This window comes from Bubalus kerabau, chromosome 6, assembly GCF_029407905.1.
Source record: "Bubalus kerabau isolate K-KA32 ecotype Philippines breed swamp buffalo chromosome 6, PCC_UOA_SB_1v2, whole genome shotgun sequence".
Classification (NCBI taxonomy): domain Eukaryota; kingdom Metazoa; phylum Chordata; class Mammalia; order Artiodactyla; family Bovidae; genus Bubalus; species Bubalus kerabau.
Genome location: NC_073629.1, coordinates 119,811,883 through 119,883,971, shown reverse-complemented (window position 1 = coordinate 119,883,971; position 72,089 = coordinate 119,811,883). Strand labels below are relative to the sequence as shown.

General features: G+C 43.3%; 2 protein-coding genes and 2 pseudogenes across 2 annotated transcripts; all 4 read left to right on the top strand.

The window, feature by feature from the left end:
* The first annotated feature begins 14,104 nt into the window (after positions 1 to 14,104).
* LOC129656363 (olfactory receptor 12-like) lies at positions 14,105 to 17,676 on the top strand (annotated as a pseudogene).
* Positions 17,677 to 37,461: 19,785 nt separating this feature from the next.
* On the top strand, positions 37,462 to 38,412 carry LOC129656362 (olfactory receptor 12-like). The gene has a single exon (XM_055587053.1). The coding sequence runs from the start codon at positions 37,462 to 37,464 to the stop codon at positions 38,410 to 38,412; it is 951 nt and encodes a 316-aa protein (XP_055443028.1).
* A 28,031-nt stretch (positions 38,413 to 66,443) lies between these two features.
* LOC129656361 (olfactory receptor 12-like) lies at positions 66,444 to 67,394 on the top strand. Its single transcript, XM_055587052.1, has one exon. The coding sequence runs from the start codon at positions 66,444 to 66,446 to the stop codon at positions 67,392 to 67,394; it is 951 nt and encodes a 316-aa protein (XP_055443027.1).
* A 3,971-nt stretch (positions 67,395 to 71,365) lies between these two features.
* Positions 71,366 to 72,089, top strand: part of LOC129656360 (eukaryotic initiation factor 4A-II-like) — a 4,081-nt pseudogene continuing 3,357 nt past the window's right edge.

Below are 72,089 nucleotides of genomic sequence, written 5' to 3'. Positions count from 1 at the left end.
AATGTGGTGTGATTGGTTTGCAAATATTGAAGAATCCTTGCATCCCTGGGATAAAGCCCACTTGGTCATGGTGTATGATCTTTTTAATGTGTTGTTGGATTCTGATTGCTAGAATTTTATTAACGATTTTTGCATCTGTGTTCATCAGTGATATTGGCCTGTAGTTTTTTTTTTTTTTTTTTTTTTGTGGCATCTTTGTCAGGTTTTGGTATTAGGGTGATGGTGGCCTCATAGAATGAGTTTGGAAGTTTACCTTTCTCTGCAATTTTCTGGAAGAATTTGAGTAAGATAGGTGTCAGCTCTTCTCTAAACTTTTGGTAGAATTCAGCTGTGAAGCCATCTCGATCTGGGCTTTTATTTGCTGGAAGATTTCTGATTACAGTTTCAATTTCTGTACTAGTGATGGGTCTGTTAAGATTTTCTATTTCTTCCTCATTCAGTTTTGGAAAGTTGTACTCTTCTAAGAATTTGTCCATTTCTTCCACGTTGTCCATTTTATTGGCATGTAATTGCTCATAGTAGTCTCTTATGATCCTTTGTATTTCTGAGTTGTCTGTTGTGATCCCTCCATTTTCTTTTCTAATTTTATTGATTTGATTTTTCTCCCTTTGTTTCTTGATGAGTCTGGTTAATGGTTTGTCAATTTTATTTATCCTTTCAAAGAACCAGCTTTTGGCTTTGTTGATTTTTGCTATGGTCTCCTTTGTTTCTTTTCTTTCTTTTTTTGCATTTATTTCTGCCCTAATTTTTAAGATTTCTTTCCTTTTACTCACCCTTGGGTTCTTAATTTCTTCCTTTTCTGTCGCTTTAGTTGTGGAGTTAGGTTATTTATTTGACTTTTTTCTTATTTCTTGAGATATGCCTGTATTGCTATGTACTTTCCCCTTAGCACTGCTTTTACAATGTCCCATAGGTTTTGGGTTGTTGTGTTTCATTTTCATTCGTTTCTATGCATATTTTGATTTCTTTTTTTATTTCTTCTGTGATTTGTTGGTTATTCAGCAGCGTGTTGTTCAGCCTCCATATGTTGCAATTTTTAATATTTTTTTCTCCTATAATTGAGATCTAATATTACTGCATTGTGGTCAGAAAAGATGCTTGGAATAATTTCAATTTTTTTGAATTTACCAAGGCTAGATTTATGGCCCAGGATGTGATCTATCCTGGAGAAGGTTTCATGTGCACTTGAGAAAAACGTGAAATTGACTATTTTGGGGTGAAATGTCCTATAGATATCAATTAGGCCTAACTGGTCTATTGTATCATTTAACGTTTGTGTTTCTTTGTTAATTTTCTGTTTAGCTGATCTATCCATAGGTGTGAATGGGGTATTAAAGTCTCCCACTATTATTGTGTTATTTTTAATTTCCCCTTTCATACCTGTTAGCATTTGTCTTACATATTGCAGTGTTCCTATGTTGGGTGCATATAAATTTATAATTGTTACATCTTCTTCTTGGATTGATCCTTTGATCATTATGTAGTGTCCTTTTTTGTCTCTTTTTACAGCCTTTGTTTTAAAGTCTATTTTATCTGATATGAGTATTGCTACTCCTGCTTTCTATTGATCTTTATTTGCATGGAATATCTTTTTCCAGCCCTTCACTTTCAGTCTGTATGTGTCCCCTGTTTTGAGGTGGGTCTCTTGTACACAACGTATACAGGGGTCTTGTTTTTGTACCCATTCAGCCAGTCTTTGTCTTTTGGTTGGGGCATTCAACCCATTTACGTTTAAGGCAATAATTGATAAATATGATCCCATTGCCATTTACTTTATTGTTTTTGGGTTCGTGTTTATACACCGTTTTTGTGTCTCCTGTCTAGAGATATCCTTTAGCATTTGTTGGAGAGCTGGTTTGGTGGTGCTGAATTCTCTCAGCTTTTGCTTGTCTGAAAAGCTTTTGATTTCTCCTTCATATTTGAATGAGATCCTTGCTGGGTACAGTAACCTGGGCTGTAGATTATTTTCTTTCATCACTTTAAGTATGTCTTGCCATTCCGTCCTGGCCTGAAGAATTTCCATTGAAAGATCAGCTATTATCCTTATGGGAATCACCCTGTGTGTTATTTGTTGTTTTTCCCTTGCTGCTTTTAATATTTGTTCTTTGTGTTTGATCTTTGTTGATTTGATTAATATGTGTCTTGGGGTGTTTCACCTTGGGTTTATCCTGTTTGGGACTCTCTGGGTTCCTTGGACTTGGGTGATTATTTCCTTCCCCATTTTAGGGAAGTTTTCAACTATTATCTCCTCAAGTATTTTCTCATGGTCTTTCTTTTTGTCTTCTTCTTCTGGGACTCCTATGATTCAAATGTTGTGGCGTTTAACACTGTCCTGGAGGTCTCTGAGATTCTAGAGTAGAAGTTAGATTAAAAAAAAATACAATATTAAAGAAAAGAAGAAGAAGAAAAGAAAAACAAAATCACAAAGTTATATATATGAAGTTTGCTTTAAAAAATAGTCTTTTTTTTGGAAAAGTAATAGTAGGTTATAAAAATGAAAATTAAAGGAGTAATAGAGGACTTAAATTTTTTTTCTTAAATTTAAAAAAACAAAAAGAAAGCAAAGAAAAAAAAAGAAGAGAATGATCGTAAAAAGAGTCAAAATAAATCTAGGACTTTCTCTGGTGTTGTTGTGGGCAGTGTGGGGTCAGTTCATTTTCAGATAGGTCCTTGGTCTGGCTTATATTTCTCAAGATCTATAGGCCCCTTCCTATGCAGTCGGTACTAACTACAGGGTTTTAGTCTATTGCACCTGTCACTTCCAAGGTGGTGACCTCGGTTTTAGCTTCTGTTTGCTGGTCTCTTCAGTGTCTGATTTCTGCCCTGACACAAGGGGGCGGTGGTGGACACTTTTTTAGGCTCACTTGTCAGTCGCACTGTGGGGAGGGAGGGACGCTGGAAACAAATAACACTGGTGTGTGCTCTCAATGTCTCTGCCACACTGGGCCTGCCACTGCTCACAGCGCGTGCACCCATCCTGCCCACACAGCTCAGGCTCTAGATTGCTCCACCAGGGACCGTCCGAGGCTGGCCCTGGGCTGCATGCACCTCCCAGGTCTAAGCCGCTCAGGTTCAGGCACTCGGGTAGTTCTCAGAGGTGCAGATTCTGTCAGGCCTGCGTTTTGTGCCCTTCCCAGCTCCGAGCAGCTCGGGTAATGAGGTGTTTGGTGACAGCGGTCACTGCGACTTATCGCCTCTCCCATCCCTGCCGCTCAGTTTTCTGGGTGTACAACCAGCGCACCTTCTCAGACAGATGACTGTCCAGAATCCCAATAAGTCATAGTAAGCAAAGAAGCCTGCTTGCAGTTTGGTAGATAATGTCTCTCTGGGGCTGTGATTGCCCCCTTCCGGCTCTGGCTGCCTGTCACCAGAGGGGGAAGGTCTGCAGCCAGCTAGTTCTGTTCCACCCTTTGTTCTGTGCACGGGCCTGGCAGTGTCTTAGGGCTTTTCGCGTGGTAGCTATCCCACAGTCTGGCTTGCTAGCCCAAATTAGTTCGCTGTGATTATCCTCGGGGGCATTCCAGCGTGATCCTTACTCTAAGCATTTCAGCCCGCGCCTCCCTGCCCAGCCTCCCGCTTGCTAGTGGCGGGCACAGGCATCTTCACTGCTTCTCCACTGGGGGAGTTACCGTTGGGCTCCTAATCTGTGGGTTTTAATTATTTACTTATTTTTCCTCCCTATTATGTTGCCCTCTGTGCTTCCAAGGCTCAGCACAGACTCAGCAGTGAGAGTGTTTCCTGGTGTTTGGAAACTTCTCTCTTTTTAAGACTCCCTTCCCAGGACAGAGCTCCGTCCCTACCTCTTTTGTCTCTTTTTTTGTCTTTTATATTTTTCCTACCTCCTTTTGCAGACAATGGGCTGCTTTTCTGGGTGCCTGATGTCTTCTGCTGGCATTCAGAATTTGTTTTGTGGATTTTACTCAGTGTTTAAATGTTCTTTTGATGAATTTGTGGGCGAGAAAGTGATCTCCCCCTGTCCTATTCCTCCACCATCTTAGGACAACCTCATGGTTTTTAAAAGAAAATCCAAAAAACGTAATAAATCGGAATCAGATTCATACATACATAGAACAAATGGTGGTTGCCAGAAGGGAAGGCATTGGGTAATTAAATAGATAAAGGGAGTATACAGGCATAAACTCTGTAATAAATAAATAAATCTGGGGATATAATTTACAGCATAAACAATATGTATTCTTCAGTTCACTTCAGTTCAGCCGCTCAGTCTTGTCCGACTCTTTGTGACCCCATGAATCGCAGCACTCCGGGCCTCCCTGTCCAGCACCCACTCCCATAGTTCACTCAAACTCATGTTCATCGAGTCAGTGATGCCATCCAGCCATCTCATCTTCTGTCATCCCTTCTCCTCTTGTCCCCAGTCCCTCCCATCTTCAGGGTCTTTTCCAATGAGTCAACTCTTCACATGAGGTGGCCAAAGTACTGGAGTTTCAGCTTTAGCATCAGTCCTTCTAATGAACACCCAGGACTGATGTCCCTTAGGATGGACTGGTTGGACCTCCTTGCAGTCCAAGGGACTCTCAACAGTCTTCTCCAACACCACAGTTCAAAAGCATCAATTCTTTGGGACTCAGCTTTCTTCACAGTCCAACTCTCACAATCATACATGACCACTGGAAAAACCATAGCCTTGACTAGACGAACCTTTGTTGGCAAAGTAATATCTCTGCTTTTTAATATGCTATCTAGTTTGGTCATAACTTTCTTTCCAAGGAGTCAGTGTCTTTTAATTTCATGGCTGCAATCACCATGTGCAGTGATTTTGGAGCCCCCCAAAATAAAGTCTGACACTGTTTCCCCATCTATTTCCCATGAAGTAATGGGACCAGATGCCTTAGTCATTGTATTAATATAAAAACTTACATGGGAACAGATGGTTATTAGATTTTTTGAGATGGTCATTTCATAATGTACGTGCTGTGTGTGTGTAGTCACTCAGTCATGTCCGACTCTTGGCGACCCCATGGGCTGTAGCCAGCCAGCCTCCTCTGTCCATGGGGATTCTCCAGGCAAGACTACTGGAGTGGGCTGCCGTGCCCTCCTCCAGGGGATCTTCCCAACCCAGGAATTGAACCCAGGTCTCCCGCATTGCAGTCAGATTCTTTACCATCTGAGCCACCAGGGAATTTAACTGTCAAATCACTAGGCAGTACAGCAGAAACTAACCCAGCATTACAGTCGGCTATACGGCAATTAAAGACACATTCACATGGCCAGGCTCACCAGAGATACTGTGCACAATAACAGACCTTAGGCAATGGCTAGTATATAAAAGATTATTGATGGATATTCATTGTGGCCTTATGGGTGATTATTTCAAAGAAAAATTAAATCCTTAGCTTTTTTCCTTCATACTTCACCAAAGCCAATAAGGCCAATACTCAAGATCCAGCCTTTTGTAAACTCTTTACTGAATTTATTATAATATTGCTTCTGTTTTATTTATTTCTGTTCGTTTGTTTGGCCACAAGACACGTGGAATCATAGTTACTGGGCCAGAGATCAAACCCACACACCCCTGCATTGCAAGGCAAAGTCTTAATCAGTGGATCATGAGGGAAGACTCCATTACCCAGTTTTAAATAACAACAATAATAATAATACATGGACAAGTGTTCCCCCTGTGAGTTTGATATCAGTAGGAACAAGTTTGGCTTAAGTGACTCAGATGTAACAAATAGTGCCTCTCACAGGGGAGAGAAGTCAGGGGTCAGAGGTACATGCTTGGTTCCATGTTGGGCAGAAGCTCTCCTGGACTCCTGCTTCATTACCCCAAGCGCATGGTGACTTTGCCACTAAAGTTGATGCCACAGACCCCCACCACAGTATTCACCTTTCTGGTATGAATTAGAGAAAGAGTATTTGTATTCTTATTGTATCTGTATATATTTACAGAAAAAAACCATCACAGCATATCCACTCATGGAATCCCCTACCATTCAGGTTAAAAATGTAATGCCACTGCCATTTTTGCTCACTCTCAAGTTTTGTCCCCCAAAGTTAACCATTATCATAACTCTATAAGTCACTGCTATTCATTCTAAGTAGAGCTTGATTGGTACAGTCATTTTGAGAATGCCCTAGATAAGTGCCTAAATAAAAATGAACTTTACATGATACAGTTGCTCACCAAGAAAAATGAAAGGACAGAATGATTTACAGCAAGAACAGTTCACACTCCTGTTCTCTTCGAAGCTGTGAATGTAGACAATCCAGATCAACAGAGGCTTGGTGATGAAATTAGAACAAAAAGAAGGATTGGCATGGATAACACCTCTCTGCTGATCTTTAGCCAACACTGTAGTCACTGGATTACCTTATAAACTCCTTTAGTCCCTTGGGAGCAGAACATCTTAAAGGGAAGGCTTTTAACTTTAGAGTTGATTACAGAAATTGGGGGCACAATGAAGAAAGATGGAAGGAAAGGAGCCTCTATTATATAAAATGAATGTAAAATTTAATGAGGTTGAGGGGGAAAAAGTGTGCCTTTCTGCTCAGGAACACACTTTAAGATATAAACTTTCAGTACAGTTCAGTCAGTTGCTCAGTCGTGTCCAATTCTTTGCGACCCCATAAATCCCAGCACGCCCGGCCTCCCTGCCATCACCAACTCCCGGAGTCCACTCAAACTCATGCCCATCGAGTCAGTGATGCCATTCAGCCATCTCATCCTCTGTCGTCCCCTTCTCCTCCTGCCCCCAATGCCTCCCAGCATCAGGGTCTTTTCCAATGAATCAACTCTTTGCATGAGGTGGCCAAAATATTGAAGTTTCAGTTTTAGCATCAGTCGTTCCAATGAACCCCCAGGACTGACTCATTTAGGATGGACTGATTGGACTTCCTTTCAGTCCAAGGGACTTGCAATAGTCTTCTCCAGCACCACAGTTCAAAAACATCAATTCTTCAGCAGTCAGCTTTCTTCACAGTCCAACTCTCACATCCATACATGACCACTGGAAAAACCACAGCCTTGACTAGACAGACCTTTAGTGGCAAAGCAGTATCTCTGATTTTTAATATGCTATCTAGTTTGGTCATAACTTTCTTTCCAAGGGGTAAGTGTCTTTTAATTTCATGGCTGCAATCACCATCTGCAGTGATTTTGGAGCTCCAAAAAATAAAGTCTGACACTGTTTCCACTGTTTCCCCATCTATTTGCCATGAAGTGATGAGACCAGGTGCCATGATCTTCATTTTCTGAATGTTGAGCTTTAAGCCAACTTTTTCACTCTTCTCTTTCACTTTCATCAAGAGGCTTTTTAGTTTCCCTTCACTTTCTGCCATAAGGATGGTGTCATCTGCATATCTGAGATTATTGATATTTCTCTCGGCAATCTTGATTCCAGCTTGTGCTTCTTCCAGCCCAGTGTTTCTCATGATATACTCTGCATAGAAGTTAAATAAGCAGGCTGACAATATACAGCCTTGACGTATTCCTTTTCCTATTTGGAACCAGTCTGTTGTTCCATGTTCAGTGCTAACTGCTGCTTCCTGACCTGCATATAGGTTTGTCAAGAAGCAGGTCAGGTGGTCTGGTATTCCCATCTCTTTCAGAACTTTCCACAGTTTATTGTGAACCACACAAGCCAGGCTTCAGCAATACGTGAACTGTTTACTTCCAGATGTTCAAGCTGGTTTTAGGAAAGGTAGAGGAACCAGAGATCAAATTGCCAACATACGCTGGATCATTGAAAAAGCAAGAGAGTTCCAGGAAAACATCTATTTCTGCTTTATTGACTATGCCAAAGCCTTTGATTGTGTGGATCACAATAAACTGTGGAAAATTCTGAAAGAGATGCGAATACCAGACCACCTGACCTGCCTCTTGAGAAACCTATATGCAAGTCAGGAAGCAACAGCTAGCACTGGACATAGAACAACAGGCTGGTTCCAAATTGTGAAAGGAGTACTTCAAGGCTGTATATTGTCAGCCTGCTTCTTTAACTTATATGCAGAGTACATCATAAGAAACACTGGGTTGGAAGAAACACAAGCTGGAATCAAGATTGCCAGGAGAAATATCAATAACCTCAGATATGCATATGACACCACCCTTATGGCAGAAAGTGAAGAGGAACTAAAAAGCCTCTTGATGAAAATGAAAGAGAAGAGTGGCAAAGTTGGCTTAAAGCTCAACATTCAGAAAATGAAGATCATGGCATCTGGTCCCATCACTTCATGGGAAATAGATGGGGAGACAGAGGAAACAGTGTCAGACTTTTTTCTGGGCTCCAAAATCACTGCAGATGGTGATTGCAGCCATGAAATAAAAAGACACTTACTTCTTGGAAGGAAAATTATGACCAACCTAGACAGCATATTAAAAAGCAGAGACATTACTTTGCCAACAAAGATCCATCTAGTCAAGGCTGTGGTTTTTCCAGTGGTCATGTATGGATGTGAGAGTTGGACTGTGAAGGAAGCTGAGCACTGAAGAATTGATGCTTTTGAACTGTGGTGTTGGAGAAGACTGTTTAGAGTCCCTTGGACTGCAAGGAGGTCCAACCATTCCATCATAAATGAGTCAGTCCTGCGTGTTCTTTGGAAGGACTGATGCTAAAGCTGAAACCAATACTTTGGCCACCTCGTGCAAAGAGTTGACTCATTGGAAAAGACCCTGATGCTGGGAGGAATTGGGGGCAAGAGGAGAAGGGGACTACAGAGGATGAGATGGCTGGATGGCATCACCAACTCGATGGACATGAGTTTGAGTGGACTCCAGGTGTTGGTGATGGACAGGGAGGCCTGGCGTGCTGCAATTCATGGGGTCGCAAAGAGTCGAATACGACTGAGCGAGTGAACTAAACTGAACACATCAAACTTTAGGGAGGACAAAAATGTCCATTTCATAATACTGAAAAAAAAAATGGAAGTCATCTAAACATCTCTCTAAAGAAGATTCTACAAGTAAATTGTGATATGTGATCATGTTTAAAACAATTGAAATAAGTGAACTAGAATATGGTAGATTTGGAAAAGGGGATCAAGACCTCTGCAGAGTACATTCTGACATATAGCTGGAGAGGGGACATAACCCTGCGATATGAGAGTGAAGGTGTATTGCTGACCTTGCCAGGTGAAAGCAGACTGCCTCCCTGCTCTTCTGTGTCAGTGACCAGGGCTGCCAGAACTAATTAATACTCGGTGACTTTTCACAAAAGGAATTTGCTCTCTTGCAGGTCTAGAGGATAGATGTCCAAAATCAAGTTGTCTCCAGGGCCTGCTGCATTTAAAAATTCGAGACAAACACTTTTCTGTGACTTTTCCTGGCTTCAGGAGCCTCTGGCATCCTTGGCATTCCTTCCCCTGCCCCTGTTGTTGCATCACTCCAACCTCTGCCCAGCTTTTACTTGCCCTTCTTCCTTGTGTTTTGTGTCTGTTTCCTCTCTTCTTCTCAGAAGAACACCTGCCAGTGCATTTAGGGCCCACCTAATCCAGCATGACCTCATCCTAACTAATTCATTTGGAAAGATCCTATTTCCAATTAAGGTCACACTCTGCATTTTCAGGCAGACATTTTTTGAGGGGAGGGGGTCACTATGGAGCCTACTAGAATCCTATTCCATGTGCTGAAGGTAATTTACTCTGCAGTTGCTGAATGTATTGTTCTCTCTATGTCAAGTAGAATCAATTTGGTTGACACGTAGAATCAATTGTATCATGACTACAATTTTTCTCTTGCATTATTATTTAGAGAGATATGGTAAAATACCACCTATATCACCTATAATTTGGATATGTGTGTGTCTTCATCACTCAGTTGTGTCTGACTCTTTGCAACTTCTTGGAATGTGCCCACCAGGCTCCTCTGTCCATGCAATTCTCCAGGCAAGAATACTGAAGTGTGTTGCCAATCTATTTCTTTCTTTTTTTTAATTTATTTATTATAATTGTAGGCTAATTACTTTACAATATTGCAGTGATTTTGGCCATACATTGACATGAATCAGCCATGGGTGTACATGTGTTCCCCATCCTGAACCCCCTCCCGCCTCCCTCCCCATCCCATCCCTCAGGGTCATCCCAGTGCACCAGCCCTGAGCGCCCTGTCCCATGCATCAAACCTGGACTGGTGATCTATTCATATGATAATATACAAGATTCAATGCTATTCTCTCAAATCATCCCACCCTCACCTTCTCCCACAGAGTCCAAAATTCTGTTCTTTACATCTGTGTCTCTTTTGCTGTATCACATATAGGGTCATCATTACCATCTTTCTAAATTCCATATATATGTGTTAATATACTGTATTGGTGTTTTTCGTTCTGACTTACTTCACTCTGTATAATAGGTGCCAGTTTCATCCACCTCATTAGAACTGATTCAAATGCATTCTTTTTAATAGCTGGGTAATAGTCCATTGTGTATATGTACCATGGTTTTCTTATCCATTCGTCTGCCAATAGACATCTAGGTTGCTTCCATGTCCTGGCTATTGTAAACAGTGCTGTGATGAACATTGGGGTACCTGTGTCTTTTTCAATTCTGGTTTCCTCGGTGTGTATGCTCAGAAGTGGGATTATTTCTTTTTAATTCGTCAGTTTTTACTTCCTATATTTTAAGTCTCTATTAGTTGTATACAAATTTAAATTTACCTGTGACCCAGGTGGATAATACATTTTCATTATGACATGTCCCTTTACAAATAAACTTTTCCCCAGAAGTCTAGTTTGTCTAAAAATTATTAAGGCATGTGAGCTTTGTTTATCTTAGAATGTATATGATACAATTTTCTCCAGCATTTCCATTTCAAATTTTCTATATTAAATTAAACATTAAATATATATCATGTTTATAATTTTGTTTTGGTTTTCCAACTGAGATTAAAATATTTTCTTTTAATGGATGTGATATATTTAAGCTATATTCAGTGAGTGTAGGGCTGCTTTGAAGAGAATCCAAATAGCCCAAAACAGGACAATTTTAGCATGAAAAAGGGTCATAAGGGTAATAAGTGTCACTGAAAGGGCTGTGCTGTTGTCCTGGGTACAGACTTCCCACCTGTCACTTTTCCTCACAAGAACAGATGAGAATGGACCAGAGGAGGAGAAAGGGCTGTGGGCCAGGAGGTTCCACCTGCTGCCCAGGGAGATCTTTACAAGAACGTCCATAGAGCCCATATAAGTTGTCTGTATTTCTCTACTGCTTGCCCCACCCACACTCAGGGCTCTCTGATGGTCTTCCTGCCTCCCCTGTACTGAACTGAGATGCATCAAAGGACAATTGGCCACCGGATTGCAGCTCGTGGGACCCAGGAGGTTGTGAGTCCCAGTGCGCTCAGAAGCCCAGGTCTCACCTAATTGGCCATTCGAGGCCTCAAGTCTCAGACCTGCAAATAGCATCTTCAGAGCAGAGTGACCCTCAGGTACAGGAACCTGACATATTGCCCAGATGACAGATAATGTGTAGAGTCAGGTGACTGAGTCCATGCCCTGCTCTGCTTTTATCAAGACCCAGGAGTTCCTGCAGCCAGAGCCTGCTTCCCCCCATGTCCCTTCCTCCCTCTCACTTTCGTGCACAGGAGGCCAGAGGTGAACAAGGGAGGGAGTCCTCAGTGCCACGTCATTATCAGCAGCACAGACCTGGGTCAGGAGTCCTGTCCTCCCTGGGAGCACAGCGTCCTCGGTGAGCCATGCCCCTCCTGACATCACAGGAGCGGTGTGGTCATCACTCAGCAGGGCGTGGTCAGCATCCCTGACAGGTGAGTCCTGGGAGTCTGGATCCTGGACAACAAAGTCCCCCACGCCCCACTGCCCCAGGCAGGATCAGTTAGGGCAGCATGTCTGAGCTTAACAAGAGTAGAAATAATCAGGGGATTATTACAAAGGTGGATTTTAAGTCAATGGCCTGAGATCCTGAACCTAACAAGCATCAGGCACTGCTGGTGCTGAATAAGCTCAGATCATGCTTGAGTGATGAGAGTTTGCAAGGAAAGGATTCAGGACACAGTCACTACAAATATTCAATAGATCCTTGAAAGCAGCGCTGGGTTTCTCTGCTTCACCCTGGAGGTATTTGTCAGGCTCAACTCAGAAGCAGGTTTACTGAAGCCACTGCAGTAGCCCCACTTGGTCATCTCAACAAGCCAGAAGAATGTGTTTGTTCAGTTTTTCAAAACAAGCTTTGAAGCTTGGCTTCCCAGTTGAAAATGCAAAGCAGTCCTCATGTGCTCCCCAGGTATGCGAGGGGTCACTGTGGTGATGACTCAAGGTCCCTGAGGTGGATGAATTGTTCCAGGAAACAGCCAAATAAATAAAGCTGGGAACCCCCAGGGATATAACAGCAAGGTCACCAAATCTGGGGATAGTGGGTGAAGGTGGTCACTCGGGTCACTTTGAGATTATTATGAGATGAGGACCTGGATGGGCAGACAGGGTGTGTGTGTGTGTGTGTGTGTGTGTGTGCAGGACAGGCCTCAGTGCATAGGGCTGGTGGCCAACATGTGTAGGGCATCACCCTGTCCAGCCTCAGTGCCCATATCCAAATTCAAATTTGAGTGGACCCTGCCTGCACATGTCAGACAGACTGTCCCCCTCTGCTGTCATAAGAGGATTAGACTTAAGTCTCCCAGGAGAGGAAAGCGGGACCACTAACCCTTGTACCTTGTACAACTTTTGGTTGCAAAGTGTGGGCTCTCATAGATCATCTTCCAAGAGAACTTCAAGCTAAGAGGGAGCATGGGGGTCATCACTCCTCCACACCACCACAGACCACCCAGCCTCTGACTGCACACCCCCAGTGCATGGGAGCTCGCTCCCTGCAAAGGCAGCCAGCTGCGCCATGCTGCTGACCTGCCCTCTAGGAACTGTGGGGTTTGCTCTGACATACTTTACATCCTCCCCCTAATCCTCCTCACCTTCCTGAGTGGCACTGTGGCGCTGTGCCCACCCTCCTTCCCACTGCTCGCTCTCTAGGTTGCATCTCCCAACCATTCCTCTGGCCACCACACAGCGGGTGCCCATGTCCCATGAGGGTGTGGTGGTCAGCCCGGTCCAGTGTGGCCAAGGGAGGTCTGGGCTGTGACAGGGACATGAAGCAGCACCCGGACACTGAGCAGATGTGACCGTGTTGGAGGCTCCCATTGCTCCAAGCAATGACTATATGAGATGTGCTGAGGAGCCAGGGGCATAGAAGTAAGGACAGGAGGAGGACATCCTCACATCCCAAATGTGTCACAGCCCCTTTCCTGCTGCTTCTCAGGCCATGAAGCTTGGCTGTCCCCTCCCCATTAATTGTCCACTATCTACATTGCAAGAAAAAAAACCTTATATTCTCAAGGATATAAACAGCTCTGTTGATGTTTTCCATCATGTCAAGATAGATCTCAGGGTCTGCAGGAAAGATAGACATAGCACCTCAGTAGCCTGGGGTCCCCTGCTCATATTTTTAAACATCAGGACATTGGCTTGAGGCCCCTTGAGATCCTCAAGGATGCACAGTGCTCTGCAGACAGAATGAAGCTGTGGTCCAGGTTCACATATTGATGCTACATGGGGCTCATGGTCTTCAGGACAGGCTGAGAGAAATTTTCCTGGTTGGTGCTGGTTCCTGCTCTGGTCCCAGCCTGGCTTGGAGGTACAATCATCAACACACCACCAGGCTGGCATGAGGTGTTCAATAAATATTTATAAAATTAGTGAATGAATTAATAAGACAGGAAAGTGCAGGATTAGATACTTGAGTGAGGAGTGGAAATTACACAGCTCAGGAACATCCCTATGGAGATGGAAAGCACGTATTGAGAAGAGACAGAGGAGATTGCAACACTCCTCACACTTTAAGTTTTCAGCCTCCAAAGCTCCTGGCAGCCACTACAAACCCCATAACAGCACTTTAGAGTCGCCCAGAGAGAGTAAACTTCCATATTTATGCATTAATGAATCAGAGGAAATGTTCCCTTTTCAGGTCAGTCCATACTCATCTGGAAGCAGAACTGGGCAGCTGGTGGTCTCTTGGTCACTGGGCAGTGAGGTGGTGCAATGTCCTTGATCTCCAAGGCAAGATGATCATGTGACATTGACCTGCTCGCTCTCCCTGCCTTCCACCTGCTCTCTGCTCTCTGTGCCATGTCATGGTCAGGGTTATGTCACCCCACAGAAATGGAAACCTCTCAGTGATGCCTCTGTTTGTGCTGGATGGATTTGGGGGTGGCCCACAGACCCAGGCCCTGCTGTTTGCTCTGTTCCTTGTTCTGTACTTGGTGGCCATCCTGGGAAACCTCACCATGATCGTGGTCATCACGCTGGATGCCCATCTGCACTCCCCAGTGTACTTCTTCCTCAAGAACCTCTCCTTCCTGGACCTATGATATTCATCTGTCATCTACCCTAAGACCCTCACTCTCAGGGATCCAGCGTGAGGAGCTCCACCCGTGGCAAAGGTCATGAGGAAGGAGGCTCGGCATACGCAAAGGCGGGATCGAGCCTCAGGAGTCCCCCTGGAAATTCTCGAGCATCTACCCCCAAAACCAGAGTCTGCCTACTTTACTGCTTTGTGCTCTCACCTACACCTCTGACTTTACGGGGGGCTGTCCCCCAACACTTCTCTCTGAAAAAGAGTTAATTTACAGCTCCAGTTAATAAAGTTCCTGGGCCTGACAAGAGTGTTTCCACCTACAAACTCCTTTGAAAGTCCTCTAGCCTGCCTGAATAGGTTTTTCCGGCTACCTGTGATTGTTCAGAGCCTCCTAACTGTGAGAGGCATGAGGTGTTCTAAACTATCTAAATACAGATTCCTTTGAGCAGTTAAAAGATTGATTAGAAATTGTATTGGTGAAGGGTTTTTCACTTGTTGGGCCAATGTTTGCTGCTAAGTTTCCATATCCCTTACCTACTGTGTCTCTGGCAGTGTATTGATTGATATAATTGGTGTATAGGAATGTAAGTAGTAGCTTTAATGTTTGTAACCTTGGACCCTTGAGTTAATTCTTTTCTTGTTATAGCCCACCACACCTTTGCCCTATAGGAATGCAACTTTAATGCTTTTGGAGGGTGGTGCCTGACTTTAGAATCATCACCTTTAGAGAAAAATAAGTTTTCTGAAGAAAGGGGATCTTAAAATGTTAACAGGCCTCCTGGCCAGAAGATGATGTAAATCACCAAAACTTTTGCATATGATAAGTTTGAAAGCCTGGCTTCGATTAGGATCAAGGACTGATGTCCTTGCATGACTCTACCCCTTCCCCCATTATCCTCTATGCACAACTTAAGGTACAAAAACTACTTTGGAAAATAAAGTGTGAGCTTTGTTCACTGAAACTTGGTCTCCCCATGTCGTTCTTTCTCTCACCTTCTGGCTGAATTCCCATCTGGGGCGGGGAGGCTCGTCAAGCCTACTAATTTTGCCTGAGCTTCTAAGTTCTGACCAGGGAGGCCTTAGTGTCTCCTCTCCTTCGGGAGAATGGGAGGACGCCTGCGGCCTATGTAGGTGACGCAAATTCCTTATTTTGGAATTTTATTAGCTTTCCACGTAAACCAAGTTATTCAGCCTCTTTTATCCACTAAATTTTCTCACTGAGCTATCCTTATTTAACTACTCTTTATAGCCTTAATTAACGTTTAATTAAGGAATTGTTTCCTGATCCTCGCTGACCTGTCCCTGCTTCGAATTCCCTGGATCCACTGGGGCTGGACCTCGGCACTCACTGACCTCCTTTCCTCCTCCAAGGTCATCACCTTAGGGGGATGTGTCACCCAGTTCATCTTCATCTCCCTGCTCCTCACCACTGAGGGATTCCTCTTGGCTGTGATGGCCTATGACCGCTTCATGGCCATCTGCAGCCCCCTACTGCCAGGAGCCAGCATGAGGAACTCCGCCCATGGCAAAGGTCATGAGGAAGGAGGCTCGGCATACGCAAAGGCGGGATCGAGTCTCAGGAGTCCCCCTGGAAATTCTCGAGCATCTACCCCCAAAACCAGAGTCTGCCTACTTTACTGCTTTGTGCTCTCACCTACACCTCTGACTTTAGGGGGGGGCTGTCCCCTACCACCTCTCTCTGAAAAAGAGTTAAATTACAGCTCCAGTTAATAATAATTCCTGGGCGTGACAGGAGTGTTTTAGCCTACAAACTCCTCTGAAGGTTCTCTAGCCTGCCTGACAGGCTTGTCTGGCCACATGTGATTGCTCACAGCCTCCCAACCGTGAGAGGCACGAGATGCTTTAAACCTTCTAAAAACAGGCTCTTTAGAGAAGTTAGAAAACTATTAGTATAAGTATAGTGGGCTGATTAGAAATTGTATTGGTGAAGGGTTTTTCATTTGTTGAGCCAATGTTTACTGCTAAGTCTCCACGTCCCCTACCCTTATACACATTAATGAATATATAGAAGAAATAAGTATTAACCTTTGATATTAATCACGTTAGACCTTAGGCTAAGCAAATTCTTTCCTTAATTAAAACCCACTACACCCTCACCCTATAGGAATGTAACTTTATCTGGTAACTTCGGAAGGTGGCTTATGTTTTAAGAATAATCACCCCTGGAGAAATAAGTGTCCTGGTTGACTGACCGCTGTCACAAGGAGAGGGTCATAAATTGTCAGCAGGCCCCCTGGCCAGAAGATGATGTAACACCCCTAAGACCTCTGTATACATCTGTTTGAAGCACCTGACTTTGATAAAAGTCAGGACTGCTGACCCCACGTGATTTTTGTATAACATCTCAGTGTATAAAAACAGACCCTGAAAAAATAAAAAATGGGATCAGTTCTTCAAAATACTGGTCTCCCCATGCCATTCTTTCTCTCATTTTCTGGCTGAATTCCATCTGGGGCGTGGAGGCTCGTCAAGCCTACTAATTATGCCTGGGCTTCTAAGATCTCACTGGTAAGGCCTTAGTGTCTCCTCTCCTTCAGGAGAACGGGAGGACGCCTGTGGCCTACGTAGGTGATGTAAATTCCTTGCCTTGGAATTTTACTAGCTTTCCACGTAAACCAAATTATTCAGCCTCTTTTCTATGCTGAATTTTCCTGCTGCGCTATCCTCACTTAACCACTCTATAAGCCTCTAGTTAATATTTAATCTAGCAATTGTTTCCTGATTGCCAACGCCATCTCCCCTTCGGATTTCCCTGGATACACAGGGGCTGGACCCCGGCACCCTACGCTACCCCATCAACATGTGCCCCTCGGTCTATGTCCGCCTGATGCTGGGTTGCTACTGCGGGGGCTGCCTCAACTCCATCCTGCAGATCATCCTGCACTCCATCACATTCAGCCTCCCGTTCTGCAGCTCCAACCACATTGACCACTTCTTCTGTGATGTGCCACCTCTGCTCAAGCTTGCCTGTGCTGACACTACCATCAATGATCTGGTCTTGTTTAGCATTTGTGGCCTCATCATCGTGGGCACCACACTCGTGGTCCTCGTCTCCTATGGCTACATCACAGTGACCATCCTGAGGATGCGCTCAGGAGGAAGGAGACACAAGCTCTTCTCCACCTGTGGCTCCCACATGACAGCCGTGTCCCTCTTTTATGGGACCCTTTTTGTCATGTATGCCCAGCCAGGAGCTGTGGAGTCCATGGAGCAGGGCAAGGTGGTCTCTGTCTTCTACACCTTGGTCATCCTGATGCTCAACCCCCTCATTTACAGTCTGAGAAACAAGGAGGTCAGGATGGCCTGAGGAGACTGGGGCAGAAACACACAGCCACGTGAAGGAGAGTGACCAGAGAGACTGGTTGTTCCGAGACAGGACAAGAGGGCTCTGGGAGAGGTACAGGCTTTGGTTTGAGGAATTCATTCCTCATTCATCCAACTCATTTCTTTCATCCAAACTTTCATTGAACCCTTCATAGGAGCACTTCATGGAGCATACATTGCAAGGATGAGATGCAATAAAGAACAAGACTCTTTTGCCAGCAGAAAAGTAACAGTGCAAGGATGGAGCAAGGCCATAATCTTGAACTCTGGGTAACACAGTGGGCAGCATCGTGAACAGAGAATCTCTGAGCAGCCTGTGTGTCCCAAGTTCAACTTCCTCCAGTGAAAATACATAGACTAGACAGATTTAGAGGCTTCTCCCTTCAAGTTGTTGCTGAACCTAATGTAAGTAAGTGTTCAGCTATCTCCCCTGGACCACCTAGCAGGGGGGCCTTAGGATACTCAGCCTTGGTGATAGCCTGGGCATTCCCACAGCCAATTAGGGGAGTTAGGAAGACCATGCTTCCCTTCAGTCCTGCAGTGGGGCTGTTCCTCCTCTTCACCTTTCTGTTCACTGAAGCCGCCACCCAACAAGGCAGTAGGGAGCACCTGCGCTCCTGCCTCAGACACTCCTAGTGCTCCCTGCCCTGGGTTTCTCCCCTCAGACAGCAGCTGGGAGCCCCAGGGAGCCAACGTGAATGCCTGACACCCAAAGTTCACCATCCAACCTGACAGGTGACACTGTCCTGACTACTTGTGACCCTAAGAAATGGGACCTTGTCAGCGCAGACATCTCTGAGTAAGGATGGAGGTCCTGGTGGCTGAAGCAGAGAGCAGATGGTAGAGAAAGAAGGTGCCCTTTCTTGGTGGTGAGCACAGTTCCCTGCTCTCTGTCCCACACTCCCTGGGAGCCTGGCCCCTCAGGCTTAACCTGCCCATTCAGAGCTCCATCCTCATTCTCTGTGGATCCAACACACAGCCTGGATGCAGAGCCCAGCAGCCTCCTTAACTGGTCTCCCTTTGGTAGAGTCATTGACTCCCATGATCACTCCCAGGAAGTTGTCCTCTGGAAGAAGTGTGGTCTGTACCCTGTAGGGGCAGGGGGACGTGCCCTGTGTCTCAGATCACAGACTCAATCTTCTTGCTTCTTTGCTCAGGAGACATGAGGAGGGGCTAATAGCCCAGTGAGACGATTGCTGCTCACAATTGTCAACTGAAATACACTCCAAGGTCTTCACTCACTTGTTCCTGTTCCTTCTCATTTCTGGACTTTCTGTAAAATTATTTTTATCTCTGCCAGTTTACTGTATTCCCTTGATGTAACGCCTGTTTCTTTGAGGAGTTCTCCAGTTTTCAGCTATTAGGGACACTCCTTTTCTTCTCGAGCTGTAAGAATGTTGTTTCCCACGCTCCCTTCTTCCTCTCTTTTTCTCTACTCTGTTTCCTCCTGACCTCTTCCTCCTTTCTCTGCTTTTCCTTCTTTCTTTCATTCCTTTCCCCTTCCCTCCCCAACCACTTCTCTTTCCCTCCACTTACCCCTCCTTCCTTTCTCCCACTTTTCCCACTCCCGGCTCGCTCTTCCTCTGTCCCTTGTATTTTCTCATTGTATTTTTAGTCATTGATCCACCTGCAATGCAGGAGACCTGGGTTCGATCCCTGGGTTGGAAAGAGTCCCTGGAGAAAGGAAAGGTTACCCATTCCAGTATTCTGGCCTGGAGAACTCCATGGCCTGTATAGTCCATGGAGTCACAAAGAGTCAGAAATGACTGAGCGACTTTCACTTTCACATGTCTTTTCACAAGACAAAACTTCGGTTGTCTATTATTTCAATTTACATTTCTAAAGGAAGTGGAAAAACACAGTCTTTGTTTTCCTATACAAGTGGAGATTTATCATCATTATTTGATACCTAATGGTATGAAAGAAATCAGGTGTTCTTAGTAGAAAAACATTAATTATGACTTTGGAATAAGTCATGAAAGCTGATCCAATATTGCATGGAGTAGAAATTCTCCAAAAGTCTGGAATAAAATTATTTTAAGACCCTACAGATTATCTTTATGTCTGTGTTAACCTACATATCAGACTATAGTGAAGATAGCTGCATAATGCTAAAAGTGGTTTGCCAGCAAGTTTGGAAAAGTCCTCAGTGGCCACAGGACTGGAAAAGTTCAGTTTTCACTCCATTCCAAAGAAAGGCAATGCCAAAGAATGCTCAAACTACTGCACAATTGCACTCATCTCATGCACTAGTAAAGTAATGCTCAAAATTCTCCAAGCCAGTCTCCAGCAATACGTGAACCATGAACTTCCAGATGTTCAAGCTGATTTTAGAAAAGGCAGAGGAAACAGAGATCAAATTGCCAACATACGCTGGATCATCGAGAAAGCAAGAGAGTTCCAGAAAAACATCTATTTCTGCTTTATTGACTATGCCAAAGCCTTTGACTGTATGGATCACAATAAACTGTAGAAAATTCTGAAAGAGATGGGCAAACCAGACCACCTGACCTGCCTCTTGAGAAACCTACATGCAGGTCAGGAAGCAACAGTTAGAATTGGACATGGAAGAACAGACTGGTTCCAAATAGGAAAAGGAGTACGTCAAGGCTGTATATTGTCACCCTGCTTATTTAACTTAAAGGCAAAGTACATTACAAGAAATGCTGGGCTGGAAGAAGCTCAAACAGGAATCAAGATTTCCAGGAGAAATACCAACAAACTCAGATATACAGATGACACCACCCCTAAGGCAGAAAGTGAAGAGGAACTTAAAAGCCTCTTGAGGAAAGTGAAATTGGAGAGTGAAAAAGTTGGCTTAAAGCTCAACATTCAGAAAATGAAGATCATGCCATCCAGTCACATCACTTCATGGGAAATAGATGGGGAAACAGTGGAAACAGTGTCAGACTTTTTTTTGTTGGGGGGGGGGGGCTCCAAAATCACTGCAGATGGTGATTGCAGCCATGAAATTAAAAGACGCTTACTCCTTGGAAGGAAAGTTATGACCGACCTAGATAGCATATTCAAAAGCAGAGACATTACTTTGCTAACAAAGGTCTGTGTAATCAAGGCTATGCTTTTTCTAGTAGTCATGTATGGATGTGAGATTTGGACTGTGAAGAAAGCTGAGCACCATAGAATTGATGCTTTTGAACTATGGTGTTGGAGAAGACTCTTGAAAGTCCCTTGGACAGAAAGGAGGTCCAACCAGTCCATTCTAAAGGAGATCAGTCCTTGGTGTTCATTGGAAGGACTGATGCTAAAGCTGAAACTCCAATGCTTTGGCCACCTCATGAGAAGAGTTGATTCATTGGAAAAGACCCTGATGCTGGGAAAGATTGAAGTCAGGAGGAGAAGGGGACGACAGAGGATGAGATGGCTGGATGGCAGCACCGACTCGATGAACATGAGTTTGAGTAAATTCTGGGAGTTGGTGATGGACAGGGAGGACTGGCATGCTGCGATTCATGGGGTCACAAAGAGTCGGACACGAATGAGCAACTGAACTGAACTGAACCGAACTGAAACCCATTCTATACTTTGCAGGTTGCTGCAACATAGTTCATTCTCATTTCATATCTACTGGCTGATTACAACTTGAGTTTACTTTTAACTCATCATTGAACTCCAAAGTATAATTGGCATAACTCTAGTTGTATTAATGCGATAGGTGTAGAATAAACACCTTATGTTCAAGATCATATTACATTTTTAATTCTGATTCTGCATTAACTTTTAACAAAGCTTAACAACTTTTATTGTGTTTGTGTCTAAAAGTAATCTTTTGTTGTAACTAATTTTAAGTGTAGAGTTTAGCCACTCTATCAGTCAGTCAATTCAGTCACTCAGTCCTGTCCGACTCTTCATGACACCATGGACTGCAGCACGCCAGAATTCCCTGTCCATCATCAACTCCTGGAGATTGCTCAAACTCATGTCCATCAAGTCTGTGATGCCATCCAACAATCTCATCCTCTGCTGTCCGCTTCTCCTCCTGCCTTCAATCTTTCCCAGCATCAGGGTCATTTCCAATGAGTCAGTTCTTCACATCAGGTGGTCAAAATACTGGAGCTTCAATTTCAGCATCAGTCTTCCAATGAATATTGAGAATTGATTTCTTTCAGGATTGACTGGTTTGATCTCCTTGCAGTCCAAGGGACTCTTAAGAGTCTTCTCCAACACCACAGTTCAAAAGCATCTATTCTTTGGTGCTCAGCTTTCCTGATGGTTCAAATCTAACACCCATACACGACTACCGGAAAAAAACATAGCTTTGACTAGATGAACCTTGGTTGGCAAAGTAATGTCTCAGGTTTTTAATATGCCATCTAAGTTTGTCATAGCTTTCCTTCCAAGGAGCATGCGTCTTTCAATTTCATGGCTGCAGTCACCATCTGCAGTGATTTTGGAGCCCCAAAAATAAAGTCTTACAGTGTTTCCACTGTTTCTGCATCTATTTGCCATGAAGTGATGGGGCCAGATGCCATAATCTTCATTTTCTGAATGCTGAACTTTAAGTCTGACTTTTTCAGTCTTCTCTTTCACCTTCATCAAGAGGCTCTTTAGTTCCTCTTCACTTTCTGCCATAAGGGTGTTGTCATTTGCATATCTGAGGTGAGTGGTATTTCTCCTAGTAATTTCGTGCTTCATCCAGCCCAGCATTTCACATGACATACTCTGCACATAAGTTAAATAAGCAGGGTGTCAATATACAGCCTGGATGTACTACTTTCCTGATTTGGAACCAGCCCATTGTTCCATGTCCCATTCTAACTGTGGCTTCTTGTTCCACACACAGGTTTCTCATGAGGCAGGTAAGGTGTTCTGGAATTCCCATCTCTTGAAGAGTTTTCCACAGTTTGTTGTGATACACAGAGTCAAAGGCTTTAGCATAGTCAATGAAGCAGAAGTAGATGTTCTGGAATTCTCTTGCTTTTTCTATGATCCAGTGGATCACAGAATTGGCAATTTGACCTCTGGTTCCTCTGCCTTTTCCAAATCCAGCTAAATATCTGGAATTTCTCAGTTCATGTACTGTTGAAGCTTAGCTTGGAGAATTTTGGTAGCTTAGACAATAAAGAACCTGCCTGCAATGCAGGTGACCCAGGTTTGATCTCTGAGTCAGAAAAGTCCCCCAGAGAGGGCAATGGCTACCCAGTCCAGTATTCTTGCCTGGAGAATCCCATGGATAGAGGGGCCTGGTGGGCTATAGTCCACGGGGTCAAGTAGAGTCAGACACGACCGAGTGACTAACACTTTTCTCTGCCTTTTCTAAATCCAACTTGAACATCTGGAAGTTCTTGGTTCACGTACTGTTGAAGCCTAGCTTGAAGAATTTTGAGCATTACTTTGCTAGCATGTGGAATGAATGCAATTGTGCAGTAGTTTGAACATGCTTTGGCATTCCCTTTCTTTGGGATTGGAAAGAAAACCTTGTTGTGTAACAGATTTCCAGAACTTTTTCATCTTGCAAAACTGAACTTGCACACCCCTTCAGCAAAGACTCCTTATTTCCCCCTTACTTCCAGTACTAGAAGCCAGCATTTTACTTTCTGTTTTTTGAATGTAACTACTTTAGATACCTCATGAAGTAAAACATAGAATATTTGTCTTTTTGTGTCTGGTTATGAGACTTAGCATAATATCTCCAGGGTTCATACATGTTGCAGTAAATGAATGGATTTACATCTTTTTAAAAGCTGAATAATATTCCATCATATGTTTATGCCACATTTTGTTTATTTATTCATCCACCAATGAACACCTTGGTTGTGTCCATCTTTTGCCTATTGTGAAAAATGCTGCTATGTACATGGATGCACAAATATCTCTGATAGTCACCATTTTTTATTTGGGGGAAATATATACACAACCATGTGACTACTGAATCATAGAGTAAATATGTTTTAAGTTGGAGGGAACCTCCAAAGAACTTTATGTAGTGGCTATACCATTTTACATTCCCATCAATAGTGCAAACTGTTCCAATTTCTTGACTTCCTAGCCAACCTAACTTCTCTATTTCTTTCTTTTTGAATACTCATTCTAATACTTGTGAAATATCATCTTGTTGTACATTTCACTAATGATTATTGGTGTTAAGCATCTTTTCATACTTTGTTGGAAACATGTAGTTCATCTTTGAAATTTTTCTATTGGGTTATTGATCTTTTTAATTGTAGAAAAACATTTTATATTCTGATATTACCCCTTATCAGATATAAGATTTGGAAACGTTATCTCCCATCTCATAGGGTTTTTTTTTTTTTTTCTTTTCCACAGTGTTTCTTAAGTTTTTTAGTACACTGGTTTCTCATCTTCATTTTGCCTATTTTGTCTACTTTTATTTTTTGTTTCAGTGCTTTTGTTATCATTTTCACTACATTAAACCAACAAGAAGAGTCAACAGTTGTATATGCACACCAAATATAGGAGCACCAAAAACAAAACATACACTAAGAAACATGAAAGGAATAATTAAAAGTAATACAATAACAGTAGGGGGTTTAACCACTGAATTCAATCAATGGAAAGATCACACAGACAGAAAATCAATATGGAAATACTGTCCTAAATGACACTTTGAACATATGGATTTAGTGGAAATATACAGAATATTTTATTCAAAAACAGAAGAATACATCTTTTTGTCAGGTGCATGTGGAATGTTTTTCCAGGATAGATCACATACAAGTCTGCTAAACAACTCCCATTAACTTTAAGGTAATTAAAATTATATCAAGAATTTTTTCTCATCATGGAAGCATGAAGAGAAATAGACTACAAGAAAAAACAACAAAAACCAAAAACACATAAACAATATGCTCCTAAAAAACAAATGGGTGACTAAATTAATTGAAGAGGAAATTTTAAAAAATATGGAATTAAATGAAAAGGAAGATGAAACTATTCAAAATCTATGGGATGCAACTAATGGAGTTCTATGAGAAAAGTTTACAGTGATAAAAGCCTACTTCAGAAAATAAAAATATCAAATAAAAAATCAAATTTCACAAATAAAGGAGCTAGGAAAAGAGAAAAAACAAAATCCAAATTTACTGGAAGGAACGAAATAATAAAGATCAGCCCCAAAACAAAAGAGACTAAAAAACAATAGAAGAGATCAATGAGACTAAGAACTGGTTCTTTTAATAGATAAATAAAAGTAATAAGCCTGTAGCTAGACTCACTATGAAAAAAGACAGAGGGCTCAAGTAAGTAAAATCAGATGTGAAAAGAAGATACAAGGAACACCACAGAAATACAAAAGATTATAAGAGATTATTAGTAACTATTTTATGTCAATAAAACAGAAAATCTAGACATGAATAAAAACTGTACAACCCTTCAAGACTTAATTAGGAAAAAATAGAAAATATTATAAGTCCAGTAATGAATAAGGAGATTTAATCAGTAATGAAACATCACCCAGTAAAGAAAAGCCAAGGATCAGATGGCTTCAGGATGAATTCTAGAAAATATTAAAAATAATTAATGCCCAAAGTTCTCAAATTATTCCAAAATATTGAACAGGAGGGAACACTCCCGTACTCATTGTACAAGGCCAGTACTAGTCTAATATGAAAACAAGATAAGGCCACTAAAGGAAAAGAAAACTAGAGCTCTATATCTGATAAATATAGATTGAAAAGTTCTCAATACAGCATTAGAAAACTGAATTCAATAGCGATTAAAATGATTGATCATATACCATTGTCAAATAGGATTCATCCAAGGGATGCAAAAATGTTTCAACATACACAGTCAATCAAAGTGATAAAACACATTAACAAATGGAAGAGTAAAAATCATATGATCATCTCAATGGATGCAGAAAACACTTCTACCAAAACTCTATGAATTTGTGATAAAAACTCTCAACAAAGTAGATATAGAGGGAACACGAAAGTGAAGTGAAAGTCACTTAGTCGTGTTCGACACTTTGTGAGCCCAGGGACTATACAGTCTGTGGAATTCTCCAGGCTAGGATACTGGAGTGGGTAGCCTTTCCCTTCTGCAGGGGATCATCCCAACCCAGGAATCAAACCCAGGTCTCCTACATTGCAAGCAGCTTCTTTACCAGCTGAGCCACAAGGGAAGCCAATACAGACCATATGTATGTGAGAAACCCACAGTCAGCATCACACCCAGTGGTGAAAAGTTCCAAACTTTTCAACAGGATGGGAGTGGCAACCCTTGCCACTTGCATTCAACATAGTACTGCAAGTCCTAGCCACAGCAATCAAACAAGAAAAAGACAGAAAGGATCCTAATTGGAAAGGAAGAAGTAAAACTGTCACTGTTTGCAGATGACATGATACTATATAAAGTAAATCTTCCGTTCAGTTATGTTCTCGCTCAGTTGTGTCCAACTCTTTGTCATCCCATGAATCACAGCCCCCAAAGATAAAGTCTGACACTGTTTCCACTGTTTCCCCATCTATTTCCCATCAAGTGATGGGACCAGATGCCATGATCTTCCTTTTCTGAATGTTGAACTTTAAGCCAACTTTTTCACTCTCCTCTTTCACTTTCATCAAGAGGCTTTTTAGTTCCTCTTCACTTTCTGCCATAAGGGTGGTGTCATCTGCATAACTGAGGTTATTGATATTTCTGCCGGCAATCTTGATTCCAGCTTGTGCTTCTTCCAGCCCAGCGTTTCTCATGATGTACTCTGCATAGAAGTTAAATAAGCAGGGTGACAATATACAGCCTTGATGTACTCCTTTTCCTATTTAGAACCAGTGTGTTGCTCCATGTCCAGTTCTAACTGTTGCTTAAACACTACCAAAAAGCTTTTATGGCTTAAGAAATGAATTCCTTAAATTTCTCCAAAAGAATGAATATACAGAAATCCTTATGCTGCACTTAGTCGTTCAGTCGTGTCCGACTCTTTGTGATCCCATGTACTGTAGCTCAACAGGCTCCTCCACCCATGGGATTTTTCAGGCAAGAATACTGGAATGGGTTGCCATTTCCTTCTCCAGGACAGAAATAATTACCTACACATTAATAAATACCTGCTAAAAAAAAAGAAATTAGCAAGACTATCCTGTTTATAATTACATCAGAAAATATAAAATACCTAGGAATATATCTGAACAAAGAGGTAAAAGACTTGTACTCTGAAAAATGAAAAACAGTGATGAAAGAAATGGAAAACACAAATGGGGAGATATATATCATGCAATTCATATGAAAATGCCAATGGCATTTTCCACAGAGCTAAAGTGAATAATGATAAAATTTCCTTGGTGGTCCAGTGGCTAAGACTTCATCTTCCACTGCAGGCTGCAAGGGTTCAATCTCTGGCAGGAAACTAAGATCCCACATGCTGTGTGGTACAGCCAAAAAAAGGGGGGGGCTCAAAAGATTATTTATAGCCAACACAATCTTGAGAAAGAAAAGCAAAAATGAAAGCAACACACTCCCTGATTTTAAACTATACTACAAAGTGACAGTAATGAAAAAAGTATAATACTGGTACAAAAACAGACGTATATTAATTGAACAAATTAGAGAGCCCAGAAATAAACTCATGCTTAAAAAGTCTAATGCTCTATGGCAAAGGACCCAAGAATACACAATTTGGAAAAATACAGAGGCTTCAATAAGTGATACTGAGAAAACTAAACAGGTAAAGGTAAAAGAGTGAATCTGGACCACATTCTTACTTTATGTAAAAAAGAAAAAATTCACAAAATAGGTTAAAGGTTTAAAGGTAAGTCCTGAAACCATTCCATGAAATTAAAAGACACTTACCCCTTGGAAGGAAAGTTATGACCAACCTAGACAGCATATTAAAAAGCAGAGACATTACTTTGCCAACAAACGTCTGTCTAGTCAAGGCTATGGTTTTTCCAGTGGTCGTGTATGGATGTGAGAGTTGGACTGTGAAGAAAGCTGAGCACAGAAGAATTGATGCTTTTGAACTGTGGTGTTGGAGAAGACTCTTGAGAGTCCCTTGGACTGCAAGGAGATCCAATCAGTCCATCTTAAATGAGATCAGTCCTGGGTGTTCATTGGAAGGACTGATGCTGAAGCTGAAACTCCAGTACTTTGGCCACCTCATGCGAAGAGTTGACTCAATGGAAAAGATCCTGTTGCTGGGGGGGATTGGGGCAGGAGGAGAAGGGGACAACAGAGGATGAGATGGATGGATGGCATCACCAACTTGATGGAGATGAGTTTGGTTAAACTCTGGGAGTTGGTGATGGACAGGGAGGCCTGGCGTGCTGCGATTCATGGGGTCGCAAAGAGTCGGAGACGACAGAGTGACTGAACTGTACTGAATTAATGGGACCAGATGATATGATCTTCAGTTTTGGAATGTTGAGCTTTAAGCCAGTTTTTTCACTCTCCTCTTTTAATTTCATCAAGAAGCTCTTTAGTTCTTCACTTTCTTACATAAAGGTTGTGTCATTGGCATATCTGAGGTTATTGATATTTCTCCTGGCAATCTTGATTCCAGCTTCTGCTTCATCCAGCCCAACATTTCTCATGATGTACTCTGCATATAAGTTAAATAAGCAGGGTGACTATATACAGCCTTGACGTACTCCTTTCCCGATATGGATACAGTCCGTTATTCCATGTCTGCTTCTAAATGTTGCTTCTTGACTAGCATACAGATTTCTCAAGAGGCAGATGAGGTGGTCTGGTATTCCCATCTCTTTAAGAATTTTCGACAGTTTGTTGTCATCCACACAGCCAAAGGCATTGGCTTAATCAATAAAGCAGAAGTAGATGCTTTTCTGGACCTCTCTTGCTTTTTCGATGATCCAACACAAGTTGGCAATTTGATCTCTGGTTCCTCTGCCTTTTTTAAATCCAGCTTGAACAACTACAGGTTCACAGTTCGTGTACAGTTGAAGCCTGGCTTGGAGAATTTTGAGCATTACTTTGCTAGCATGTGAGATGAGGGCTATTGTGTAGTAGTTTGAACAATCTTCAGTGTTACCTTTCTTTGGGTTTGGAATTAAAACTAACCTTTTCCAGTCGCGTGGCCACTGCCAAGTTTTCCAAATTTGCTGACATATTGAGTGCAGCACTTTCACAGCATCATCTTTTAGGATTCGAAATAGCTCAACTGGAATTCCATCACCTCCACTAGCTTTGTGCTTAATGACGTTTCCTAAGGCCCACTGGACTTTGCATTCCTGGATGTCTGGCTCTAGGTAAGTGATCACACCATCATGATTATCTGGGTCATGAAGATCTTTTTTGTATAGTTCTTCTGTATATTTTGCCACTTCTTCTTAATATATTCTGCTTCTGTTAGGTCCATACCATTTCTGTCCTTTATTGAGCCCATATTTGCATGAAATGGTCCCTTAGTATCTCTAATTTTTTGAAGAGATATCTAGTCTTTTCCATTCTATTGTTACCCTCTATTTCTTTGCATTGATCACTGAGGAAGGCTTTCTTATCTCTCCCTGCTATTCTTAGGAACTCTACATTCAAGTGGGTATATCTTTGCTTTTCTCCTTTGTCTTTAGCGTCTCTTCTTTTCACAGCTATTTGTAAGGACTCCTCAGACAACCATTTTGTCTTTTTGCTTTTTTTTTTCCTTGGGGATTATTTTGGTGACTGCCTCTTCTACAATGTCACGAACCTCCATTCTTCAGGCACTCTATCAGATCTAATCCCTTCAATCTATTTGTCACTTCCACTGTATAATTGTAAGGGATTTGATTTAGGTGATACCCAAATGGGCTGGTGGTTTTCCCTACTTTCTTCGATTTAAGTCTGAATTTGGCAATGAGTTCACGTCCTGAGGCAGAGTCAGCTCTTGGTATTCCTTTTGCTAGCTGTATAGAGATTCTCCATATTTGGCTGCAAAGAATATAATCAATCTGATTTCACTACTGACCATCTGGTGATGTCCATGTGTAGAGTCTTCTCTTGTGTTGTTGGAAGAGGGTGTTTGCTATGACCAGTGCGTTCCTTGACAAAACTCTACTAGCCTTTGCCCTGCTTCATTCTGTACTCCAAGGCCAAATTTACCTGTTACTCTAGGTATCTCTTGACGTCCTACTTTTGCATTCCAGTCCCCTTTAATGAAAAGGGCATCTATTTTGGGTGTTAGTTCTAGAAGGTCTTGTAGGTCTTCATAGAAGCTCTCTACTTCAGCCTCATCAGCATTACTGGTTGGGGCATAGACTTGGAATACTGTGTTATTGAATGGTTTGCCTTGGAAATGAACATAGATCATTGTGTCGTTTTTGAGATTGCATCCAAGTACTGAATTTCAGACTCTTTATTTGACTATGATGGCTACTCTATTTCTTCTAAGGGATTCTTGCCCACAGTAATAGATATAATGGTCATCTAAGTTAAATTCACCCATTCCAGTCCATTTTAGTTCACTGATTCCTAAAATGTTGATGTTCACTCTTGCCAACTTCTGTTTGACCGCTTTTAATTTACCTTAATTAATGGATCTAACTTCCCAGGTTCCTATGCAATATTGCCGTTTACAGCACCAGACTTCACTTCCATCAACAGTACATCCACAACTGGGTGTTGTTTTTTGCTTTGGCTCCATCTTTTCATTCTTTCTGGAATTATTTCTCCACCGATCTCCAGTAGCATATTGGGCACCTTCCGACCTGGGGAGTTCATCTTTCAGTGTCCTATCCTTTTGCCTTTTCATACCGTTCATAGAGTTCTCAAGGCAAGAGTACTGAAGTGCTTTCCCGGTCCCTTCCCCAGTGGACCATGTTTTGTCAGAACCCTGTGATTGTGGCTTTCAGTCTGTCTGCCCTCTGAAGAAGAAGGACAAGAGGCTTACGGAAGCTTTCTGATGGGAGAGACTGCCTGAGGGAGAACTGGGTCTTGTCCTGATGGTTGGGGCCATGCTCAGTAAATCTTTAATCCAATTTTCTGTTGATGGATTGGGCTGTGTTCCTTCCCTGGTGTTTGACCTGAGGCCAAACTATGGTGGAGTTGATGAAGATAATGGCGACCTCCTTCAAAAGGTCTTTTGCATGCACTTGCACACTCAGTGCCTCCAACCCTGCAGCAGGCCACTGCCTACCCACGCCTTCATTGGAGACTCCTGAACCCTTACAGGCAGGTCTGGGTCAATCTCTTGTGTTGTCACTGCTCCTTTCTCCCAGGTCCTGGTGTGCACAGTGTTTTGTTTGTGCCCTAAAGGAGTCTGCTTTCCCAGTCCTGTGTAGGTTCTGGTGGCTCTAATGTGGGATAATGGCGAGCTCCTCCAAGAAGGCTTATGCCATACCCAGGTCTGTTGCACCCAGAGCCCCTGCCCCAGCAGCAGGTCACTGCTGACCCATACCTCCACCTGAAACATTCAAACACAGCTCTGTCTCAGTCTCTATGGGGTCTCTGAGTCCTGGTGTGCACAAGGTTTGCTTGAGCCATCTGAGCGTCTCTGGGGGTTATGGGGTTTGATTCTAAACGTATTTTGCCCCTCCTACCATCTTGCTGGAGCTTCTCCTTTGCCCTTGGATGTGGGGTGTCTGTTTTTGGTGAGATCCAACATTCTCCTGTTGACGGTTGTTCAGGACTGAGCTGTAATTTTAGCACATCCTTCTACTCCCTCATCTTGAAACAACCACGAACTGTACTGCAACTTAAAAACTATTCATGTAGCAACGTCAACTATACTGAAACTTAAAAATTATGGCAAGACTCATCTGAGATAACGGACATAAATAAAACAACTTAGATAATGGCTGGTATAGAAGAGACGATTGATGGATAAATATTCATTGTGGCCTGATAAGTGATCATTCCAAAGAGAAATTAAATCTTTAAACTTTGTTGCTTGGTATTTCACCACAACCAAATATGAATTACCTGGTTTTAAATAGCAATAACAATTAAAATAATAATTTATTACATATCCAAAGTGTCCTTCTTGTGAGTTTGATGTCAGTAGAAATAGTTTGGGCTTGAATGACTCAGATTTGACAGACAGTGTCTCTCACAGAAGAGAGAGGTGGGAGTCTAATGAAAAATCTTTGTTCCTGTTAGGGCAGAAGCTCTCTTGGGCTCCTGTTCAACCACCCCAAGGGCATGGATAACATTGCCTTGAACTCCAGTCATAGCATTCACATTTCTCATCTAGGATATGAAAAATGAAGTATTCATGTTTGTATTTTATGTTTATATATTTATAGAAAAAAATGATCACATCATATCTACTCATGGAATTCACCACAATCCAAGATAGATAAATATTTTTACCTAAATGCCACTGTCATTTTGCCCACTCCCAAATCTTGTTCTCCAAAGGTAATCATTATCATGACTCTATAAGTCAATGCCATTCATTCTTTTTCTTAATTTATTTATTTTTAATTGGAGAATAATTGCTTTACAGCTATCTATTCTTGATTCAGCTTTTACATAATGAACAAATTGATTGAAAATAGAATGCACCATGTCTAAGAATGTTCCAAGGACTTGGAAAAAAAAGAAGGAGGATGAGGAGGGGGAGAGGGAGGAGGAGGAGGAGGAGGAGGAAAAGAACCTGAAAAAATGAAGATTTCTTTTACTGACATCCCAATCAAAACTGCAGTGTTGTCAAATATCTAATAGAAAAATAACTAAATTCGACTACCTAAAAATACTTTGAAAACTTATAAGAACTCATTGGCAGTAGGAAACCCAAATGAAAATAAAAGGCATAGATTTAACACACTATCAAAATAAGAAAGGATGAGGAAAACAGACTCCTACTACTGGTTGTGATTCATTCAGTTCAGTTCAGTTCAGTCTCTCAGTCTTGTCCGACTCTTTACAACCCCATGGACTGCAGCACCTCAGGCTTCGCTGTCCATCACCAACTCCTGAAGCTTGCTCAAACTCATGTCCATTTTTAAATCCACCTTGAACACCTGGAAGTTCTCGGCTGAGGGGGAAAAAAAGTGTCTTATGTGTCTTTTGATTCATGAATCCACATCTAGATATACACATTAGAGGTAGGGTGGGGGCGGGGGGCGGGAAGATCCATTACATAACATACTTTATTGAAAAAACAAAGAAAAAGTGAGTAAACTAGTGTCTTTCTAAAGATGTGTTCGCAAGCAGTTAGGCTATGTTTTCATGTTTAAAGCAATTTAAATAACCAAACTAGAAAATGGAAGGTTTGGGAAAGGTGATCAAGATCTATACAGAGTACATTTTGACATAAAGTTGGACAGAGGGCATACTCCTAAGATAGGGGCGTGAAGGTATATATTGCTGACCTTGCCAGGTGAAAGCAAGCTCCCTTACTACCCTCCTGTGTCTGTCACCAGGACCACCACAACTAATTAACAAATCTCTAAGAAAACATTCTTCCTTGCCTCTACCAGGCTTCTGGAGACTCCTTGGCACTCCTTCCCCTGCTGCTGCATCACTCCAAACTCTGTCCCATCTTTACATGCCCACCGCCCTGTGTCTTGTCTCTGTATCATTTCCTCTCCTTAGAAGGACACCAGTCTTTGGATGTGGGGCCCACCTAATGCAGCATGGGGTTCCCAGGTGACTCAGTGGTAAAGAACCTGCCTGCAATGTAGGAGACCTGGATTTGATCTCTGGATCAGGAAGATCCCCTGGACAAGGAAATGGCAACCCACTCCAGTATTCTTGCCTGGGAAATCCAGTGGACAGAGGAGCAGAGGGGGCTACAGTTCATGGGGTCACAAAAGACTCGGACAAAATTGAGCAAGTAAACAACAATGAGCATGACCTCCTTCTAATAATTTATTTAAATAAAAAAACCTTAGTTCAGTGATATTCTATGAGTTTCAAGAGAATTTATATTCTGCAGTTGTGATTACAGTGTTCTATCTGTGCCCAGTAGGTCCGTTTAGCTAATACTTTGAACCAATTCTAACATGTGACTACAATTTTTCTGTTTCTTTTGTTAGTTAATGATTGAGATGAATATCAACCATGATGGACGTTTTTCATTTCTTCTTAACTCTGTAATTTTCTACTATGTGTATTTTTAATCATATTAGTCATATAAAATTTAAACTTTCCAGATATGCACTTAGATTGAACATTTTCCTTAATAAATATCCCTTTATAAGCATTTTTTCTCCTGAAATCCTTTTTGTCTAATGATTATTGAGATATAGCTGTCTTGTTCTTATTTTTAGAATATTTATGATACTACTTTTTCTGCTTTTACTTTCATACTTTCTATATTTTAATGTTATACATATATCACCTTTATACTTTGGTTTTGGATTTCTGTCCAGGATTTAAATGTTTTGTTTTTACAGACACATTTACTCAACCTGCACTGAAGGAAGGGCCACAGTGTGACTTAGAGAGGGCTGTTTCATTTCCACAGGCACAGAGTCCTGCACATCACCCTTCATCACACCAACATACCAGGATGAAGCAGAGGAAGAATGCAGGCTGTGGGCTAGGAGGACACACCTGCAGTCCTGGGGAAGCCTTTCCAAAGAGGGCCACTGGGTCGCTCTAAGTTAACTTGCTTCCCATTGGATGAACCCCAGTACTCCTGGAGGGAGATCGGGCTTCCTGATTCCTCTGTTTGGGCTGAGATGTATCAGAGGAATTTGGCCACAGGACTGCATCTTCCTGGGACCTGGGGAGTTGGGAGTCCCAGTGCACTCAGAGGCCAAGTAACAGCTAATTGGCCATTTGAGGCCAAGAGTCCCAGCTGCACCACACAGAGAACATCTTCCCAGTAGAGTGACCTAAAGATGCAGATGCCATGAATACTAGCCAGCTCAGGGGACAGGACAAATAGGAACAGGTGAGTTAAGTCCACCGCACTTCCTACTTGTTCCAAGACTAAAGACCCAAGTGTTTCCTGCATCAACTTGGAGTACCTGGCCTGCCTCTCACTGTGACCCCAGGTGCCTTCCTCTGAAAACTTTCAAATCACACTTCATTGCACAGAAAACTAGACCTGAACAAGCTGGAGAGTCCTCTGTACCAACTCATTATCATCAGCACACCCCTGGGTCAGGAACTCTGTCAACCCTGGGAGCAAAAAGTCCTTGGTGAGTCACCCCCCTTCTGACATCACAGGAGCAGTTCAGTCATCACTTAGCAGGGTGTGGGTCAGCATCACTGATAGATGAGTCCTGGGATCCTGAAGCCTGATCAACACTCTCCCCCCACCTATTATTATGAGCCAGGGTCAGTTATCGCAGAGGTCCGAAATTTAAGGGGTCTCATATAAATGCAGGCTTTAATCTAATGCCTGAGATTCTATATTTCTGACAATCTCCAGGTGATGCTGGTGCTGTAGGAGTAACAAGTTTACCTGAAGGACTCAAGCGTAGTTAATACAAATGGAGGCTTACAGACATCAGTAGACTTTTTGCTTTATCTGGGAAGGTACATCTCAGGCTCAGCTCACAAGTAGGTTTACTGAAGCAGCAACCATAGGCCCACTGAGTCATTTCAATAAGCCAAGGCAATGTGTGAGTTTGTTTTCTCAGAAACCAAGCTTGTTTTCTGAGGTAAACATGTCAATCTCTACTTATGAGCTTCATCAGACATCCTAAGGGTCACTGTTGTGATGATCAAAGGCCCCTGAGGTGGACAAACTGTCCTGGAAACAGAACAGAAACCCCAGGGGACATAGAAGCCAGACAGCCGGCCTGGGGTGGTGGGGAGAAGATGGTCACTGTGGTCACAGTGAATCTATTGTGTGTATGGCTAGGGAGTGAACAGAATGGACAGCAAAAGCTTGGCCATGATGAATGTGACTGTTTGCACACGACAGTGGTGGGAGGCAAGGGTGGGTGGCCATGGAGTGTAAGGCAGACCACCAACTCTGCTCTTAGCACCAGCTTCAAACACATATTATATTAAACCCTACCTGAGCATCCAGGGCAGACTGTCCCCTCTGCCATCATGTGAGAGTTGGAGTCAAGTCTGCCAGAAGAGGAAAACTGGACAACCTACGTGGTCATCTACCTTCTGTTTTGTTGGAAAGAATGAACTCTCTCAGACCACCTTCTAAGAAAACTTAAGGTTGAGGGAACTTCAGGGTTATCACTCCTCTATCGGCACCACTGACCACCCATCCTCTGCCCGCACACCCCAACTCCCACGCTAGCACTGTGATGCTGCAGGTATGACCTCTAGAAAACATGAAGAGCTCTAAAATTGACTTCCACCCTCTTTCTAATCCTCTTTGTCTTCCTAGGAGGCACTATGGCTCTGTATCCACCTTCCTTCACCACTTCTTCTCATTTAGGATGGATCTTCCCCCAAGCATTCCTCTGGCCATTACAGAGCTGGTTCCCATGTCCCACGTGAGTGTGTGGTCAGCTTTGCTCAGGACAGACAAGGGAGTGCTAGGCTGTGACAGGGACAGGAAGAAGCACCTTATGGAAGATCCAAAGGATGCAGATGTGACAGTGTTGAAAGTGAAAGTATCAGTTGCTGAGTTGTGTCTGACTCTTTGTGAGCCCATAGACTGTAGCCTGCCAGGCTCCTCTGTCCATGGAATTCTCCAGGCAAGCATGCTGGAGTGGGTAGCCATTCCCTTCTCCAGGGGTTCTTCCTGAACCAGGAATTGTACACAGGTCTCCTACATTGCAGGCAGATTCCTTACCGTCTGAGCCATCAATGTTAATGGTTCCCATTGTTCAAAGTAATCAAGCCCTTGTGGTGTGCCAAGGAGCCAGATGCATGGAGTAAGGACAGAGAGATGACATACCCATGTGCTGAATGTGTGAAAGTGTCTTCTTGCTGTGTCTGTGGCCATAGAGCTGGGCTGTCCCCTGTCCACAGATTGTCCAGTATCTGGACATTGCAAGAAAGAACCTTTAAAATATCAAGGATGCAGAGATCTCTAACAATGGTTGCCATCAAGGTCCCTGCTCAGTGACAAAGATGCCAAGTTAAATCTCAGGGCCTGCAGGAGAGACAGGCAAAGCACCACACTAGCCTGGTGAGGTTAGGGCCCTGATATGCTTGTAGACTAGCCTGGAGATAGAACTATCATTGAGTAACATCCTGATGGCAAGACATGTTTAACACTTTCTGAAATTAAAGAATGAGTAAAAATAAGGAAAGTGAAGTCACTCAGTCATGTCTGATTCTTAGCGACCCCATGGACTAGAGCCTACCAGGCTCCTCCATCCATAGGATTTTCTAGGCAAGAGTATTGGAGTCAGGCGCCATTTCCTTCAGGGGCAAAAATGCAGGATAAGATACCAGAGAAGGTTCAGAAATGGCACAGCTCAGGATCAAACCCATGGGAAGGGAGAACATGTCCTTTAAAGCAAGGACAAGGAGATGGAAGCCATTCTTACACAGTAGACTCTCAGCTTGACATAACCCCTGGAACCATCTCATAGCAAACACTCAGAGTCTCCCACAGAGTGAGTGTTTCAAGCATACTTTGTTGCTGTTTAGTGGCTTGGTTGTGTGCGACTCTTTGTGACCCCATGACTGTAAATCTCCAAGCTCCTCTGTCCATGAGTTCTCCCAGGTAAGAATACTGGAGTGGGTTGCCATTTCTTCTCCAGGGGATCTTCCCAACCCAGGGATCGAACCTGAGTCTCCTGCCTTGCAGGCAGAGTCTTTACCTCTCAGCCGCCAAGGAAGCCCTCCAAGCACACTTAGATATTAGTAAATGAGAGGAAATGTTTGCCATTTCAGGTCAGTCTGAGTTCATCAGGAGATGAACAGGGCAGCTGGTGGTCTGTTGGTCAGTGGGCTGTAAGGCCTTGAAGTGTTTCTGTTTTCCAAGAGAGTGTTCCCTTGTGACTTTGATCTGCTCCCTCTCACTGCATCTCACCTGCTCTCTGCTGTCTGCCGCTTGTTGCTCAGCTGAGAACCATGTCACCCGAAGGCGATGGAAATCTCTCGGTGATGTCTTTGCAGGAGTTTGTGCTGGATGGATTTGAGGGTGGTCCACAGACCCAGGCCCTGCTCTTTGCTCTGTTCCTGGCCCTGTATGTGGTGGCCGTCCTGGGGAACCTCACCATGATGGTGGTCATCATCCTGGATGCCCATCTGCACTCCCCAATGTACTTCTTCCTCAAGAACCTCTCCTTTGTGGACCTGTGTTACTCATCTGTCATCGCCCCTAAGGCCCTGGCCAACTTCCTGTCCTCCTCCAAGGTCATCACCTTTGAGGGATGTATCATTCAATTTTTCTTTTTCTCCCTACTGGGCACCACAGAGGGTTTCCTCCTGGCCGTGATGGCCTATGACCGCTTTGTGGCCGTCTGCAGCCCCCTACACTACCCCATCACCATGTGCTCCTCGGTGTGTGCCCTCCTGGTGCTGGTCTCCTACTGTGGGGGCTGCCTCAACTCCGTCCTGCAGGCCAGCTTCACATTCAGCCTCCCGTTCTGCAGCTCCAACCACATCGACCACTTCTTCTGTGATGTGCCGCCTCTGCTCAAGCTGGCCTGTGCTGACACTACGACCAATGAGCTGGTCATGTTTGGCCTCTGTGGCTTCTTCATCGTGGGCACCACACTCGTGGTCATCGTCTCCTATGGCTACATCACAGTGACCATCCTGAGGATGCGCTCAGGAGGAGGGAGACACAAGCTCTTCTCCACCTTTGGCTCCCACATGACAGCCGTTTCCCTCTTTTATGGGACCCTTTTTGTCATGTATGCCCAGCCGGGAGCTGTGGAGTCCTTGGAGCAGGGCAAGGTGGTCTCGATCTTCTACACCCTGATCATCCCGATGCTCAACCCCCTCATCTACAGCCTGAGAAACAAGGACGTGAAGGATGCCCTGCGGAGACTGGGGCAGAGACACACAGCCACGTGAAGGATGATGGCCAGAGAGACAGTGTCCTGAGAACAAGACAAGATGGCTTCATGGAAGGGACTGGATTTGCTTTAAGAAATTCATTCCCTATTTATCTAACCCACTCTTTCATCCAGTGATACATTCTACTGTTTATGAAGCACATGATGCTCCACAAACTGCAAGTGTGAGAAATAAAGATAGACAAGGCATCTTCATTCCCACTAGAGAACTAATGACCCATGTTATCCAAGACCTTAATCTTGAAATCTGAAAAGCACAGTGGGCAGAGTGATTAGCAGAGAGTCTTTGAAACAGCATGGGTATCCCAAGTTCAACTTCCTCTGGTGAAGGTATTAAACGACACAAACTCTGATGCCTCTCTTTTCCCTTCATTTCTAAATCTAGGTAATTATGTGCTCAGCAATCTCCCTGGACCACCTAGAAGAGGGGCCCTAGGACACTTGGCCTTGTCCCTTTCCTGGTGATGGCCTGGGTCACCAGAGCCAATTAAGAGTTAGGAAGACCATGCTTCCCCACAATCCTGCATGTGCCTTCTGTTCTTCCACCTCCGCCTTCTGTTCTTCCACCTCCGCCTTCTGTTCACTGATGCTGCCACTCAACAAGGCAACAGGGAGCACCTGTGCCCCTGCTTCAGAGGCTCCTAGTGCTCCCTGTCCTGGGTTCTCCCCTCAGACAGAGGCTGGGAGCCCTAGGGAGACAGCGTGGATACCCAAACTTCAACTGACACTTTATACCACCCAGCCTGGCAGGTGACACTTTCCCATTTGTGATCCTTCGTCAGCACAGACATCTCTGAATAAGGACGAAGGTCCTCGTAGCTGTGGCAGAGAGCAGGTTAGGAATGGGAAGGTGCAGTTTCTTGTAGAGAGCATAGCTCCTTGCTCTCTCTCACACTCCCTGGGAGCCTGGTCCCTTAAGCTTGAGCCGCATGTTCAGAGCTTCATTGTCATGCTCCATGGAATTCAACACTCAGTCTGCATTCAGAACCCAGTGGCCTCCTTATGGCATCTTCTTTTGGAAGAGTCATCCACTCCCATGGTCACTACCAGGAGGCTGTCCTCTGGACACAAGGGTGGTCTGTCCCTAGTAGGTTCAGTCGGGACAGGCCCTGGGTCTCTGGTCACAGCTCTCCATCTTCTCTCTTTGCTCAGGAGAACCGTGGGGAGGGGCTCACACCCTGTCATCAGGCTGCCACTCACTGTTGCTCAGTTGGGACCTACTCAGAGGCCTCTATCTGATTCTTATTGCCATTGTCTCATATTTGGGCTCCAAACTTAATTCTAAGTCTTCCATAGATTACTGTATTCTCTTGATATAATGATGCAAGTCTTTGAAAAGTTGCCCCAGTTTTCAGGAGCAAAATGACATGTCTTATGATTGTTTCATGCTGTATTATTCTATCTCCTATTTTCCTTTCTTCCTCTCTTGTGTCTCCTCTCTCCTCCTCCTTTTCTCCCTTTCTTTCTTTCTTCCTTCTTTCTTTTCCTTTCCTTTCTTTCTAATCTCTCTCTTTCCCTCACCTAGCTCTCTCTTTCATTTTATTGTTTTCCATTCCATGAAATTTCAGAAGAATTATCTTGGGTCTTCTACCATCTTAATTTAAATTTCTAAAGGAAATAGAAAAGTGCAATCTTTTTATACAAGTGTATATTTCTCATCATACGTGCAAGTTAATGGTGCCAAGAGTATAATGTCAGTGGTTCTTAGTAGAGCAACATTAATTTTCACTTTCAAATAAATCAGGAAAGGAAGTTAAATATTAGATGAAAGAGAAATTGCCCTATACTGTGGAAGAAAATTATTTTTAAAACCCTGTAAGTTGGCTTTACTCTATGTAAACCTATGTTTCAGACTGTAGTGAAGGGAATTATACAATGTTAGAAGTAGTTTGTTTTTTGGTTCATCCTGTATAATGCTTTGCAAGTTGCTGACACATACTTGGTTCTTTGTTCACATCTAATTCTGGTGTATAAATTGAGTTCAGTGTTAAGTAGACATTGAGCTCCAAAGTATACATGATACAGCTCTCATTTGCTTATTGTGTTTCAGTGGAAAATAAACACATCACATTTCAACACAAAACACATTGTAGTTTTGATCCTGATCCTATAGTAAAGTTTAGAAGTTTCTACCTATTAATGTAAAAATCAATTGTTGTAACTAATTTTGAGTGTAGTTCAGTAGTGTTAGCATACTCACTTCACTGTGTATCAGATCTCCAGAACTTTATCATCTTGCAAACCTGGAACTCCATCCCCCTAAATAATAACTCCCTGTTTCCCCTTTACCTTCACCACTGGTGGTCACTATTCTACTTTCTGTCGCCACACATGTGACTTCTTTAGATGACCCAGATAAGTAAAGCATACAGTATTTGTCTTTTTGTGTATGGTCGTTTCATTTAACATAGAATCCTCAAGGTTTATCACGTTGCAGCATGTGACAGGATTTCTATCATTTTCAGGGCTGACTAGTAATCCATCACATGTGTATAAAACTTTTTGCTTATCCCTTCATCCACCTAGGAACATGTGGGTTGCCTCCACATTTTGGCTATGTTGAAGAACATGCTATGTAAATGGGCATGCAAATATCTCAGGGAGACTGTCTTTTTTCTTTCTTTTCTATCTTTTAGTATATATTCAGATGTTTGATTGTATCATATGGTTATCTTTTCTCATTTTGAGGGAAATCTTATATAACTTTTCTAAGTGGCTGTATCACTTTGCTTCCTTCCAACAGTGCAAAACTGTTCCATTTTATCCACATAATAGTTAATATATGTTCTTTTCTCTTTCATTTGAGCCATCATAAATGATGGGGAAGTATTATCTCTGTTGCTTTTATTTCCCTAACAATTCATGATTTTGAGCATTTTCTCATGTTTGATGGCAATCTATAGATCATCTTTTAGAGAAATAGCTTCAAGAATTAAGGTTGGTGCAAAAGCAATTGTGGTTTTCCACTGTTGAACTTGCCAGTTTATATTGGAATACATTCTTAAATAAATGTGGTTGTATTACACATCATTTCAATGCATGCTTCTCACTTTATATTTTTTGCTAATGTCATTACTTGCCGTGTATTTTATATTTATTTTAGACTAGAGAAATACTGTTAGACAAAAAGTAAATCTGAGTGATTTTCTTATTCGAGTTCAAAATGGATAGTAAAGCAGCAGAGACAGCTCACATCATCAATAACGTATTTGGCCCAGGAATTGCTAATGAGCATAGAGTACAGTGGTGGGTCAAGAAGTTTTGCAAAGGAGATGGGAGCCTTGAAGTTGAAGGAGACGGTGGCCAGCCATCTGAAGATGACACCAACCAATTGAGAGGACCATCAAAGCTTATCCTCTTACAACTACACAAGAAGTTGTTGAAGAACTCATTGTCGACCATTCTGTGGTCATTTGGCATTTGAAGCAAATTAGAAAGATAAAAAAGCTCAGTCAGTGGGTGCATCATGAGCTGATTGCAAATCAAAAAAATCATTGTCTTGAAAAGTCATCTTCTCTTATTCTATGCAACAACAAAAAACTATTTCTGATCAGATTGTGACTTGTGGGAGTGTATGGAGAAAGTAAGATGGAACCATATTACCATATATAAAATAGATAGCCAGTGGGAATTTGCTGTATGAATCAAGGAACTCAAACCAGGACTAGGTAACAACCTAGTGAAAGGTTGCTGCTATGAGTGAATGACGCTGGGATTATTGGCCTCTGGAAGACAGGAATTCATTGTGGGGCCAGTGACAAGGCTTCATTGATCAGAGCTTTTGTGTAACAAAGTTTTATTAAAGAGAGATAGAGAAAGCTTCTGACTGACATCAGAAGGAGACAGAAAGAGTCCCCCCTTGCTAGTTTTTAGCAAGTAGCTATATACCTATTGCTGCTAAGTCACTTCAGTTGTGTCTGACTCTGTGCGACCCTATAGACAGCAACCCACCAGGCTCCCCCATCCCTGGGATTCTCCAGGCGAGAACACTGGGAGTGGGTTGCCATTTTCTTCTCCAATGCATGAAAGTGAAAATTGAAAGTGAAGTCACTCAGTCCTGTCCGACTTAATGACCCCATGGACTGCAGCCTACCAGGTTCTCTGTAGAATCCATGGGATTCTCCAGGCAAGAGTACTGGAGTAGGGTGAGAGAAAGGAAATGTCTCAAAACTTAGAGTTGCACCAGACCCCTCACTCACAACATGCATTTTGAGATAGCTTTGGCAGAAGGTGAGTCATCATGGGCCACAAAACAATTGACATGAATCTTGAAGAAAGGAAGATTTCCAAGCAAATGCATAGTTCATTAACATAACTTAAGAAAGACATCTCCATGAGAAAAATGCATTGGTTAACTCAAGGTTTGAGATAAAGTTCAGTTCAGTCAGAAGCAGGTGCTGTCATGACAACACAGAAAAGTAAAAAAATGTCATGGTCCAGGCATGGGTTGGAAAAGAATTTCCAGACATGAGACAGAATGAGAGGGAAATAAAGTTTATTAGAGTGGGAGATGTTGTTAGAACAGCAGGCCATCTCAAGGGAGATCCAACATTGAACAGGGGTCCTTAGTCCACGTTTACTCAGGATACAAGAAGTAGGATAGGGGGGTTGAGGTTCATTTGCTGACTGGATGAGGCATGTATACAGGGTCGGGGGAAGAGTAAGGTAAACACCTTCTCCCTGTGTCGGGTAGAAGGGGAGACAGGTTACACTGTTCAGGAGGACCTGAAATCCATTAATAGTTACAATATGGAGGAGGGAAGGATGATAAGGGTCTGGTTTTCCATTCCTTATTCCAAGACCCTCCTTGGTCTTATTTGCTCTTTAGTCTCTGTGTCACCACATTCCTCCCTCTATTTATTTTTAGGGCCAACTCTTTGGCCCCTGTTGATACCCTGCTTATACCTACCTATCTACCTATTTCACTTCTCAGGCCTTTGGGAACCCAGTCTCAAAGGAAAAGGGGCAATGACTGCTTTGACCTCTTCAGGCTGTCCAGGGACGTACGGGGGCTCGGGGTTCCCTTTGTTTGCTCTTTGTCAGGGTGCATTTATGGAGGGATCTGAGAGTCCATGTAGTGATAAGGTGCCTTGTTTCAGTGTTGTCTGGGTGTTGGTGAGGGAATATTCTTGTCGTACTACCACTTGGAGATTTGTTGTATTCTAGAAGAAATAAACTTAACAAGAAAGTTAAAGGTACATGGTCCAAAGATTAATAGAAGTAGAAAAGCTGCTCAGGGGCTAGCCAGGAGAACCAGGAAGAGATATTGGTTCGTGACGTTAGTGTTTCTCTAGGTACGAGAAGAGGCAAGAATTTGTGCTTATAAAATCTTTACCTGAAAACATTGGACTTTCTGAAGGCCAGTTCTTCTGGTTTTTTTCCCATAGCACAGAGTGCCTTATTTCTGATCTCCTCCCTGAACTCCTTTTGGGGGTGTTGAAGGTCAGCAGCTTGCAGTGGTCATGATGAAATCTTTGTAGAAGCAGCTGGCAAGTGCCAACTTCCAGTCAGCAGGGTCCCTTCAGAGCCACATATTTGACCATGCTTTGGGGGCATTTCATGGCCATTGTGTCCCACGGTGCTGGGAAGGCTCATTCCCAGGTCTAGGGAAGATTCCATTGACAGGCCACACTGTGCTGTTATTGGACCAGACCTTGCAAGTAGCAAACGTTTCTGGGCCATACCTTTCTTACTAGCCTCTTGGTCCAGGAAAATATTCCCTCTTGTTGTTTCTTCACATATCTAGAATTACGTTATTAAAATCATTGATCTCATAAGGAACTTCATATCAGCATTTTATCACAGGCTCAGTCACACATCTAGTAATGTCAGAAACAGTCTTCTGAATCAAGTGACATAGAAAATAATACAGCTAGCAGGTATTAGTAAGGTCACAAGCAAGAATTTAAGTCAAGAGCTTTCATTAGATAAAGCTCAGTATGCCCCAGGTCATCTGACTTAGTTAAATGATTATACCCAGGTATTAATCTCCTGGTTGTACATCATGGAGCATCTGACCTTTATCCAAAGACTGGTTACTGGAGGCGGTCCTAAGATGGAGGAGGAATAGGCAGGGAGATCATTTTCTCACCCACAAATTCATCAAAAGAACATTTAAATGCTGAGCAAAATCCACAAAACAACTTCTGAATGCCGGCAGAGAACATCAGGCACCCAGATAAGCAGCCCATTGTCTTTGAAAGGAGGTAGGAAAATATAAAAGACAAAAAAAGAGACAAAGAGGTAGGGACAGAGCTCCGTCCTGGGAAGGGAGTCTTAAAAAGAGTGAAGTTTCCAAACACCAGGAAACACTCTCACTGCCAAATCTGTGCCAAGCCTTGGAAGCACAGAGGGCAACATAATAGGGAGGAAAAATAAGTAAATAATTAAAACCCACAGATTACGAGCCCAACGGTAACTCCCCCAGCGGAGAAGCAACGCAGACACCTGCGCCTGCCACTAGCAAGCAGGGGCTGGGCAGGGAGGCGCGGGCTGCATTGCTTAGACTAAGGATCAGGCCTGAATGCCCCCAAGGATAAACAGAGCAAACTAATTTGGGCTAGCAAACCAGACTGTGGGATAGCTACCACGGGAAAAGCCCTAAGACACTGCCAGGCCCACGTACAGAACAAAGGGCGGAACAAAACTAGCTGGCTGCAGACCTTCCCCCTCTGGTGACAGGCAGCCAGAGCTGGAAGGGGGCAATCTCAACCCCAGAGAGACATAATCTACCAAACTGCAAGCAGGCTTCTTTGCTTACTAAGACTTCTTGGGATTCTGGAGAGTCATCCGCCTGAGAAGGTGTGCTGGTTGTACACCCAGAAAACCTAGTGGCATGGATGGGAGAGGCGATAAGTAGCAGTGACTGCGCTCGCCACAGACCTCATCACCCGAGCTGCTCGGAGCTGGGAAGGGCACAAAACGCAGGCCTGACAGAATCTGCACCTCTGAGAACTACCCGAGTGCCTGAACCTGAGCGGCTTAGACCTGGGAGGTGCATGCAGCCCAGGGCCAGCCTCGGACGGTCCTGGTGGAGTAACCTAGAGACTGAGCTGTGTGGGCAGGGAGGGTGCATGCGCCATGAGGGGGGCAGGCCCAGTGTGGCTGAGACACTGCAAGCACACACCAGTGTTATTTGTTTGCAGCGTCCCTCCCTCCCCACAGTGCGACTGAACAAGTGAGCCTAAAAAAGTGTCCACCACCGCCCCCTTGTGTCAAGGCGGAAATCAGACTCTGAAGAGACCAGCAAACAGAAGCTAAAACCGAGGGAACCGCCTTGGAAGTGACAGGTGCAATAGATTAAAACCCTGTAGTTAGTACCGACTACATAGGAAGGGGCCTATAGATTTTGAGAAATATAAGCCGGACCAAGAAACTATCCAAAAATGAACTGACCCCACACTGCCCACAACAACACCAGAGAAAGTCCTAGATAAATTTTTACTATTTTTACGATCATTCTTTTCTTTCTTTCTTCTTCTTCTTTTTCTTTCTTTTCTTTTTTTTTTGTCATTTTAAAACTTTTTTTAAGTTTTAAGTCCTCTATTACTCCTTTAATTTTCATTTTTATAACCTACTATTACTTTTCAAAAAAAGACTATTTTTTAAAGCAAACTTCATATATATATATATATATATATATATATAATAACTTTTGTGACTTTTTTTTCTTCTTCTTCTTTTCTTTCATATTGTATTTTTGAAAATCTAACCTCTACTCTAGAATTTTAATCTTTGGTTTTTGGTATTTGTTATCAATTTTGTACCTTTAAGAACCCAATCTTCAGTACCTATTTTTACTTGGGAGCGAGATTACTGGCTTGACTGCTCTCTCCCCCTTAGGACTCTCCTTTCTCTCCACTAGGTCACCTCTGTCTCCTCCCTCCCCCTTCTCTTCTCTACCCAACTCTCTGAATCTCTGTGTGTTCCAGACGGTGGAGGACACTTAGGGAACTGATTACTGGCTGGATCTGTCTCTCTCCTTTTCATTCCCCCCTTTTATCCTCCTGGCCACCTCTGTCTCCTTCCTCCCTCTTCTCTTCTCTGTATAACTCCATGAACATCTCTGAGTGGTCCAGACTGTGGAGCGCACATAAGGAAGTGATTACTGGCTAGCTTGCTCTCTCCTTTTTTGATTCCACCTCATCTCATTTGGGTCACCTCTAACTCCCTCCTCCCTCTTCTCTTCTCCATGTAACTCTGTGAACCTCTCTGGGTGTTCCTCACTGTGGAGAAACTTTTCATCTTTAACCTAGATGTTTTATCAATGGTGCTGTATAGAAGGAGAAGTCTTGAGACTACTGTAAAAATAAGACTGAAAACCAGAAGCAGGAGGCTTAACTCCAAATCCTGAGAACATGATAGAACACCTGACTCCAGGGAACATAAAGCGATAGGAGCTCATCAAACGCCTCCATACCTACACTGAAACCAAGAACCACCCAAGGGCCAACAAGTTCCAGAGCAAGACATACCACGCAAATTCTCCAGCAACACAGGAACACAGCCCTGGGCTTCAATATACAGGCTGCCCAAAGTTACTCCAAATCCACTGACATCTCATAACTCCTTATTAGACACTTCATTGCACTCCAGAGTGAAGAAGTCCAGCTCCACCCACCAGAACACCGACACAAGCTTCCCTAACCAAGAAACCTTGACAAGCCACCGATACAACCCCACCCACAGCAAGGAAACTCCATAATAAAGAGAACTCCACAAACTGCCAGAATACAGAAAGGCCACCCCAAACTCAGCAATATAAACAAGATGAAGAGACAGAGGAATACCCAGCAGGTAAAGGAATAGGATAACTGCCCACCAAACCAAACAAAAGAGGAAGAGATAGGGAATCTACCTGATAAAGAATTCTGAATAATGATAGTGAAAATGATCCAAAATCTTAAAATCAAAATGGAATCACAGATAAATAGCCTGGAGGCAAGGATTGAGAAAATGCAAGAAAGGTTTAACAAGGACCTAGAAGAAATAAAAAAGAGTCAATATATAATGAATAATACAATAAATGAGATCAAAAACACTCTGGAGGCAACAAATAGTAGAATAACGGAGGCAGAAGATAGGATTAGTGAAATAAAAGATAGAATGGTAGAAATAAATTAATCAGAAAGGGAAAAAGAAAAACGAATTAAAAGAAATGAGGACAATCTCAGACACCTCCAGGACAGTGTTAAACGCCACAACATTTGAATCATAGGAGTCCCAGAAGAAGAAGACAAAAAGAAAGACCATGAGAAAATACTTGAGGAGATAATAGTTGAAAACTTCCCTAAAATGGGGAAGGAAATAATCACCCAAGTCCAAGGAACCCAGAGAGTCCCAAACAGGATAAACCCAAGGTGAAACACCCCAAGACACATATTAATCAAATCAACAAAGATCAAACACAAAGAATAAATATTAAAAGCAGCAAGGGAAAAACAACAAATAACACACAAGGGGATTCCCATAAGGATAACAGCTGATCTTTCAATAGAAACTCTTCAGGCCAGGAGGGAATGGCAAGACATACTTAAAGTGATGAAAGAAAATAACCTACATCCCAGGTTACTGTACCCAGCAAGGATCTCATTCAAATATGAAGGAGAAATCAAAAGCTTTCCAGACAAGCAAAAGCTGAGAGAATTCAGCACCATCAAACCAGCTCTCCAACAAATGCTAAAGGATATTCTCTAGACAGGAGACACAAAACGGTGTATAAACTCAAACCCAAGACAATAAAGTAAATGGCAACGGGATCATACTTATCAATAATTACCTTAAACGTAAATGGGTTGAATGCCCCAACCAAAAGACAAAGACTGGCTGAATGGACACAAAAACAAGACCCCTATATATGTTGTCTACAAGAGACTCACCTCAAAACAGGGGACACGTACAGACTGAAAGTGAAGGGCTGGAAAAAGATATTCCATGCAAATAGAGATCAAAAGAAAGCAGGAGTAGCAATACTCATATCAGATAAAATAGACTTTAAAACAAAGGCTGTAAAAAGAGACAAAAAAGGACACTACATAATGATCAAAGGATCAATCCAAGAAGATGATGTAACAATTATAAATATATATGCACCCAACATAGGAGCACTGCAATATGTAAGACAAATGCTAACAAGTATGAAAGGGGAAATTAACAATAACACAATAATAGTGGGAGACTTTAATACCCCACTCACACCTATGGATAGATCAACTAAACAGAAAATTAACAAAGAAACACAAACGTTAAATGATACAATAGACCAGTTAGATCTAATTGATATCTATAGGACATTTCACCCCTCAAAAATGAATTTCACCTTTTTCTCAAGTGCACATGGAACCTTCTCCAGGATAGAGGACATCTGGGCCATAAATCTAGCCTTGGTAAATTCAAAAAAATTGAAATCATTCCAAGCATCTTTTCTGACCAAAATGCAGTAAGATTAGATCTCAATTACAGGAGAAAAAATATTAAAAATTGCAACATATGTAGGCTGAGCAACACACTGCTGAATAACCAACTAATCACAGAAGAAATAAAAAAAAGAAATCAAAATATGCATAGAAATGAATGAAAATGAAAACACAACAACCCAAAACCTGTGGGACACTGTAAAAGCAGTGCTAAGGGTAAAGTTCATAGCAATACAGGCATACCTCAAGAAACGAAAAAAGTCAAATAAATAACCTAACTCTACACCTAAGCACACCCCACTCCAGTACTTTTGCCTGGAGAATCCCATGGACAGAGGAGCCTGATGGGCTGCAGTCCATGGGGTCGCTAGAGTCGGACACGACTGAGCGACTTCACGTTCACTTTTCACTTTCATGCATTGGAGAAGGAAATGGCAACCCGCTCCAGTGTTCTTGCCTGGAGAATCCCAGGGACGGGGAAGCCTGGTGGGCTGCCATCTATGGGGTCGCACGGCGTCAGACACGGAAGCAACTTAGCAGCAGTAGCACACCTAAAGCAACTAGAAAAGGCAGAAATGAAGAACCCCAGGGTTAGTAGAAGGAAAGAAATCTTAAAAATTAGGGCAGAAATAAATGCAAAGAAACAAAGGAGAACATAGCAAAAATCAACAAAGCCAAAAGCTGGTTCTTTGAAAGGATAAATAAAATTGACAAACCATTAGCCAGACTCATCAAGAAACAAAGGGAGAAAAATCAGATCAATAAAATTAGAAATGAAAATGGAGAGATCACAACAGACAACTCAGAAATACAAAGGATCATAAGAGACTACTATCAGCAATTATATGCCAATAAAATGGACAACATGGAAGAAATGGACAAATTCTTAGAAAAATACAACTTTCCAAAACTGAACCAGGAAGAAATAGAAAATCTTAACAGACCCATCACAAGCACGGAAATTGAAACTGTAATCAGAAATCTTTCAGCAAATAAAAGCCCAGGTCCAGACGACTTCACAACTCAATTCTACCAAAAGTTTAGAGAAGAGCTGACACCTATCCTACTCAAACTCTTCCAGAAAATTGCAGAGGAAGGTAAACTTCCAAACCCATTCTATGAGGCCACCATCACCCTAATACCAAAACCTGACAAAGGTGACACAAAACAAGAAAACTACAGGCCAATATCACTGATGAACATAGATGCAAAAACCCTTAGTAAAATTCTAGCAATCAGAGTTCAACAACACATTAAAAAGATCATACACCATGACCAAGTGGGCATTATCCCAGGGATGCAAGGATTCTTCAATATCCACAAATCATTCAATGTAATACACCACATTAACAAATTGAAAAATAAAAACCATATGATTATCTCAATAGATGCAGAGAAAGTCTTTGATAAAATTCAACATCTATTGATGATAAAAAACTCTCCAGAGAGCAGGAATAGGAGGAACATACCTCAACATAATAAAAGCTATATATGACAAACCCACAGCAAACATTATCCTCAATGGTGAAAAATTGAAAGCATTTCCCCTAAAGTCAGGAACAAGACAAGGGTGCCCACTCTCACCACTACTATTCAACATAGTTTTGGAAGTTTTGGCCACAGCAATCAGAGCAGAAAAAGAAATAAAAGGAATCCAAATTGGAAAAGAAGGAGTAAAACTCTCACTGTTTGCAGATGACATGATCCTCTACAGAGAAAACCCTAAAGACTCCACCAGAAAATTACTAGAGCTAATCAATGAATATAGCAAAGTTGCATGATACAAAATCAGCACACAGAAATCCCTTGCATTTCTATACACTAACAATGAGAAAATAGAAAGAGAAATTAAGGAAACAATTCCATTCACCATTGCAACGAAAAGAATAAAATACTTAGGAATATATCTACCTAAAGAAACTAAAGACCTGTATATATAAAACACTGATGAAAGAAATCAAAGAAGACAGTAATAGATGGAGAAATATATCATGTTCATGGATTGGAAGAATCAATAGAGTGAAAATGAGTATACTACCCAAAACAATCTATAAATTCAATGCAATCCTTATCAAGCTACCAACGGTATTTTTCACAGAGCTGGAACAAATAATTTCACAATTTGTATGGAAATACAAAAAACCTCGACTAGCCAAAGCAAACTTGAGAAAGAAGAATGGAACTGGAGGAATCAACCTGCCTGACTTAAGGCTCTACTACAAAGCCACAGTCATCAAAACAGTATGGTACTGACATAAAGACAGAAATATAGATCAGTGGAACAAAATAGAAAGCCCAGAGATAAACCCACACACCTATGGACACCTTATCTTTGACAAAGGAGGCAAGAATATACAGTGGAGGAAAGACAATCTGTTTAACAAGTGGTGCTGGGAAAATTGGTCAACCACTTGTAAAAGAATGAAACTAGAGCACTTTCTAACACCATACACAAAAATAAACTCAAAATGTGTTAAAGATCTAAACATAAGACCAGAAACTATAAAACTCTTAGAGGAGAACATAGGCAAAACACTCTCTGACATACATCACAGCAGGATCCTCTATGACCCACCTCCCAGAATATTGGAAATAAAAGCAAAAATAAACAAATGGGATCTAATTAAAATTAAAAGCTTCTGCACAACAAAAGAAACTATAAGCAAGGTGAAAAGACAGTCTTCAGAATGTGAGAAAATAATAGCAAATTAAGCAACTGACAAACAACTAATCTCAAAAATATACAGGGAACTCCTGCAGCTCAATTCCATAAAAATAAACGACCCAATCAAAAAAATGGGCCAAAGAACTAAATAGACATTTCTCCAAAGTAGACATACAGACGGCTAACAAACACATGAAAAGATGCTCAACATCACTCATTATCACAGAAATGCAAATCAAAACCACAATGAGGTACCATTTGAGGCCAGTCAGAATGGCTGCGATCCAAAAGTCTACAAGCAGTAAATGCTGAAGAGGATGTGGAGAAAAGGGAACCCTCTTACACTGTTGGTGGGAATGCAAACTAGTACAGCCTCTATGGAGAACAGTGTGGAGATTCCTTAAAAAACTGGAAATAGAACTGCCATACGACCCAGAAATCCCATTGTGGGGATACACACCGAGGACACCAGAATTGAAAGAGACACGTGTACCCCTATGTTCATTGCAGCACTGTTTATAATAGCCAGGACATGGAAGCAACCTAGATGTCCATCAGCAGATGAATGGATAAGAAAGTTGTGGTACATATACACAGTGGAGTATTCAGTTCAGTTCAGTCGCTCAGTTGTGTCCGACTCTTTGTGACCCCATGAATCACAGCACGTCAGGCCTCCCTGTCCATCACCAACTCCCGGGGTTCACTCAGACTCACGTCCATCAAGTCAGTGATGCCATCCAACCATCTCATCCTCTGTCGTCCCCTTCTCCTCCTGCCTTCAATATTTCCCAGCATCAGGGTCTTTTCCAATTAGTTAACTCTTGGCATGAGGTGGCCAATGTACTGGAGTTTCAGCTTCAGCATCACTCCCTCCAAAGAAATCCCAGGGCTGATCTCCTTCAGAATGGACTGGTTGGATCTCCTTGTAGCCCAAGGGACTCTCAAGAGTCTTCTCCAACACCACAGTTCAAATGCATCAATTCTTCGGCGCTCAGCCTTCTTCACAGTCCAACTCTCACATTCATACATGACCACAGGAAAAACCGTAGCCTTGACTAGACGGACCTTTGTTGGCAAAGTAATGTCTCTGCTTTTCAATATGCTATCTAGGTTGGTCATAACTTTCCTTCCAAGGAGTAACTGTCTTTTAATTTCATGGCTACAGTCACCATCTGCAGTGATTTTGAAACCCCCCAAAAATAAAGCCTGACACTGTTTCCACTGTTCCCGCATCTATTTCCCATGAAGTGATGAGACCGGATGCCATGATCTTCATTTTCTGAATGTTGAGCTTTAAGCCAACTTTTTCACTCTCCACTTTCACTTTCATCAAGAGGCTTTTTAGTTCCTCTTTACTTTCTGGCATAAGGGTGGTGTCATCTGCATGTCTGAGGTTATTGATATTTCTCCCGGCAATCTTGATTCCAGCTTGTTTTTCTTCCAGTCCAGCGTTTCTCATGATGTACTCTGCATAGAAGTTAAATAAACAGGGTGACAATATACAGCCTTGACGTATTCCTTTGCCAATTTGGACCCAATCTGTTGTTCCATGTCCAGTTCTAACTGTTGCTTCCTGACCTGCATACAGATTTCTCAAGAGGCAGGTCAGGTGGTCTGGTATTCCCATCTCTTTCAGAATTTTCCACAGTTTATTGTGATCCACAAAGTCAAAGGCTTTGGCATAGTCAATAAAGCAGAAATAGATGTTTTTCTGGAACTCTCTTGCTTTTTCCATGATCCAGCGGATGTTGGCACTTTGATCTCCGGTTCCTCTGCCTTTTCTAAAACCAGCTTGGACATCAGGAAGTTCACAGTCCACGTATTGCTGAAGCCTGGCTTGGAGAATTTTGAGCATTATTTTACTCACGTGTGATATGAGTGCAATTGTGCAGTAGTTTGAGCATTCTTTGGCATTGCCCTTCTTTGGGATTGCAATGAAAACTGACCTTTTCCAGTCCTGTGGTCACTGCTGAGTTTTCCAAATTTGCTGGCATATTGAGTGCAGCACTTTCACAGCATCATCTTTCAGGATTTGAAAGAGCTCAACTGGAATTCCATCACCTCCACTAGCTTTGTTCGTAGTGATGCTTTCTAAGGTCCACTTGACTTCATATTCCAGGATGTCTGGCTCTAGGTCAGTGATCACACCATCGTGATTATCTGGGTCATGAAGATCTTTTTTGTACAGTTCTTCTGTGTATTCTTGCCACCTCTTCTTAATATCTTCTGCTTCTGTTAGGTCCATACCATTTCTGTCCTTTATTGAGCCCATCTTTGCATGAAATGTCCCCTTGGTATCTTTAATTTTCTTGAAGAGATCTTTTAGTCTTTCCCATTTTGTTGTTTTCCCCTATTTCTTTGCATTGATCCTGAAGAAGGCTTTCTTATCTCTTCTTGCTATTCTTTGGAACCCTGCATTCAGATGCTTATATCTTTCCTTTTCTCCTTTGCTTTTCGCTTCTCTTCTTTTCACAGCTATTTGTATTGCCTCCCCACACAGCCATTTTGCTTTTTTGCATTTCTTTTCCATGGGGGTGGTCTTGATCCCTGTCTCCTGTACAATGTCACGAACCTCATTCCATAGTTCATCAGGCACTCTATCCATCAGATCTAGGCCCTTAAATCTATCTCTCACTTCCACTGTATAATCATAAGGGATTTGATTTAGGTCATACCTGAATGGTCTAGTGGATTTCCCTACTTTCTTCAATTTCAGTCTGAATTTGGCAATAAGGAGTTCATGATCTGAGCCACAGTCAGCTCCTGGTCTTGTTTTTGTTGACTGTATAGAGCTTCTCCATCTTTGGCTGCAAAGAATATAATCAATCTGATTTCGGTGTTGACCGTCTGGTGATGTCCATGTGTAGTCTTCTCTTGTATTGTTGGAAGAGTGTGTTTGCTATGACCAGTGCATTTTCTTGGCAAAACTCTATTAGTCTGCCCTGCTTCATTCCGTATTCCAAGGCCAAATTAGCCTGTTACTCCAGGTGTTTCTTGACTTCCTACTTTTGCATTCCAGTCCCCCATAATGAAAAGGACATCTTTTTTGGGTTTTAGTTCTAAAAGGTCTTGTAGGTCTTCATAGAACCATTCAACTTCAGCTTCTTCAGCGTTACTGATTGGGGCATAGACTTGGATTACTCTGATATTGAATGGTTTGCCTTGGAAACGAACAGAGATCATTCTGTTGTTTTTGAGATTGCATCCAAGTACTGCATTTCGGACTCTTTTGTTGACCATGATGGCTACTCCATTTTTTCTAAGGGATTGCTTCCCGCAGTAGTAGATATAATGGTCATCTGAGTTAAATTCACCCATTCCAGTCCATTTTAGTTCGCTCATTCCTAGAATGTCAACACTCACTCTTGCCATCTCTTGTTTGACCACTTCCAATTTGCCTTGATTCATGGATCTGACGTTCCAGGTTCCTATGCAATATTGCTCTTTACAGCATCGGACCTTGCCTCTATCACCTTGCTTCAGTCATATCCACAGCTGGGTATTGTTTTTGCTTTGGCTCCATCTCTTCATTCTTTCTGGAGTTTTTTCTCCACTGATCTCCAGTAGCATATTGGGCACCTACTGACCTGGGGAGTTCCTCTTTCAGTATCCTATCATTTTGCCTTTTCATACTGTTCATGGGGTTCTCAAGGCAAGAATACTGAAGTGGTTTGCCATTCCCTTCTCCAGTGGACCACATTCTGTCAGATCTCTCCACCATGACCCGCCTGTCTTGGTTGCCCCACGGGCATGGCTTAGTTTCATTGAGTTAGACAAGGCTGTGTTCCTAGTGTGATTAGATTGACTAGTTTTCTGTGAGTATGTTTCAGTATGTCTGCCCTCTGATGCCCTCTTGCAGCACCTACCATCTTACTTGGGTTTCTCTTACCTTGGGCATGGGCTATCTCTTCACGGCCGCTCCAGCAAAGAGCAGCCGCTGCTCCTTACCTTGGACGAGGGGTATCCTCACCTCAGCCCTTCCTGACCTTCAATGTGGGATAGCTCCTCTAGGCCCTCCTGTGCCCGTGCAGCCACTGCTCACTGGACGTGGGGTTGTTCCTCCCGGCAACCACCCCTGGCCTTGGGCCTGGGGTTGGTCCTCCCAGCTGCCACTCCTGGCCTCGTTTGCGGGGTAGCTCCTCTTAGCCATTGCCCCTGACCTCGGATGTGGGGTAGCTCCTCTTGGCCATCACCCCTGACCTCAGACACGGGGTAGCTGTTCTCGGCCGTTCCTGTGCCATTGCAGCCTGGCACTCTCGGCCGCTGCCCCTGACCTCGGACGTGGGGTAACTCCTCTTGGCCGCTGCCCTTCGGGCATGGGGTCCTCCCGGCTTCTGCCCCTGACCTCGGACGTGGGGTAGCTCCTCTCAGCCACGCTTAGTGCGCTGGTCGCAGCCGCCGCTACGCTTAGTGCGCTGGTCACAGCCACTCAGCCATTAAAAAGAACACATTTGAATCAGTTCTAATGAGGTGGATGAAACTGGAGCCTATTATACAGAGTGAAGTAAGCCAGAAAGATGCTGGAAAATTATAGGTGGGAGGAGAAGGGGATGACAGAGGATGAAATGGTTGGAAAGCATTACTGACTCAATGGACATGAGTTTGAGTAAGCTCCGGGAGTTGGTGATGGGCAGGGAGGCCTGGCGTGCTGCAGTCCATGGCATCACAGAGTTGGACACAACTGAGCAACTGAGCTGACTGACTGAGACATACCTAAGTACAAACAGACAGACAGAGATCTCCTAGTTTTCCACTTGAGATTTAAAATGTCTCTTTGATCCCCTCCCCCCCCCCCCCACACACTTTTTGTTTGTTTGTTTGAAGTTCTAATTTGCCCAAGGCTGAGGTCTGAGGCAAAGTGGGCCGTGTATTTAAGGGACATGGAAAGGGTTAACTTCAAGCTTTTCTCTGCTGCTGCTAAGTCAATTCAGTTGTGTCCAACTCTGTGCGACCCCATAGATGGCAGTCCACCAGGCTCCCCCGTCCCTGGGATTCTCCAGGCAAGAACACTGGAGTGGGTTGCCATTTCCTTCTCCAATACATGAAAGTGAAAAGTGAAAGGGAAGTCGCTCAGTCATGTCCGACTCTTAGCGACCCCATGGACTGCAGCCTACCAGGTTCCTCCATCCATGGGCGCAGGCAAGAGTACTGGAGTGGGGTGCCATTGCCTTCTCCAAAGCTTTCCTATAGGCAGTCTTTTTAACAAGCTAGTTGTTTTTAACTGCATATGTAAAATGACCGATTTTTGCAGTTTCCAAGAAAAAAATTTTATTTTAACCAGTTTTATCCGGAGTCTAAAGAATATCATGGCCATCCTGTGTCCAAAAGTCATCATTCCTTTCTGTAGTCATAGTTTTACACACAAAGTATAGAGCTAATAGTGCTCAATTTGATTCTGATATCAGGGGCAGATCAGCTGATAAAAATCTTGGATTCTCCCTCTGGTGGGAAGGGAGGTCTTTGTCCCATCAGAAGAATGTGAAGGGTTCAGAGAATTTGCAGGAGTGAGGGAAGCTTGGTCTTTCCCCATCCTGAGAAACAGGAGTAGTTAGAAGGGAATTCTTTAGGATGTTCAGGAGTGGGGGAGGCTTGGTTCCCTCCCCACCTATGAGATAAGCACAGTTAGAAGGGGATTCTTAAGAAAGTTAGGAGAGTTTTTGATCCTTCAGGCTTTTGAATATAGCAGAAAGACCTGGACCAAGGGGAAGCTCAGAATGCTTCCCTAGAGATCATGTGGATGTGAAAATTCAAGTAGGGGTGGCTAGGAAATCTGATGGAGAGAGACAGAGGGAGACAGGAGATAGGGAGGCAACAGAAAGACACATGCAGCATGAGTCCCTCAAATCTGGGTTCTGACTGAGGGTCATGAAGGACGGAACATAAGGAAACTCTGAGTCCTTTCCCTCCTGTTGGCAAAAGCTAGTGTGCCATTCAGAAGCCAGTTTTGGGGGCCCCCCAGTTTGTACTGGGGCTAGGCCTTTTGCCATGTGAAAATGTTCCAGTTTCTGAGAATGTATCCAAGGGGTGAGTCTGAGAGAGGCTCCCAGGATGTACCAGAATCCACTCAGCCAACCTGCCGTAAAATGGGGTACTGAGAGTCACCAGCTGACAGAAAGGCGTCACTTTTGTCCCAGTGAACTCTCCGTGTGACTAATGGCACCAAAATGGCTGACCGTCCCAATAGCCACATCTGACAGTGAGAGGTGACCCCTGAGGACTATGCAGCTAGGACACCGTGTGACCCAGGCTGAGACAGACAGATTCCCAGGCCAATCACTCCATTTGGTGATTCCCTGAAATGTGAAGGCACTCTTGGGATGGCTCACAGGCAACACCTAGGCTCCTGTAAATCAATCTGGACTGAAAGGGGAAAAAGTGAAAGTGACACGGAAAAAGGCTGAGGAATACACCTCACAATCCTATCGGTGAGGTGGTGGCCAGGGGACAGTGGCCTCTGCTTTCCCCCAACCGCTATGTGCCTGACAAGGTGGTCTGAAGTTGTCTTGCTGGGGGTGCATGCCCTTGTGGCCTGATCTGTTACATGTCCCCCTTATCCTCGTATGGGAGTCTTCATGTGGCAGGCATTCTAATGGCTTTTAGGTGCCTGACCCGTGCCCACACAATATTGGTTGGCCTAGTCCTCAATTAGAAAGAAGTAAAACGAGAGCCCCTCACCCATTGGGGTGGCAGCTACTGGCATGCACTGAGCAGTGGGGCCTTTGGACACACCAGAGGGCAACCCTGATCAGATCTCCTCAGCTGCTTCTGTTAGGGGAAGCACACCGATTGAGGCCGCCCACCCTTGCCAAGCACCACAGTAACCATTTGCATGAGTTGTTTTATGACGACTCCTGATGAGGAATGCAGAACTGATAAGCCACCACCAACTGGGAGAGTTCTCAAAAGGTCGAAAGGAGACACCACGTTTCCATCCACTTCCCAGAATCCCTCTCGCTGGCATCCATCTTGGCTGAGTGATGCGTGCACCACCAGGAAGGACTCTGAATTAGAATGATTGGCCAAAGACCACCTGGAAACTAATTCCATCACCATAAAACCTGAGACTGCGAGCCTGGTGGCAGAGCAGTTCTCCTGGGTTCCTTACCCTATGGCTCTCCACGCAGGTACCCTTTCCCAATAAAATCCCTTGCTTTGTCAGCACAGATGTCTCCTCAGACAATTCATTTCCAAGTGTTAGACAAGAGCCTAGTTTCAGGCCCTGGAAGGGGTCCGCCTTCCTGCAGCAAATGGCGACTCTGGGTCCCCTTTCCTGCAACACTTCCACAGCACTCTCCTGTTCAAGGGGGGCCCTATGAGAAAGGAGAAGGGAGGAAGTGGGGAAGAGACCCTGAGTCCCCATAAGGGCCACTAAAAATGTCGTGGTCTGGGAGAGGGTTGGAAAAGAATTTCCAGACATGAGACAGAATGAGAGGGAAATAAAGTTTATTAGAATGGAAGACGCTGTTAGAACAGCTGTCCAGCTCAAGGGAGAACCAACGTTGAACAGGGGTCCTTAATCTACTTTTATACTGAAGGTACAGGGAGTGAGATTGGGGGTCTTGTAGGTCTTTTGCTGATTGGATGAGGAACGTATACTGGGTAGGGGGAAGTGTCAGGCAAATACCTTCTCCCTGTGTGGGATAGGAGGGGAGACAGGTTATACTGCTCAGGAGGACCTGAAATCCTTTAATAGTTACAAAATGGGGGAGGGAAGGATGATAAGGGTCTGGTTTTTCCATTCCTGCATTTCAAGACCCTCCTTGGTCTTACCTGCCCTTTAGTCTTTGGGTCACCACAGAAACCTCCTTTTAATTTTGCATAGAGAAGGGAAAAAAAGCCTGACACTTTTAATTTGTTTCCTCCTCTTGGGGACCCCTAGACTTCCTGCCCGTTACCCTCTCACTAGAAGGGTGGGATGAGGAGGGAGGTGGGAGGGATGTTCAAGGGGGAGGGGACATGGGTAAACCTATTGCTGATTCACGTTGATGTTTGGTAGAAACCAACACGATACTGTAAAGCAATTATCCTTCAATTAAATATAAATAAATTCTGAAAAAAGATTGTGATATGCTATGAAAGATGGATTTTATACAACAACCAGTGACAACTGGCTTAGTGGTTGAACCGAGAAGAGCTCCAAAGCACTTTTGAAGCCAAACTTGCACCAAAAAAAGGTCACGACCACTCTTTGGTGGTTTGCTGCCCATCTGATCTACTAAAGCTTTCTGAATCCTGGCAAAATAATTACATCTGAGAAGTATGCTCAGCAAACTGATGAGATACACTGAAAACTACAATGCCTGCAACCAGCTTTGGTAAACAGAATGAGCCCAGTTCTTCTCCAGGACAACGCCTGACCACATGTCACACAACCAATGCACCAAAAGTTGAACCAATTGGGCTACAAAGTTTTGCTTCATCCACCATGTTCACCTGACCTCTCACCAATTTACTGATTCTTCAATCGTTTCAACCACTTTTTGCAAGGAAAATGCTTCCACAACCAGCAGGAGGCAGAAAATGCTTTTTCCCAAGATCTTATTGAATCCTAAAGCATGGACTTTTATGCTACAGAAAAAAGTTAACTTATTTCACAAGGGCAAAAATGTGTTGACTGTAAAGGTGGCTATTTTGATTAATAAAGATGTGTTTGAGCCCAGTTATGTGATTTAAAATCCACAATCCAAAACCACAATTAGTTTTTTTTTCTTTTTAATTTAATTTTATTTTTTAAACTTTACAATATTGTATTCGTTTTGCCAAATATCGAAATGAATCCGCCACAGGTATACCTGTGTTCCCCATCCTGAACACTCTTCCCTCCTCCCTCCCCATACCCTCCCTCTGGGTCGTCCCAGTGCACCAGCCCCAAGCATCCAGTATCGTGCATCTAACCTGGACTGGCAACTCGTTTCATACATGATATTATACATGTTTCAATGCCATTCTCCCAAATCTCCCCACCCTCTCCCTCTCCCACAGAGTCCAGAAGACTGATTTTATACATCAGTGTCTCTTTTGCTGTCTCGTACATAGGGTTATTGTTACCATCTTTCTAAATTCTATATATATGCGTTAGTATACTGTATTGGTGTTTTTCTTTCTGGCTTACTTCACTCTGTATAATAGGCTCCAGTTTCATCCACCTCATTAGAACTGATTCAAATGTATTCTTTTTAATGGCTGAGTAATACTCCGTTGTGTATATTTTGTTTTAACATATGTTTAGTCAATCTCCATTGATAGAAGAGCCACCTTATGACCGAGAAAGGGCTGTGCTTATTCACCAGGCACAGAGTCCTGCACATCACTCTTGGTCATGCCAACACACCAGGATGAAACAGGAAGGAAGGGCTGTGGGCCAGAAGGTCACAGCAGCAGCCCTGGGGAGGCCTTTCCAAGGAAGACCACTGGGTTCCTCTAAATTGCCTTACTTCTTGCTCAGTGGACCCCAGTAGTTCAGAATGATTTCAGGGAGTCACTCCTAACCGTCCTGTTCTGGGCTGAGATGTAACAGAGGAAGTTTGGCCACAGAACTACATCTCTCTGGGGCCCTGGGAGTAGGGAGCCCCAGTGCACTCAGAGGCAAGTCTCACCTAATTGGCCATTTGAGGCCACAAATCCCAGCTGTGCCAAGTGGAGAGCATCTTCCCAGCAGAGGGACCCAAAGATGCAGGTGCCATGAGTACCAGCTGGCTGAGGGGACAGACATAGAGGAGCAGGTGAGCTGAGTCCACCCCCATCTTCTGCTTTTACCAAGACCTAAGAGTTTCCTGCAGAAGGCCCTTGGAGCACCTGACCTCCCTCTCATTTTGACCTAAGCGCTCTCCTGCGCCCTCCCCACCCTCACTTCCCTGCACAGGAGGCCAGAGCTGAACAGGGTGGAGGGCCCTCAGTACCACATCATTATCATCAGCACAGACCTGGGTCAGGAGTCCCATCCTCCCTGGGAGCACAGGGTCCTGGGTGAGCCATGCCCCTCCTGACATCACAGGAGCACCGTGGCCATCACTCAGCAGGGCGTGGTCAGCATCACTGACAGGTGAGTCCTGGGGGCCTGGACCTGGACATATCACTGCCCACTTCCCAACTGCACTGGGCAGGGTCAGTCAGGGCAGCAGGTCTGAACATTAACGATGTGGAAATAATCAGGAAGTCTCAAATAAACATGGGCTTAAATCCAGTGACCTGAGACCTTGCATTTCTGACTAGCTCTAGGTAATGATATTGTCGTAGGGCCTCAGACTGCATTTGCCTAACTAAATGTACAAGGAAAAGGACACAGGACCCAGTCAATAAATACAGAGGCTTGCAGACAACACTGGATTCTTCTGCTACACAGGGGAAGGTACATATCAAGTTTAATCACAGGTTTACTGAAGCGACCACAGCCCCACTGCAGTATCTAAATAACCAATGGAATGTGTGAGTTTATTTTCAAAAACCATCTTGGCTTCCCAGAAGAAAATGCAAATTGCTTCTCATGTGCTTCAATAGGCATCCTAGGGGTCACTGTTTCAGGACCCAAGGCCCCTGAAGTGGACAAATTGCCCTGGGAAACAGAATAGAACATGAAGTTGGGAACCACAGGGGACATAAAAGCAAGAAAGCAGGCCTGGGATGGTGGAGGAAAGATGGTCACTCTGGTCACAGTGGCTCTATTGTGTGTATAAATAGGAGGTACACAGAGATGGACAGAAAAAGCTTCAGTTCAGTTCATTTCAGTCACTCAGTTGTGTCTTACTCCTTTTGACCCATGGACTGCAGTACACCTGGCCTCCCTGTTCCATTACCAACTCCCGGAGTTCACTCAAATTCATGTCCATCGAATCAGTGATGCCGTTCAACCATCTCACGCTCTGTCGTTCCCTTCTCCTCTGGCCTTCAATCTTTCCCAGCATCAGGGTCTTTTCATATGAGTCAGTTCTTCACATCAAGTTCCCAAAGTGTTGGAGTTTCAGCTTCAACATCAGTCCTTCTGATGAATATCCAAAACTGATTTCCTTTAGGATTGAGTGGTTGGATCGCCTTGCAGTCCAAGGGACTCTCAGGAGTCTTCTCCAACACCACAGTTCAAAAGCATCAATTCTTCAGTGCTCAGTTTTCTTTATAGTCCAACACTCACATCCATACCTGACTACAGGAAAGACCATAGCCTTGACTAGATGGAACTCTGTTGGCAAAGTAATGTCTCTGCTTTCAAATATGCGGTCTAGGTTGGTCATAGCTTTTCATCCCAGGATCAAGCATCTTTTAATTTCATGGCTACAGTCACCATCTGCAGTGATTTTGGAGCCCAAGAAAATAAAGTTTGCCAGTGTTCCCACTGTATCTCCATCTATTTGCCATGAAGTGATGGGACCGGATGCCCTGATGTTAGTTTTATGAATGTTGAGTTTTAAGTCAACTTTTCACTCTTCTCCTTCACTTTCATCAAGAGGCTCTTTAGTTCTTCTTCACTTTCTGCCATAAGGGTGGTGTCATCTGCATATCTGAGGTTATTGATATTTCTCCTGGCAATCTTGATTCCAGATTGTGATTTGTCCAGTGCAGTATTTCTCATGATGTACTCTGCATATAAGTTAAATAAGCAGGGTGACAATATACAGCCTTGATGTACTCCTTTACCAATTCAGAACCAGTCTGTTGTTCCATGTATGGTTCTAACTGTTGTTTCTTGACTTGCATACAGAATTCTCAGGAGCCAGGTCAGGTTGTTTGGTATTCCCATCTCTTGAAGAATTTTCCACAGTTTGGTGTGATCCACACAGTCAAAGCTTTGGCATAGTCAATGAAGCAGAAGTAGATGCTTTTCTGGAACTCTCTTGCTTTTTCGATGATCCAACAGAATTTGGCAATTTGATCTCTGGTTCCTCTGCCTTTTCTACACCCAGCTTAAGCATCTGAAAATTCATGGTTCACATACTCTTGAAGCCTGGCTTGGAGAATTTTGAGCATTGCTTTGCTAGCATGTGAGATGAGTGCAATTGTGTGGTAGTTTGAACATTGTTTGGCATTACCTTTCTTTGGTATTGGAGTGAAAACTGACCTTTTCCAGTCCTGTAGCCACTGCTGAGTTTTCCAAATTTCCTGGCATATTGAGTGCAGCACTTTCACAGTATCATCTTTTAGGATTTAAATAGCTCAACTGGAATTCCATCACCTCCACTAGCTTTGTTCATAGTGATGCTTCCTAAAGCCCACTTGACTTTGCATTCCAGGGTGTCTGTCTCTAGGTCAGTGATCACACCATCGTGGTTATCTGGGTCATGAAGATCTTTTTTGTATAGTTCTGTGTATTCTTGCCAACTCTTCTTAATAGTTTTTGCCTCTGTTAGATCCATACCATTTCTGTTCTTTATTGGGGCCATCTTTGCATAAAATATTCCCTTAATATCTCTAATTTTGTTGAAGAGATCTCTAGTCTTTCCCATTCTGTTGTTTTCCTCTATTTCTCTGCATTGATCATTGGGGAAGCTTTCTTATCTCTCTTTGCTGTTCTTGAACTCTGAATTCAAATGGGCATATCTTTCCTTTTCTCCTTTGCCTTTAGCTTCTCTTCTTTTGTCAGCTATTTTTAAGGCCTGTTCAGACAACTATTTTGCCTTTTTACATTTCTTTTTCTTGGGGATGGTCTTCATCACTGCCTCCTGTACAATGTCATGAGCCTCCTTCCATAGTTCTTCAGGCACTTTATCAGATCTAATCCCTTGAATCTATTTGTCACTACTACTGTATAATCATAAGAGATTTAAGTCTTACCTGAATGGTCTAGTGGTCTTCCCTACTTTCTTCAAATTTAGTCTGAATTTGGCAATAAGGAGTGCATGATCTGAGCCACACTCAGCTGCCAGTCTTGTTTTTGCTGACTGTTTGGAGCTTCTTCATCTTCAGCTGCAGAGAATATAATCATCTGATTTCAGTACTTACCATCTGGTGATGTCCATGTGTCGAGTCTTCTCTTATATTGTTGGAAGAAGGTGTTTGCTATGACCAGTATGTTCTCTTGGCAAAACTCTGTTAAGCTTTACCCTGCTTCATTTTGTACTCCAAGGCCAAATTTGCCTGTTACTCCAGGTATTTCTTGACTTCCTACTTTTGCACTCCAGGTCCCTATAATGAAAAGGACATCGTTTTGGGTGTTAATTCTAGAAGGTCTTGTAGGTCTTCATAGAACCATTGAACTTCAGCTTCTTTAGCATTACTATTGGGGCATAGACTTGGATAATTGTTACATTCAATGGTTTGCTTTGGAAATGAAGAGAGATTGTTGTCATTTTTGAGACTGTACCCAAGTACTGCATTTCAGAATCTTTTGTTGACTAGGAGGGCTACTGCATTTCTTCTAAGGGTTCCCTGTCCACAGCAGTAGATATCATGGTCACCTGAGTTTAATTCACTCATTCCAGTCCAGCAAAAACTCAGCTGAGACTAATGTGAACCTGTGCACAGGACAGGGATGGGAGGACAGCCAAGGAGCGGCCAGCTGAGGTGTGTAGGGCATCCCACCAACTGCACTCCGACCACCAGCTCCTAACCCATGTCACAATGCAGGGGCATCCCTAGCAAACTCTGATGCTCTGCTGTCCTGTGGGGGTTGGAGTCAGGCCAGTCAGGAGAGGAAAGATGGGCAACCCATTCTTTCTCCTGCATGCTCTATTGTTGGAGAGCATGAACTCTCTCAGACATCTTCTAAGAGAACTGCAGGCTGAGCGAGAGTGTGGTGGTCGTTGCTCCTCCGCAGGCCCCACTGACCACATAGCTGCTGCCTGTACACCCCGACTCCAGGGGAAGGCACTCCCTCTGAAGGCGGCCAGCCCTGTGATCCTGCAGCTCGCACCTCTAAAGAATGAAACTGCTCTAAAATCGGCTCTGCTCTCCCACTGATGCTCCTCTTAGGCCTGGGAGACACTGTGGTGTCCACCTTCCTTCTTCACTCCTCTCTCTTAGTCTGCATCTCCCCTGACCTCCCCTCTGGGCATCGCACAGCTGGTGCCCATGTCCCATGTGAGTATGGAGTTCAGCCCTGGCCTGGGCTGTGACTGGCACAGAAAGCAGCACCCAGATGGGGGACCCAGTCACTGAGACAGACGTGACTGTGTTGGTGGCTCCCACAGCTCCGAGCAATCACCCCACAGCGTGTGCAGAGGAGCCAGGGGCATGGAAGTCAGGATGAGCCAGGACACGCCATATGCTGAATGTGTCACAACTCTGACCTGCTGCTTTTCAGGCCATGGAGGTGGACTTTCTCCTCTCTGGGAATTGGCTGACATCTGGACATTACAAGAAAGAACCCTTAGATTCTCAAGGATGCAGAGAGCTCAGCTGAGGTTGCCATCAAGATCCTATCTCAGAGACAAAGATGCTAAATTAGGTCTCTGCTCCTGCAGGAGAGAAATGCATAGTTCCACACAAGCCTGGTGAGGGTTGGTCCCTTACCTGCTCCCAGCCTGTACCAGGATAGAGCTATCACTGGGTCATGTCCTGATGGCATGAAGTACTTAACAATTTCTGAAACTAAAGAATGAGTAAATAAGATGTGGGAGGTGCAGGATTAGACACCTGAGCAAGTGCAGAAATAGCTCAGGAGCATCCCTGTGGGGAGGGAGAGCATGTCCTTGAAAGCAAGGACAGGGAGATGTAAGCCACCCTTACACAGTAGATTCTCGGCTTGGCAGGACCCCTTGAGTCTTTTCTCATAGCAAATGCTCCATCTCCCACAGGGTGAGTGCTCCAAGCACACTTAGTAACGAGTAAATCAGAGGAAATGGTTATGCTTCAGATCAGCTAGTATTTATCAGGAAGAAGAGTGGTATCTACTTGCCCTGCAGTTGGGCACTGAAGGGTGCCTGTTCTCTAAGAGAGGATGACTTTGTGACCCTGACCTGCTCCCTCTCACTGCCTCCCACTGGTTCCTAACTCTCTGTCTTGTGTCACCAGCTCAGGGCCATGTCACCCCAAGGAAACGGAAACCTCTCAGTGATGCCTCTGCAGGAGTTTGTGCTGGATGGATTTGCGGGTGGTCAGCAGACCCAGGACCTGCTCTTTGCTCTGTTCCTGGCCCTGTACGTGGTGGCCATCCTGGGGAACCTCACCATGATCATGGTCGTCACCCTGGATGCACGTCTGCACTCCCCAATGTACTTCTTCCTCAAGAACCTCTCCTTTGTGGACCTGTGTTACTTGTCTGTCATCTACCCCAAGGCCCTGGCAAACACCGTAACTTCCTCCAAGGTCATCACGTTTGAGGGATGTATCATTCAGTTTTTCTTTTTCTCTCTAATGGGAGCCACTGAGGCATTCCTCTTGGCCGTGATGGCCTATGACCGCTTCGTGGCCATCTGCAGCCCCTTGCAGTACCCCATCTCCATGTGCCACTCAATCTGTGCCCGCCTGGTGCTGGGATGCTACTGTGGGGGCTGCCTCAACTCCGTCCTGCAGGCCAGCTTCACATTCACTCTCCCGTTCTGCAGCTCCAACCACATTGACCACTTCTTCTGTGATGTGCTGCCTCTGCTCAAGCTTGCCTGTGCGGACACTACAATCAATAAGCTGATCTTGTTTAGCATTTGTGGCCTCATCATCGTGGGCACCACACTCGTGGTTCTCACCTCCTATGGCTACATCACAGTGACCATCCTGAGGATGCGCTCAGGAGGAGGGAGACACAAGCTCTTCTCCACCTGCGGCTCCCACATGACAGCCGTGTCCCTCTTTTATGGGACCCTTTTTGTCATGTATGCCCAGCCAGGAGCTGTGGCATCCTTGGAGCAGGGCAAGGTGGTCTCTGTCTTCTACACCCTGGTCATCCCGATGCTCAACCCCCTCGTCTACAGTCTGAGAAACAAGGACGTGAAGGATGCTCTGTGGAGACTGGGGCAGAGACAGACAGCCACGTGAAGGAGGGTGGACAGAGAGACAGTGTCCTGAGGGCTGGACAAGAGGACTTGAGGGGAGTCACTAGGTTTAATTTGAAGAATTTATTCCTCATTTGTGTAATTCATTTTTTCAATTCATTCTTTCCTCCAACATTTTATTTAGGCCTTCTTGGAAGAACATCATGGACCTCAAACTGCAAGAGATGGAAAATGAATAACGCATTTTCTTTGCCAATATAAAATTAATATCCTTAAAGGGTATGACTCTAATCTGGAAATTTGGGTAATACAGTGGGCAGAGTGATCAGCAGAGAGTCTTTGACTGAGAATATATTTCCAAACTCTGCATCCTCCAGTGAAGATGTTGTTGTTTAGCAGCTAAGTTGTGTCCAATTTCTTGTGACCCCATGAATGTAGCACACCAGACTTCCCTTTCCTTTGCTATACCCTTGAGGTTGCTCAAACTCATCTCCATTAAGTTGGTGATGCCATCCAGCCATTTTATCCTCTGTCACACCCTTCTGCTCCTGTGCTCAATCTTTACCAGCACCATGGTCTTTTCCAATGAGTCAGCTCTTTGCATCAGGTGGCCAAAATATTGGAGCTTCAGCTTCAGCATCATTCTTTCCAATGACTATTCATAGTTGATTTCCTTTAGGATGGACTGGTTGGATCTCCTTGCTCTCCAGTGAAGGTATGAAACTAGACAAACTCTGATGTTTTTCCCTTCATTTCATTGTTGAGTCCATGTATTTATGTGCTCAGTGATCCCCTTTGGACCACCTAGTAGGGAGTTCTAGGACACTAAGCCCGGCCCCTTCCTTGGTGATAGCCTGGGTCACCACAGCCAATTAGGGGGGTTTGGAAGACCATGCTTCCCCTCAATCCTGAGCAGGGCTGTTCTTCCCCTCCCCCTTCTGTTCACTGATGCTGCCACCCAACAAGGCAACAGAAGCACCTGCGCTCCTGCTTCAGAGGCTCCTAGTGCTCCCTGTCCTGGGTTTCTCCCCTCAGACAGCAGCTGGGAGCCCCAGAGTGTCAACATGGATGTCTGATACCCAAAGTTCACCATCCAACCTGACAGGTGACACTGTCCTGACTACTTGTGACCCTAAGAAATGGGGTCTTGTCAGCACAGACATCTCTGAATAAGGATGGAGGTCCTGGTGCTGCTGCAGAGAGCAGGGGGTGAAGAGAGAAGGGGCAGTTTCCTGGCAGAAGCACAGCTCCCTGGCCCTCTGTCCCACACTCCCTGGGGCAGCTGGATCGTCTGCCTTGACCTCCCCATTCAGAGCTCCAGGCCCCTGCTCCATGGACCCAACACACAGTCTGCACTCAGATCCCTATGGTGTCTCCTGGGTAGGGTCATCCAGTCCCATGGTCACTCTCAGGAGGTGGTCCTGTGGACACAGGGCTAGTCTCTTCCCTGTAGGGCCAGTAGGGATGTGCCCTCCTCTCTGATCGCAGCTCTCCATCTCCCTGCTGTCTCTGCTCAGGAGACTCTGGCAAGCAGCCAAAACCCAAGTCATTAGATTTCTGCTCACCATTCCTCAATAGGAACCTACTCCAATGTCTCTGCTGGACTCTGATAGTATTGTCTCATCTTTGGGCTCCAAAATCAGTTCTAATTCTGCTGTAGATTACTGTATTCTTCTGATGACCTTTATTCTTTGAAGAATTTTCCCAAAATAACATGCCTTCTTATAGTGCCATGCTGCGATACTGTTCTCTTTCCCTGCATTCCTTTCTTCCTCTTTTTTCTCCGCCTCCTCCTCATTTCCTCCCCTTCCTTCCTTCCTTCCATTCTCCTTCTCTCCCTCATTTTATTTTTGCCATTTCAAGGAATATCTTACTCTAAATTTCTAAAGGAAAAGAAAAATCCCAATCTTTTGTACGCAAGTGTAGAGTTCTCATCATTATGTAAATTTTAATGGTACAAGCAGTAAGGAATCTATGGTTCTCAGTAGAACATTAATTTTCACTTTCAAATAAATCAGGAAAATTGAATCCAGTATTAGACAGAATGGAAATTGCTCTATAGTCTGGAAGAGAATTATTTTTAAAACCCTACAGGTTGACTTTACCTCTCCGTAAAACTATATTTCAGATTGCAGTGAATATCTCTATACAATGTTAGAAGTTGTTTACTTGGTTGTTCACCCCATATTATGCTTTGCCAGCTACTGGCACACACTAGATTCTCAGTTCACACCTAACACCAGAGTATAAGTTGAGTTCAGTGTTAGTTAGTCACTGAATTCCAAAATATACATGATACAGCTAGTTTCTTTATTGTGCTTAAGTGGACAATAAACACATTACATTTCAAGACCATATTGTAGTTTTGATGCTGATATTTTGGTGAACTTTAGAAGTTTCTACCTTTTAAAAGCAAAATAATAATAATAATAATAACTTTTGTTGTATTTTGAGTGTAGTTCAGTCCTATTGTTTAGTCACTAAGTCATGTGTTGTTGCTTAGTTGCTAAGTCTGTCTGACACTTTTGCAACCCCATGGACTGTAGCTCGACAGGCTCCTATGTCCATGGAATTTCCCATGCAAGAATTCTGGACTGGGTTGCCATTTCCTCCTCCAGGGCATCTTCCCAACTGTAGAGTTCAGTAGTGTCTGGCATATTCAGTTTGTGTGTATCAGATCTCCAGAACTTTTCATTTTGCAAACCTGGAACTCCATCCCCCTAAATAACAACTCCCTGTTTCCTTCTTACCTCCACCACTGGCAGCCACCATTCTTCTTTCTGTCTCTAAGAATGTGACTTCTTCAGATGCCCCAGGTAAGTAACATGTAAAGCATTGGTCTTTTGGCATCTGGTTGTTACACTTAGCATAGTCTCCTTAAGATTTACCCATGTTGCTGCATGTGACAGGATTTCTATCCTCTTTAAGGCTGAATAGTATTCCATCACATGTGTATGCAACTTTTTGTTTATGTCTTCACCCACCAAGGGACACTTGAGTTGCCTCCACCTTTTGGCATGCAAATATCTCTTAGAAAGACTGCTGTTTTGTTCTTTATCTTATTTTTTACTATATACCCAGATATCTGATTGCATAATATTGGAATTCTTTTTTAATTTTAGGAAGAACCCTATACTACTTTTCATAGTGACTGTACCATTTTTATGCCTACCAAAAGTGCAAAATTGTTGCAATTTCTCCACATAATAGTCAGTATATGTTCTTTTCCTTTCTCTTTCATGTCAGCCATTATAATGATTGTGAGGTATAATCTCTTTGTTGTTTTTTTAGTATTTTCCTAATGATTATTGATTTTGAGCATTTTCTTATATGTTTGTTGGTAATTTGTAGGTTATCTCTAGAGAAATATCTTTAAGTAACATGAACATTTTAATTTAGGCTATTGGTTCATTTAATTGTAGTTATTTCTTATGTATTCTGAATATAATCCTCTTATCAGACATAACATTTTAAACATTTTCTTCCAGATCACAGGTTGCCTTTCCATACTGCTATCTAAGTCTTTAATGCACACATTTTTAGTTTGATGTGGTCACATGTGTCTATTTTCCCTTTTTTTTTTTTTCATATGCTCTTGGTGTCATATCCAACAAATCATTGTTAAATTTAAGGTTACTGAGTTTTTCTCAGATGTTCTCTTCCAGGAGTTTAAGAGACTTAGGTCATACATTTAGGTTTTTAATCCATATTAAGTTAGTTTTTGTTCATGAATCAAAGTAATGGCCCACATTATGCTTTTTCACATAAGCAGCCAGTTTTCCAATGATGTTTGTTGAAGGGGCTGTCTTTCCCTGTGAGTCATCTTGGCACACTTGTTGACCATTTGACTAAATTGATGATGCTTCATTTCTGAGCTCTGTATTCTGCTCCATTGCTCTATGGTCTGCATTTGTGCCAATACTATTCTGTTCTGATTACTGTAGATTTGTAATATGTTTCCAAAGTAAGAAGTCTGAGGGCCTTTCAGTTGGGTGCTGAGTGGCTCTTCAGATCATGCCTGGCAGTTCCATAGATCATAACAAGAGAGAACATGGTGACCATGACCCAGAGGGAGTGGACCCACTGGTGTCATCGAGAGCAACTGGAATGAGGCTGTTGATCACATCGATAATATGAACTTAAAGGAATCTCTTCTTTGGGGCACGTATGCTTATGGTTTTGAGAAATCATCAGTTATTCAGCAGAGAGCTATTCTTCCATGTATTAAGGAGTATGATGTGATTATCAAGCTCAGTCAGGTACTGGCAAGACAGCTACATTTGCTCAATGGTTGGAGACTGAGTTCCAGGAGACCCAAGCACACTATTGGCCCCTGCCAGAGAACTGGCTTGACAGATACAAAAAGTAATTCTGGCACTTAGAGAGTACGTGGGAGCAACTTGTCATGTCTGCATTGGTGTAGCCAATGTTCTAAATAAAATGCAAAACTGCAGGCCAAAGCACCACATGTTGTTTTTGGTATGCGTGGGAGAGTTTATGATGTGTTAAACAATTATCTTTTTCCAAAACGGGTCAAAATGCTTGTTCTGGGTGAAGCAGATAAAATACTGGGCTGAGGATTTAAGGATTAAATCTATGAAATTTTCCAAAAATTAAATACAAATATTCATGTGATGTTGTTTTCTGCCACAAGGCCAACAGCTGTGTTGAAAGTGACCAGAATTCCTGAGAAACCCAATTCAAATTCTGGTGAAAAAGGAATAATTGACCCTTGAAG

Bases quoted from the DNA above. Each gene is read 5' to 3' on its own strand.
- LOC129656361 (XM_055587052.1), top strand. From the start codon at position 66,444: ATGTCACCCCAAGGAAACGGAAACCTCTCAGTGATGCCTCTGCAGGAG.
- LOC129656362 (XM_055587053.1), top strand. From the start codon at position 37,462: ATGTCACCCGAAGGCGATGGAAATCTCTCGGTGATGTCTTTGCAGGAG.